Source organism: Oreochromis aureus, linkage group 3 (genome assembly GCF_013358895.1).
Source record: "Oreochromis aureus strain Israel breed Guangdong linkage group 3, ZZ_aureus, whole genome shotgun sequence".
NCBI lineage: Eukaryota > Metazoa > Chordata > Actinopteri > Cichliformes > Cichlidae > Oreochromis > Oreochromis aureus.
Window position 1 is genome coordinate 22,945,583 of NC_052944.1, and position 72,089 is coordinate 23,017,671.

The window sequence follows — 72,089 nt, forward strand, 5'->3', positions numbered from 1 at the left end:
CTCTTCATTGTGATTTAATGCGTTGCTGTTACAGTCTCCATTCTACTGGAAGGGGTTTCTAGACTATCTTCAAGCCTGGCTGTTTGTTTCTGTTGTGCCACAGGAGTCTTAGTGGAGAGCTGTACATAATAATTTCAGGTTAACTCTGGATGATGTTAGCATTGCCCGGTGTTGCGGTAAAAGGATTTGGCCTGCACAGATCCCTTAGCACAACACTGGCCAACCACACAAAGAATTTAAATTTAAATTTAATAAGGCCCAGTAACATAAATATATTCCCTTGAAATAAAAATAATAATCATGAAAACCATTACTTCAGAATCATGCGGTTTCTGAGGCAGTGGTTTTGAGCCAGAATTAAAAGCCTGGAAACAAAGAAACACAAACATAGGTGGACATTGTTCCATTTATTATATATTACAAGGTGGTTTTAGATAGTATGGGGTCACTGCAATGTCACGACACATAAACAGGAAAAATGTTCAATGATATTGTCATTAAAAATGTAATTTTACATGTAGCACATCTATCCTTTAAGAAGCCAATGATCATTCATTTTATGCTATGGATACTAAATTTCTCTGGGTACATTTGGCCCCCGAGGCACCTTACATTTAAGGCTGATCTAATACTTTGCCTAAGACAATGATAAAACCCATTCTGCCTCTGCTTTTCCCATTATTTCAGGTGGCTTCATCACCTGTGGCCAGAAGGAACTACCTAATGGCCATTTTCATTTGATAATTGGTTATCTTGACATTTCAAACTGGCTCCATAATTTGTTCATTTCTATTGTGAGTGGCTCATTAATTAGAGTGTGCCTGTGTTTAGCTCATCATTTCCAAAAAGGATTTGAGGTCATTGCCGAATTACATGGTTGGCATTCTTTGGACATGTTCATTAAAAAGAGCAGCTTTGCCTAACTGGCCTAACATAAGAACTTTAGAACATCTTGCAGCTCTAACCCAGAGGACTAGCCCCAGAAAGCAAATTAACATCGTTAACGACCTGATGAATTCAAAGTTATTTGTCCTCGTATCTACACGTGTGCATCTGGTTCTCCTGTTGCTGTGCGACATGGTCTTCAGGACAAAGTGGATGATATGTGCTCTGACAGTGGTGAGAAAAACAGAGATCCGTGTTCGCTGAGTTAACTCCAAGGGAAAAGAAGTAAATGTCCTTGTGAAAGTCTTCAGATGACTGATGCCTCAGACTAAGCCTTCAATCTCTCCACAAAGCTCATCTCAGTAGTAATTCATTCTGCATCCTCAGAAATGGAAAATATTGATTTTCAATGAATAACACCCCAAACCAGCATGCAGCCCTGCCCTAAGATTTCAGGTAAAGTAAAAAATAGTGTGGACTCCTCTTACGGAAACATAATAAAACAGACACATGCAAGTAAGCAGCCAGTATAGATATTGTTTTTGCAACTGATTAGGATATAAGTTCTGTCCCCATTTAAAGTAAAAGCTGAGAAATCAACATGAGAAATCACTGTAGTAACCATATTATTATCATCTGTATGGTAGTGAGTTTGTCAATACCAACATGTTACTTGTCAATTTATTTCCAAAGTCACACAGGCCTAGAGACGAGTTGGTAACCAACCGGTGGTCGCCAGTGGGTGGTTACTAGTTGTTGCTGGGTGAAATCAATTGCAAAGGGAGTACTACAGCAAAAACTTCCTTGTGATTGCTTTGCCTGCTAGCAGGTTGTTGCAGTTGCCTGCAAGATGCCAACTTGTCTGCAAACACTTGCCAACTAGCCTACAGGCGGAAGTGAAACTTGAAAAAGTGCAACACAGATTGGAAAAGGAAAACGTTTGCCTTCAAAGTAAAAGTTGTCTGATGAAAGAAACACATTTAAAAAAACATGTTTTACTCTGAAGGTCAATAGTGTCCATTTCTGGACTGCATCTCAAAGTTTCACTAGTAGTTAGTTAATGTTTGCAAACAAGTTGGTGCCTTCCAATCAAAGCACAGGTGACAGCACTAATTTGCTACCGTAGCAACCAAAACAATCAAAAGGAAGTTTCAGTGTATGACCACAAATCCCTTTATGGCCAATTTAATGTAATAATAACAAGCAACCTCCAGAAACCCCTTTGCTAACCGGTTGGGGGAATTTGCGTTTTTACCTTAGTGTTCAATGGGTGGTTCTTCTGTGTGACTGCAGCTTTTTCATTTCACATCAAGTGCTAACAATTACTTGCAACCAGCTGGTCAATACTAATTTTTCCCTTGTAATCGGTGGTTACTCAGCTGGTCGCCAGCCACTTTCGGCTGGTGTAACATCATATTGTACTCTTTTCAGTTAAACAGACACATACTAAGTGAAACAGTTGGTAACCCACCGGTGGTCGAGAGCAGAGGAGAGACCAAATTTTACAACACATAAACACAAATTAAGTGAATAACAGTTTAAGTCTTTTTTTCATTGTTTGATTTTGTGGAGCAGAATGCCTGACACTACACTTTACTGTGAAGTGTTAGAGGTTAGTTTCTCTTTACAAATGCACTCTCAAAGGCAACCACAGAAAAAGGAGCTCAGGTTTCAACACACACAGAGGTAGTATGAGTTCATCTCTGTCTACATTACTCCACTACATCTTTACAAATATAGACATGATAAATGTAAAAACAACCTTCTCAGTTTGATCTGATTAGTGATTTTCACTTATTATCTCTAATTATCAATTTCATTTTTCTCTGTAGTTCACAGTTATTGTTAAGCTCACGTCTGAACAGAAATATCCTCGTTTAGCGCTGCAGTTATGCGGTGGAGCCATATTTGGCTCCATTGATAGTAATCCATTGTGTGGCTGTATCAATGACAGTGATTCGCAGGGATTAATGTCATCATCAGGACTGATCAATAGATTATCCTAGATTAATTCTTCAGATCCAAGCTGCCTCCTGAATTTCTCATTTACATACACTCTGACATGGCCCTGAAAGCACTGATTTCCAAGCTTTAATTAATCTCAAACGTTCACACTTAACACCTGTTTATCCACAAGCAGAACACCGCACTTGGTCAGAAAAAAGGCTCCTAGTGCAGGATAAAAGGTACCCGTCTTTGAAACATTTTGGAGGATAAAAGGCCCCGGCTTTACTGATGTGATTAGAACTAAAAGTTTAATGCTTTAAATCCGCTTCACGATTTCTTTTTGAAAGCACACCGAGACGACAGCAGGATCAAAGAACGTTGTTAATTTCTGTAGGTCTTTGTGCATCGGTTACAGCCAGCACAACTATCATACCATTTAGCATTAATACAACTTGACCATCTCTTGAAGAGTCCCTGAACTCTGTTTCCGAAATAGCAGGACCTTATAAAATGATCAAAAAACTCAAATCCATCCTTTTTATCACAATAATCCTTCTAGAGTTACTACTGTTGCTGTTGCCCAACATAACCTTTAATATGCTACTTAGGAGTGCTGTGAGTCACATACCAACAACTGCGGAACAAAATACAAAAAGGGTTTTTCTCTGATCATTTTCTAAATGTTTGCCACCTGCATAGGAAAGTGTGTCCTCTTTTAGTTTCAAGGGGACCTATTATGCTCGTTTCCATGTTTTTATTCTGGGACTCCGCTAGAGTAGCTTTAGTGGCATGACTCACACTTCAAAAAAAGAAAAAAAAAATCCTTATTTGTTTTATACTGGTCCTTGATGCAGCTTCTCAGTGAATCCTTTGTTTTAAATAAGCCATTGTATCCCCTTCATCTTAAGGTATCCCTTCCCAAAATCTCACTTCAGACTGGCAGCCCCTCGTCTGGCTTCTGTCAATAGGACCTGGTACTTGTGAGCCCTGCTTTTTGTTCTTGGCACAGTGGAGGTCCCAAAAACAAACTGTAAATTAAATAAATATCATGTTTTGTTCTTGTCTTCAGCTCTTTCTGTGGCTGAGATGACCATATAGAAAAACTGAGTATATAGAGAAGCCTGAGGCTTTGGCTAAGATGGAAAACTCACTGTCTGAAACTTTGATCATATTTGGTTCGAAATCACAAAAACAACAGTTGCCTCAAGGCGCTGTATATTGTAAAGTAAAACATACAATAATGCAGAGAAAAACCCCAACAGTCAGACAATCAGACTAACCCCCCCACAATAAGCAAGCACTTGGCGACAGTGGGAAGAAAAAACTCCCTTTTAAGAGGAAGAAACAAGATGAGGAGAGGGAGTTTGAGCATGAAATAGTATGTTTATGACAGAAATTAAGTAAATGTACAATAAGGTCCACTTTTAGGCCAAGCACACAGTTTTGATATTTTAAACTTAGCAGTTGACCTTCGGTTTGACAAATCAGTGATCTCAGCACTAACTAACTGTTAAGTAGCTCTTTATCACTGAAAGTGTAAAAGATGGATGTAGCTAGATGTAGGACCCGCTGGTCCTGTTTTGAAGTCTTGAGATGAGTGTTTCTACTGTTGCCATCTTGGTTGCAAAAAGTGGTTGTTACAGCTAACTCATGCTGATAATCATGCGATATAATCTGATGAATGAAATAGAGCTTGATATGAAAATTTTTTCCCCAAAATGTGAACAACATATAAAAACTTAAAATCTATGACAGTGTTAATCTATATACTGCATTACCACATATACATGTTTGGTTCAGTTAACAGTTCAAACCCTGATGCTGAAAATGTGAATTTATTTATTTAAAATGGTCCGTGCATATTAATGAACATACCAATATAAATATGCCAGAGTAGGCCAAAAGGCTACTTTTCGTCTGTAGTCCCTGGCAGGTCAGACAAAAACAATAAATAAGAAATTTAACACACATTCAAACACTGTAAAACAATCTAATCCAGGCATAGAAATACATAAAATTACAACATAGAATTTCACAGTACATTAAAATGCAACAAGATTAAAGATAACACATATTAACATGAAAATTGAGAATCGGTGTTTCATAATATTTATCTGCGGAGCATATGGCCTTTGTAAAGCGTTTTTCCACACTAAGACTGTAGTGTTGTAAAGATCCCAGGCATGATCCCTTTAAATAGCTACCCAGGGTGTGTGTTTGTCTCTCTTTGTGTGATCTTTCACTCTCTGTGAGCCAGGCAGTGTCTCATTTTATACCCGCTCAAATCACTCAACTGGTCCCCGCTTACCACATCACCCCACCCCAGCCTCTGCAGTCTTTCTTATCTGGCCCTTCTCCCCTGGCCTTTGATACACCCCTTTAACATCCACCGGTTCCCCACAAGTGCAATCTGTTGTCCACTGGTATTGATCAAGCACACAGGGTTTTGATTAGCACACTTGGCTGGATAATGGGAGCTTCACTGCATGATTGTACTCCACCATTCCCCCTGTCTTGTTCCTCTATTGGTCAGGGAGTAGTTCACTTCATTGGAGTCAGTGATTGGATGCACCGTGGACCCCCTATCCAGCGTCTGTGGTAAAAGTCAAGTGGAGAAAGCACCGGACTCGTGGATCTGAGTGTTTTTGTGTTGGTTTCCTCACATGAAGGCTGGTTAAATGCAGGCAGCAATGAGGAAAGGAGTACTCTCCGCTTCGAGTAGGCCTAAAGTTTTAACGCTGGACGTACATATAAATGAAAGAAATACAGTGATCGTATTAGTCAAAAAACTGAGGCTGAAGCTTTCACGTTCAATAGAGAATATCACAGACACTTCGGCGAAGAAAAGCCCGTAGACAAAAGAACGGTCGTGAGGGGAGATGTGAGGTCGATACGGATGTTCGGTCAAGAAGGACGTCCAACTTTTTCTCATTTGTCGGAGACTGAAGGAAACAAGGGCAAGCTGTTGGCTAGTCAGGCATTCTGACATTGTAGCCTAAGAGTCAGCCACCCATTGGCCTATTCACTGGTCTGCCAATTAGGTCTTAGCTGTTAAGGTTTAATACCTACATTTAAGGCTACTATTGTGTGCCAGCTAATGCTATTTCAGGCTTTCACTCACTTTGGGAGCTTTCATTAAATCCAAAAGAATGCTGGGGCTATTCACACAGTGGCTCAAGTTAAAAGGGCTGCCTTTTCATATTTCCTTAACTCTCAGACCCCCGCGTATCCCCATATCTCCATACTAATGCAAAGACACAATCCTTCAAGTAAAGTCAGCAGTAAGGGCAAAGAAAGTTGATTTCCACATTCTGACTCTTGCTGTTTTTCATTTGACTTTTCTGATTTCCGCCCGTCATGTGCTTTACTGGGTCAAGATTCTCTCATTCTTTTAAAGTTTACATCTCGGAGAAGTCTCGCTCGAGGTCTTCATGTGATTCTGACTTTCTTTCTTAGAAGTCAGAGGAGGGTATGGATAGCGATCCCAGTTTCAACTGAATGGTTTCCACAAACTTTTCACGGTCATCTGACTCCATATTTCCGCTCTATGTTCCGGGCTGAATCATTGTAAACAGTACCCCTATTGAGAGTGAAACTTATCAAACAGAAAGGAAGGGGACGGGTGTGAGCGCATTCCTTTAGTTGTGTTCATTAGCTGCACACTCGCTGCGATGCATGCTGGGAGATGTTGGCTGGGCTTGGCCGACCACTCGAGCACTGAGCGCGTCAACAGATGTAGCTTAGCCTTTCCAAACAGAGGGGATCTGACGCGCTCAAACTTGGCCAGGAGTCTGGGGAGTTGTTGATGGAGTCGGAGGAAGAGAAGAGGACGAAGAAAGAGGGGAGGGTACGCAGCGAGAAAAACACAGCGCTGGAGGGAGCGAGGAAGAGGAAGGCTGTAAGATAAAGAGAGACAAACACAAAGGGGTTGGGGTGGGAGGTGGTAGGAGAGTTGTTCCCCAGAGGGATCACTCTTGGTGTCTCACTCCACTGGTCCTTCTAATGTGTGACGCTCAGGAGATTGACAGACTGTGTAAAACTCAGCCCACAGGAGAAAACAACAACAACACAAGTCAGACACATGAAAACGGCAACTCTACTGGGCTCTGCTGAGAAGAGACTGCTGCGGAGGAGAGTAGCACGGACAGCAGTGCTGGTTAATGTAACCTCCGGACATCATGGGAATGTTTGCTTTGCATTAGAGCTCTTTTTTCCCCCCTGTCACCAAACTTTACACTCACATGGTTGCATGAATTTGAATGTGGGAATTACTCGGCACCTCCCCTCCCCTTAAGATTTTTAAAAAAAGAGGCCTTTTAAAGTGTCCCCGTGAGGAAACATCGCTGCCAAGGTGTACCACGGGATGTTTGATAAAGTCCCAGAAAACTACTTTCTTTTCATCTCTTTTCTACAGTTGGTGAATGCTGTAAATTGCATGTTGTCATGTTTAACCATAAGGTGGACTCAGATGCCAGACTCAGACAGCAGTTTTACTGAATTTCTTTCAGTTCTCAGGAAGCAGGTAAGTGGTGCAGGAAGGACTTTTCCCTACTGGAACAGGCCTAGAGATTCCTCCAGAGAAGCGAGGACACGTCAAAGTGAGTTTAATGAGATTTTATAATATTTGGAATCACAGTCTGTCATCTTACTTGTCGATATCTTGAGCAGGAGATTCGGAGTAGCTGCTGGCAGGGATTCCAGGGAGTGGAGAGAGATTTGGAAGCGAGTGGGCAGGCAGGTGTATTTGAGGTAAGTTATCTCTTTTTTGGTGCAGCGTCCAGCTGGAGGGTTCCGGTAAGGAAATTGAGAAGTGTCCTTTAAGCTATTCAAAGCAACAGGAATACGGGAAGACAGAAGTAACATAGAAGTTTCTGGCAGGCAAACAACCAGCAAATGGGAAAGCAGGGTTAGAGGACAAAAAGCACAAGAACAGATATAAGATATGAGTCATGTGAGGGCTAATTACCTCCATAATGGCAACAACGATCTGGTGGAGAGTAGCGGCACAAGCCGGTCCTTAAACACCACGAGACAGTGAGATAATGGAGAAAAGGTGCCCGGGGAAAAAGTCCAAGAAAGCAACACTCTGACCAGCGAGGAAACAGCGGCCCACAACTCCACCTGAAGGAGAGAGCGAGAAAGAGAGGAGAGAACCCGTGGCATGCCAGGACCAAAACACGTGCTTATGTAGGGTCAGTCGTTTTCTTTTTTTTCCTTCTTTTTTTAAAAAATGTATTTGACAATCTGACACGCAACACAGGTCTCCAGCCAGAGCCAAACCACAGACATTGCAATTTATGGTGTTAAGCCACAGCAGTAGCCTCACTGCCCGAGATATCAGTTCCTGAGATTTCGGCTGATATCAGCACTACTTCCATTTGGAGCTGTGTTGCCTGCTGTGTGAGTAAAGCCTCAATGCCTACTGTTGGAAGTGTTTTGGAAGTGTCTGTCTGATGCTCTTCAACTGACTTAGGGAAATTACTATAAGAAGAGCATTTTTGGCGTTACCTACAAAAAAACGACCAACAACAGTAATATGAAAAAACAGGTGAACACAGTACAAAATAATATAAATGTAACAGGTTATTTTTTAGTTAACACCACAGAAAAGAAAAAACAGGAAAAGACAATCTAACTTTTTAACTCCCAGCTTTAGGCCCTTTCCACCAGTGCTCTCCATTAAGCATATCGAGTGTAAGCTACAAGCTTTATATTATATTAGCTCTTTAAATTCAGAGGACTCTTTCACCTGATTCACTTTAAATGCACGCTCTCTGTCAACTCAGTTAGCAATAGGCACTTCTTTCTTCCTCCCAAACAGGAGAAACAGCTTCTTAGCAGTGAGAGGTTCACAACATGAGAGAAGTTGTCGAGCTGCTTGCAGTCTCCTAAATGCCTCATACAGACATAGAGTATTTAAAATTGGGTCTAATTCTAACAGTTCTAATTATTCCTACTCCAAATTATGGAAACTTGAGACATAAATTATGTCTCAAACCTGCTTCTGTTATGTCCCAACTGGTCCAAGAGATTTGTGCTTCCTTCTTCTTGAACCAGGGATCTTTCACATTAGGCAAATTTGTTAACCACTACCCTACAGAGCCACTCACAACACCATGGAGCCACTGTGAAATTAACCTGAAATATTCTGGATAATTTCAGAACTGATGGGTTGATTTGGAGATTTAAAGATTTGCTGTAATGGGTCATAAAGTGTCATGTTATAAAATATTACATTTTTTCTGTAGTTTTTTGTTTATTGTCACAAAATAATGTAGTAGCTCTGAATATATAAGGTAGTCAGTCCTCCCACTCCAGCTCCAAACTAGCAGGTAACACTGCAGCGACAACCAAACAGTAGACAATGAAGTTGACAGTAATAGTAAATAGAATTTGTCAAAGACCTGTAATAGATTTTGCTTCATAAATATAAGACTCCTCTGGTCTATGTGTCGTATTATCCCACTCAGATAAAAGAATAATAGAATCTATACTTTTAAAAATGATTTAGCAATAAAGAGTATAACCTGGAGGAGATATAGCAGCCATGGGAGAAATACAGCCTTAATAGGATTTACAGAGAAACATATTTTCAAAACAGTTCTTACAAATTCATTGACTTCTTGTAATGTGGTCTATTCTTTAGTTCATTCTGTTGCCCCAAGCTGTTACGTATTCGTTACTGACCCCCATTCTGGAGAAATAAAAACACCTACCTGCTGCTGAAGGTGACGAAATCTGCACTCATACTCTTTTTTTTTTCTTCTACTGCCAGCAACACACCCCTAAACCAATTTGATAAAATAATAATAAATAAATTAAAAATAAAATAAAACAGATAATCTGCACATAAGTGACACTTATCGCTTATACTTATTTGGAAGTGTTTTTTAATTAGTATGTTTATGACTGAAGCAACTGTTGCCCCCATTCAGGGGTGACTCAGTGGTTACCTCAAGTACTATTGTGGTGAAAGGTATTATATTTAGAAAAACCTCTCTCTTACTAATGCACCAATGTAGAATCACACAGAGCATTTTCCTCGGAACAATTGTAAATCGATATTGGATGCTATTTTAGTTTTGGAACTGCAGCCTGCTCTTATTTCCAGGGCATGAAATATAACCAATAGCAGTCATGGTCCGTGACATCTTTATGGCAATAGTGAGACAGGTCCATCACTCCCAATCCTTTCCTTATTTATGGATGAGCATATTTATTAAACGTGCACGGTTAACCCAAACCACAAGACCCCCTCCCCAACCTAGCTGAAAAAGTTCTTACTCCATAGCAACCCCTCCAATGTAATGTGGATAATTATCTCAAGGCAAACAATACTGGTCGGTGCATCAACTGCCAGCAGACATTTTTGTGTATATTTGAGACAGCAGCAGAATCAGACAGAACGGCAGGGTTTAACGCCCTGGGACGAGAGCATAATATTGTTTAATCATTCGGTTAAACGAAACCTTTACACGGCTTAATTAGAAAAAAGAAGTTTTCACCACTGACACTGTACACACAAAGCAAGCGCCCCTAACGTCTCACTATCTCGTCCACGAAAGTGAGGAGACAGAAAGAAAGCGTGATAACCTGTTTAATGGGGCCATACATTTTCCTATCTCCCTACTTGCACACCGTATCACCCGGTGTGATCCTCCCACCCTAAAGTGGAAGAATGCCATGTAGGTCTCCACAATCCAACATGCTCACATCCTCTCCATCATGTCTTTGACACATGAACATATAATTGACTGCAAAGAGCGGACCATTTCTTTCACATGTATCTCTCAGCTTGACCTTCAGCGGTGATGGAGTGAAAACAGTCGAATGAAGATGAATGGTAAGAACCAGTGTGCCATGGGCGTGACTGGCTGGTTTAGTAAATGTCTGTGATCTGCTAATCCTTACTTGGGATTCATCATTTTCATTCTCTGGCATATTAATCAAAGTTATATGGGCTGAATTTGTCACACACAAGCGCAAATGCATATGTTTTACATACTTATTATTAGTAGATTAAAAAAAACACACTGTGAAAAGCGAAATATGTTAATTAGTTAATTATTCATTCTTACAATTTTTCTACAATATCTCATATTGCTATGCCATCAGTGTTGGAAATTAAAATAGATATTTTATTCAAAATGACATCTGTAGAATTGTTTTTAAATCTTGTATATATTTTGAATTAATGATAATCAGTGTAAACATAATAACACTTTAAATGAAATTCATTCATAAAACACAATTATTAAAAGAACACAGAGGTTTGAAGAAGCGCAAAGAACTAATGTGTCCTCAAAAGAGTCCCAATCACAACACCATAAAGTCAGTCTGAGACTATACGATGCAGCTGAAGAACCTTGACAAGTTCTTTGAGGTTCTTAATCATCTGCCTTCCAAGAAACTTGAAGTATTGATTTTTTTTCAGTGCACTTTGACTGAAATGAGGTTTTTAAATTTTTTTAAAGAAAAATATGAAAGCCATTATTTTAGATGGCATCCTTTCTGCTTTAATTGCACAAGCGTTTTGCAAATACTTCTATATATCCTTCTGCATTCCTCCACTTTATATTGAAATACCTTCTGAGGTATCAAATACCTTTCTGGTAGTTTTATATGGATCACAGCCTAAGGGAAGGCCCCGTAAAATGTTTTGTACTTGAGCCTGTCGTAATCAGCAGCTGCCACTGTGTTAGTGCATTTGCATGCCCGTGCTGAAACCATGATGGCTGCCATATGGGAGCCATAAGTCCATTAGCGCATAAACAGTCTGCAAGGCTTACTTGGATAGGACACAGAACCAGACACCACCACCACACACACACTCACACACATGTAGAAATAGCTGAAAGTGCTTAAAAAACTTTTAGAGCTTTGTGATGCTGGTTAAAGGTTACGCTAAGCTGAAAGTTTATCTGTGACAAATTTGCGATTAACCATCAAATGAGGCTTTATTATAGAGAGACACTGCAATAGACCGTTGTAACGGGTCACTTCACCCACATTACAAAATGACAAATTTTTCTGCCTTGTCATGTTTTATCAAGAAGATAGTTCTGATTTACTCTGAAAACTCTGGAGTTTTGAAAAATGAGTTTGTAGTATTTTGTTCTCTGTCACTACACCATTAGACTTCAAGTGAGTGAAATTTCATTTCTTTCTTTAAGCGGCTTATCAAGAAGGTAATTCGGTAAGCATAGGCACATGAAGGGTGAGCCATTTACTTGTGGTACGTTAGATTGTGATTTTGTGGCACTGGCACAAAACTGCATAAATACGCTAGGCCTCAGTCACACAGATGAGTCAATGGCCCTCTGCAAACTCTGGTTGCCCGGGAAAACTTGACTGGTGAAGGTTTCTGGCTGTTGCTGATTGAAATCAGTTGCAAAGAGGGTGCTGCGTCACAAGCAAAAGTTGTGCTTTGATGTTGCAACCAACCCTATTTTTAAAGACACAACTTTTTCCACTGTTTTGGAGATACTTGATATCTTCCAGCAACATGCTAACAACCAGAACAATCATACAGTACATTTCCATTGCACCTCTTTGCTTGCGGCTGCTAGCAACCTCCAGAAACCGTTAGGATCTTGGGGTTGGGGTATACTCATTTTTCTCTCTTAACAGTTGGTTGCCAGATGGTCACCAAGCAGTCTGAGGCCTTAGGTGCAATTGAAGGTTGCATCCATCCATTTCCTGCTTCCGCTTATTCAATTCAGGGTCATGGGAGGCCTGGAGCCTACCCCAGCTGCCACAGGTACAGTCTGGACAGGTTGGCAATCTGTCCCATAGCTAACACTTAGAGAGAGATAACTGTTCATGCTCATATTCACACCTACGGTCATTTTAGAATCACCAATTAACCAAATTAATCTTTGGACTGTGGGAGGAGGCTGGAGAGAGAGAACCCAAGCAGACACAGGGAGGAAATTTAAACACCACACAGAAAGGCTCCAGGCTGGACTCAAACCCAGGACTTTGTTCCTGATTGAATTTTGTGAATGGAATTAGCTGACATTACACTGTCCAAAGAATTTGTGCTTCACTTTTGATGAGGGCCTGTTTTAGTTTGTCCCTGGAACTAATTAGGAGGTATTTGTGTCTCTGAAACGCGGCCGTGCAGATTATGAATGTAGTTTGATAACCAGTATGGATGACATCATGGCGGCTACGTCCATCTTACACACAGAGTTTGTGGTAAGCATATAAAGGCTCTCTCTATGACTCATACTCCCACATGACAGTATATTCTACAGTATATATATGTCTCATCACCACTTTTCCACAGAGACACTCATCTCGTTTGTGTGTGTGTCTGTTCACATATGTGTGACACATCTTCCAACAGGGATCGCTTGCTTGCTCCGATGTAATAAGGCCACCTTGAAATCCTGTGAGTGTTTGTGCTGTGTCCGCGCAGTTCCCACTCATGACACCCACACAAGGACAGCGACACAGGCGTGCGATTCAACCGCATGTAGCATGACTGTTTCGGTGTCATATAACACACACTGTGTCCGACCGCAGCTGTTGTCAAGCTGGACGGTGAACAAAGCTTGTGCTGTTTCATCGTCACTTACGACGCTCGGTGAGCGAATCGAGAGCGCCGGGGTCGAGTATTTCTATCTCTATTAGTTTGCTGCATTTGTTGATAGCACTGCATCGCGGCTGAATGTATGCCTGTCTGAGGAGTTAAGCCTGCCTGAACGCTGGAGAGCAGGCCAATTACATGGCCTGGATTAAATGGCAAATCCCAGCTATAATGAGATGCTATAATGGCCGCGGGGTATCCTAGCAACCGGCAGCACTCAGGTGGTTGTTTGTGCATAGTACGTAGCATGGAAGATTGTTGTTGTTTTTGTTGTTTGTTATTGTGAGGCAAGTGCAGATACATAAATAGAGAAAATGGAGGGGGTGTAAAAATGTGTGTTGGGGACACAAAGAAGGGCTAGCAAAGGAGATGAATAGAAAGAAGTAAAGGAAAAAAATAGGAGAAAGCAAGAACAATACTGTGAAGTGGGTGAACTGACAGGCATGTGAAAAGGGATAGAGAGGAAAGGGAGACATGAAGGAAAGATGCAGTGCGAGTAAGAGAGAGGGAGGGAAAAAGAGCAAGACAGACAGAAATAAGAGAGACAGAGGAGAAAACAATAAGGGCTCTAGAAGGAATTAGGCAGCTTAGAGGGCATTATGTCAGTATACATAGGATTTAGTGTATAAGTCTGGATTATGGCCTTTTGCTTTGATAGAAAATGCCACCTTATAGGCAATGGAGCTGTGTTTTGTTCTTCGGATAGATATCAAAGAGGGCATCCTGCTGCTTTTTTGGAATGCACGGTCAGAAGGTGGGCACTCAATCCCTTTCGCTGGGGAATTCAGATGGGATTTGTAACACCAACCACTCCGTTTCTTACTGTGTGCGGCCAAATGGCCATGGTGCACAATGACGGGCAAAGCGGTGGGACAGACACTAATACAAATAATTGGGCACATATGCACAGTAAGCTAGGTAGCTCAGTTTAAAATGTATTCCATTGTTCCGCTTAGTTTCCCTTCATTTTAGATTGCAACATTTTGAGCCGTAAAAAGGAAACGCAGATATGAGAAAGTGAACAATTAGAAAGCTGAGGGGCAGTGTTTTCCCTTTTTGCATTCACATTTTCTTTTGTCACGTTTCTCTCGGATTTTTCTCGCTTTCCAAGAAGAAATATTATCCTCCATTTAACACACAGTGTGAATTTACCATTTCCCTGACAAGTAGCACGCTCATACATTTTCATGTTTGCGTTATGCCCAGAGATGCTGTATCAAAAAATGTGTGCACACAGACATTCAAGCAGCTACACGCGCACACCGGTCGATCCATAAGAAAAAATTGTTTCGTCAATACACACCTACACATGTGCACACCCAAGAACCGCTACTATCCGCTTTCCAACCTGCACGTTTATTGTTAGCCGCGTGAAGGATGTGATTGGTCCGAAACCCTACACAGTCCTCCTACACAGTAATGTGCTGTTTTGCACCATGAAGCTCTCTTTCAGGTGCCTCAATAAATAGGGCTATTGTGTGGAGTGCATTACCCAAAGGTTTTACTCGCATCTCAGTCTGAGGCTCGTCTCCTATTTGGTCCACTTTTCGCTGTTGAAGTCGAAAGGATTACAGGGTTAGGGTTGTGGTAGAAATCAGTGTAAAACACTGCAGGAGCAAAGTAGTGTTTATTTCTCTTTCCTTTTTGTAAAATGGGTTACAAAGTTCTAGCAAAAAAATGATTAATAGCACAAAACAGGAATGAATAAAGCAGCCAAAAACTAATTAAAGACCATACTCAAGCTTTTGCATGTTTTAGCACATTAACTTCTAACTATGCACACTGTGCTGCTGCCATCTATTTTTCAAAGCACACTGCATTAATCTGATGGCATCTGTATGAGTCAGCTGCATGTCTGAATGAGCAGTCTGGACAACAGCTGTATAAAAATTGAGAAAGACTTTATTTTATTTTATTTTTTAGGTCAGACCTTGTAACATTTATTTATGATGAGTGGTTTGCACGACTTTTACCTTCATCCATGAGAAACATACTGTACCTATGACTTTACAGTATGTTTCTCATTCACTTATTGACACACACAGTAGTGCTGTTGGTATCGAGCTGATACCAAGTAATCTAGATCTAGACTTGACATGGACAAAATAATATTTTAACTCATCAAACTTGCACACTGCCATTACTTTAAAAGATTTGCCTGTGATGCATTTTATCTACATCCATAAGACTAATCTCTTTCCATCTCTGAGCTTATATGTGCGAAGGGGTCTGAGTAAATATCACTTGCTGCAGGACTGTGCAGGACACGCACACAGATCATTCAGAAGTGTGAATGATTAGAGAGGGTTAAACGTACGAAACAATGGCAATGCTTTAAAAAGCCTTTTTCTCTTGAGGCAAAAAAAGTGCAGGTGCAATGGCTTTCTCCGTCTCAGTTGTGGGTATGTCAGAATGAAGCCGTGTGGAGCATTTCAGTAAGCGTGATCTATGTTTGAATGGCAGAATGCCTGCACTTCAACAGCCCGATGAAGCCAGCAATGTTATGTATCCCACGTCTGAAAAGTGCCTAAAAAGGGATTAGAGCTGCTTAAAAGATTTAGCTAGCTAATTCTGTGAAAATAATTTCCAGGGCCTAACACTTCAGAAAACAGTTTTTCTTGTTACTTTACCACTACAACTGCCAAAGGGGTCATTTGACCTCTTGGTGTTTTCAATATCATATTACTCTGCTAAAATAAAACCCCATCATCTCATGTTTCATGACTTTTCTTTAAATGGGTCCATTCGTCCGATAGTTAATTTGTGGGAGATAAAATGAAAAACCACTTATTCCTGGAGTCATTCTGACCCCACAGAAATCAATGTAAAATGCAGTGGTCAACATTTGCACCATACCTGGTTGCCTAGCACACATATTCATATGTATATATATATATGTGTGTGTGTGTGTGTGTGTGTGTGTGTGTGTGTGTATATATATATATATATATATATATATATATATATATATATATAACCAGTGTTGGGTAAGTTACTTTAAATTAGTAACTTAGTTACATTACTAGTTACTTCTCTAAAAAGTAACTCAGTTACTTCAAGTTACTCGTTACTTTCAAAGTAACTAGTTACTAGGAAAAGTAACTTTGGTTTTACTCAGAATTCTCTTGTTAATGTGTTGCTTCCGTAACTGGATACCCAGCAAGATTGCCAGTCTTCTAGCTTGCTTACTTGCCACAAGTGCACTGTGCCACCTACCAATAGAAAGGAAAAATAATGTGCACATTTCCATGAGAGAAATCACGCCTGGACCGTCTGTTGACCGCCGCCATGATTCTAGCCTGCTTTTACATCCAACACAAAAACTGCAGTCGTGGTGCTTTTGATTGTACTCAGAACTTGGAAATTCTGCCTTCTGAATAGGAAGATGTAGGTAACACCAGACTGCAGATGAACTGCATACAGAGCTGGACTGGGACAAAACAATCATCCCGGGCATTTTGACTAGAGACCGGCCCGCCATTATAGGAAAAATCATAAAGCCTTTGAATGAAAATAAACACTGTTGTGACAGTGATGTACACTGTTCTGATGGTATATATGTATCAATCTATCAATCGTTTGTTGTAAGACTCAGATAATTATTTTCTTTTAAAGCAAGACATTTTAAATGAGAATAATAAAGAGAAGTATTTTTTTGTGCCCCCCTTTCCCTGTTAATGCCCTACCTGGCCCCCTGGCAACACTTTGCTAGACCCGCCCCTGCACAGTTACCAGCTGTCAGCTACTTAGAAAAGGATCCTGGTGTTATTTGTCTCTCAGAAACACTTCATAACTTCCCTTCAACTCATTCATGTCACCGAAAAGGTAAACCTGTTTCTCCATCACCTGTTCAGCTCTGATGATTCAGTAAGGACATCTCCTGGTTTCATCTGCATGTTTCCCTCTCACCAGATAACCAAACCGATATCATGACCAGCAGCTTTACAGCTGTGGCTCCAGCAAACATCAGCTGATACTAGAAATTAATATTAAATAAATTCTAACAACAGCTGATCAAGCTTAAACGTGCTGCTGTTGTTTAGCGCGACATCCGCTGGTTTCCTCTTTCTGGCGCAAAGTGGGCGATAAATAAACAAGAGAGAAAAGCCGATCAGCTGATCATTGATCAGTTTCGTGATTGAAGTAGAAACGGGAGAGAATGAGAGAAGAAGAGGCAGCTGTGCAGCTTCAGCTTTGTGTCTTTTTCATTGTAGCTGAAGTCCGGGACAAACTGTGTTCCTTTTCACCTCAGTACGAAACGCGTAATATTTTCTCTGAATACGAGACGATTCTGTTTTTTACGGGACGGTTGGCAACTCTAATAATTAACCTATGAACAAAATAAAGTTCAACATCAGTAACATAGCACCCACACAGCTGTATAGAAACTCCGTCATGCTAGCTAGCACACAGTACGAAAATGTCAGCATACCGAAAATAAACTCCACCTAAACTTGGTTTATATCTGACTCAGATAGACTGCAGGTCATAACTTCTTACCTGAAGTTCAGTTCACCTGACACGCGGACCGGCGGCAGCTTCGGGTCTCTGCTCTTGCCTCCCTTTTCCTTCATCCACCTGCTGGCCTCCACCACTTGCTAATGTTATTGAATTTGTGGAAGCTCCACGATATCCACCACACGAAGTAACGAGTAACGAGCCTATCTAAATCCCAGTAACGAGTAACGCGTTCCTGGTTTTGGCATAATAACTAGTTACCGTGCTCGTTACCACAATAATAACGTAGTTACTGTAACGCGTTACTTAATAACGCGTTAGTCCCAACACTGTATATAACATAATATGAACTTTTGCTAGCTATACTGATTGATAGATAACTACATTGGATAAAAGATGAATAAAGGCTAACAGGTCATGGATGAGATTAGGGCTGTGCCATATGACCAAAATCTCATACCCTGATATAAGACATTTCTCATCCCGATAATGATATATATCACAAAATAGTGCATTTTCTGTAAATTATGCGAATCTCGGGTGAAGTGTTTATGGCTGGGCGTTGTGTACCTGTACCTGAAACTGTGTATTTTTAGATATAAGTTGTAATGGCCGCCATTTACTTTGTGAGTATTTATTACATGGCGCGCAGTGGGGAAAAGCCTGTTCTAACGTTTGAGTCAAAGGTTTATTTTGAGCACCTGACGGCTCTTTTTTGCTTCTCATCTGTAAACTCTCTCCATACTCTTTCACGTGATTCTTGCATAGGTGGTAGAAGGAAAAAAAAAATGCCGTAAACAGTGTATTTTGCGACACCACAAAACAAACAATATAATATGAATCGATAGATGTTTTCATATTGTCATCCAATATATTTCGTCATATCGGAAAGTTCCAGATGGGATGTCGTGGCAGAGTGTGTGACTGGGACCAAGGAGAACCGGGTGGCTTCCTGGCTGTGCCGAGTATCGGTGAAACCATAGATTAACTGGGTCAGTCCTGCTTGTGGAGTATACTAATGCACAAATAAACAGTGACATTCAGAGCAGAGAAACTAAACTGTACAAGGTTCAGGCCTAAGGACCTTTTCTGTACAACAAGGACAGCAAGTGTTCCTGAGGCCATGCAGTGATGTCCATGACGAACCCGTTCCTGTTTTTAAAGGTACGGTGTGCAAAATGTCACCACTAGATGTCAGTAGACTGCAGATTGCAGTCAGCTCAATTCTGTTTTCTTTCTCCTCCTGATTCAATTGCATAATTCCAACTACAGTGGCCACTGTAGAACAAACACGTTTTAGTCACCCAAGAGAGCTCAAAAACATTAAATTTCGAGTGTACCCTATAACGATCATGGCCAGCTGGCATGTTTCTAATACTGTTTATACAAAAAACATTTTTGCCTATAATATATTTTAACATATTTGAATAATATCAAGAGTTAGCTATAAGTCAGGAATATAAAATGGATGAGTCAAGTAAACATTTTGTGATATTTTATGTTTTTTGCCCTGAGTCACCTCTGCTGTCCATCTGTAATGAGTGTACGCAGATAGCGAAGTGACGCTGGACCAGATCCACCTAGGAGTTTTTTGCCATCTGTGTAGGCTGTGAGTCCACTGTTTACCTCAGTTGTCGATGTTGGGTGAGAAACGTCCACGTCTGTTTTCTCTGGAGGAGGTTGTTAAACTTTGTGAAAGGAGTCTGACATGGAATGAGTAAAGCTGTCTTCTGAACGATGACAGTGACACTGAGGTGAATTGTTGAGGATATTGTGAATTTTTCCGTCGGTAAGCGCCCCTGTTTTTGCTGCTGTTAGCTGCTGTTAGCTGCTGTTAGCTGGCCTTAGTGAAAGTGTCTTTGAAGTGCATCTAAGGTTGTTGGACTCAGGCCCAAAGAGCATGGGCTTGCAATATTGGATAAAACAGAAACATAAGTTTCTCCAAATTTTATTAATTAATATTTTGATATGTTTTCTGTGTTTTGTTGTTAAAAAAATACATTTTTATGAGATTTGCAAATCATTGCATTTTATTTTTATTTGCATTTTACAGCATCAGAACTTTTTCAGAGGTAAGTTTGCAAATATTTAGCAAAACTAATAAAACCCCTAAACTTTTATCTTAAAAAAAAGATATAAATTAGTGCTCATTGACATAAATGATTCACTGGTCATTTAAAACTGTCATTATTACAATCTTTGTTTCGGTTGTCTTGCTGTGGTTTGATCATTGCAGCGCTTGTTTTTCTTTATACTGTCATACTGACTTTCCCCTCGTTTCAGTTGTTTTATGCTTTTCAGGGCAGATGAAATTCGTATACAGGAATGGCTAAACATCTCCTTTTTCCCTTGAATTGCTAACCTCAGTTTGCCACTTCTTTATTTTTATCTCAGTTCTTTTTACCACTCGGAAGAGAGTAGGAGCAAGGAAGTTGAAACTGTCTGAACTCCCTAAACGAAATGAAAGTTATAAGGGTGATGTTACCCTGAACAAGTCACCCCATCATGGCATGACTCACATTTACACAGCCCCTGAAGGCATAAGAGCTCTGATGTCTCCCTCTCTGTGTTTCTGTCTGTGCCTCACTCTGTCTTTCTCAGCACTGTATCTCGATGTCAAATAGAGTCAGTGCCCACACCACAGGCCTGAGGGAACAGAGAGACAAGTCTGCATGAGTCTCTTCTCTTCATCTTTCCCTTGACTTTTCTCCCCCTTTTTCACGAATACAATGGGCAAATATCCACATTTTAGATAGTTATTTTCAATAATTAATTCCTTTCCTGCCAAGAGAAACCTTCAGAAAAGAAATATATATATCGACTGAAAATATTCAAGAAAGAGAAAACAGACTTTTAATTAAACCATTTTTCTCCCATGATGGGCATTTATACCCAATATTCTTTGCTATTCATTTCCACGAAGCACAGCATGCTACACGTTCACCATTGTTAACTACTGCTCGCTTGTTTATTAATGTGCATTACAATCGACACTGGCAGCACTATTTTCGGATATGATGAACACAGATTGTTTAATCAATATGAATGGTTTTCGCAAGCTATCTTTGGGCTTTTCTTTTTTTTTTCCCCGGGAAATCAAAGCGTGAACGACAGCGAGTAGAAGAGAAACGTGGAAGATTTGTTAGGAAACAAAGGAGGCTGGGAGTAAGGAGAGGGAAGGGCAAGAAAAATAGATGAGGGGACAATTAGGAACAGCAAGTGTTAGAAGCGGTCCAGACACAGATTGAGAGTGGCAAAGGAGTGAGAAAGAAAGAGTCTAAGAGTCTCTTATGATTTATACGGTTATTATCTTTTGCACTTGTGGGTGTGAATTGAGCCTGTCATGCATGCACCCTGCCAGGTCTCCTCTCCTTGTGGTTGGGGAACAGGGCCAGTCCCTGGGGCCCAAAGTTTGGCATTAGCATTCAGTACGGTAATGGGCCCCCATTTGCTGCTTGTCACCATAAGATAGGTGGCTTCGTCCTCGCCAGAGTCCCTCCAGCTGAGTGGGGTCCCGTGTTCCTGTTGTGCTCAATGACCCCTCTCACTCTGTCTGTCGATTTCCTCTCCCTCTTTCTTGGCCGTGCTCTCTCTCCTCTCCTTATTTCATCAGCTTTTCTGTCTTCGAGCAGAACGGCACTAAGAAAAAACAAAAAGAATCAGCAGACTACAGAAGCCACATCCCATCTGAAAAGGTTCATCTAGTTATTTTTTTACCATTAAGCAGACAATTCTTCTGAAAATGAATGAAGGCTGAAAGCTGTCGTGCCGTCGACGAAGTCCGGTCACCCCACCCCCTCCTTCCTCGGTCTAATCTCTCCTGCTCCGATGAGTGCAGTTATTTTCCGGTTTCATGTGGTCGTATTAGGGTTCATGATAGAACAGATGCCGGTGTGTACGCAGGCTAATGAGGTAGCAGAGTAGGGTTCAGAGTTCACCCCTACTCTCCACCGTGGAGACCTGAGTTTGTTTGGAGCAGTGCCCTCAGTGCTGCGTTGCCCTGAGCAGAGGAGACAGAAGATCAGTAAGGTCTTGATCGTACTACAGCAGAGAATATTAATTGGAATTTAGCGGTGAAACATTTTTTTTTCTTCTGATGCTGTGAAAGATTTAAGAGGTAAAATGGGGGTTTGAGTACGGCCTGAAAATGCTTACTACAAAAATAACGCGCACGCATCGCTAATGGAGGAAAAAAATGCCACAAATATCTGCATCAGCATCAGCTATCTTTGCCTTTCGTTCAACAACAAAGGCAGGGAGTTGTTTCATCATCCTTTTTTAACATATTGAGAATTAAGAGCAAATTTCATTATGTGAAATCCAGCGAACATTGGGAGATCAATGAATCATCAATTTTGCATGGCTGTTCATTAGAGCACGCTCCGTAATGGCTCGCCAGCTGTTCTGTGAAAGCCAGATCCCTCATAGATGGCGGAGTCAGTGCATTTTCTGACGTGTCGCGTTCACTTTTTTCAAATTAGGGCCTCGCTTGTTCAAATACACCCATCATCCATAACAATGAAACTTACACAACAGTGTGGAAGTACGTCCATCGGGAGGGGGGGATACAGCGATACAGGGCCTTTGGTGGAGGTGTACGGTGGTAGTATGGCAGCAGGAATGGCAGTGGATCCATCAAGTCCTGTGGGTTGCAGTTTGGGGCCTCTGTAGATGACATTTGGATGCATTCTGTAAATATTTGATCTGATGGGGACCTTGAGAGTTTGAAGATCAGCGCATCACCTTGAGCTCAAGTTGTTCTCAAGCAGGTAGGGAGGCACTCTCTGCTGATTAAGGCTGCTGCCGTCATGAAGTGCTAAGATGGTGGAAGGATGGGGGAATGGGGTTGTTAACAATCTTTAGGTGGGTGCTACTTGTCAAGCCAAGGTTTCCTAGTAGAGCCTTGCATTGTAATGAAATCATCAACATTAAACAGACGACACATTACGTGGTTTTAAAGTTCTGTCTAATCAGAACGGTGCAGACGAACATCGTATGCGTCACAAGTTCTTTTCTGTCATCTGTTTGCTTATGCACATTCTCTTTTCGCAACTTGTGACTGCAAGTGGGTCACGCAGGAGAAAAGAGATGGAAACATCAAAGGTTATGGCGCCTTGTGATGGCCGACATTACCGAGTTTAAAGATTAGCTGCTGATTGATGCACTGGCTGCTTTGTGAAGGTGAGAGGAGCTACTGCCTGGGATCCGTCGGAGCGTAATACCAGGCGACAGCCAGCCTGGTGTTTGTAGCGCAAGCCAAGAGGGATTATGGGTAGTAGGCTTTAATATCTGATTTTAATTAGCAGTTTAACACAGTGATCACGCCTCATTAGGGAACTGGGGATGCTGAGAATGTGCATGAGTATGCCAGAGAGTACCAAGAAAGAGGAGAGTAGAGGAAAGAATATAAATGCTTAAATGGCAGGTTTGTTTGTTGAGAAGGAGTTCAGACAAACTTCCATCGGCTAATAATGGAATGTGACATTGTTTTCACAATAATATACCGACTTCACAGGACGATACAAAAACTGCTGTGATTCGCACTATAATCCCGGCACCATATATTTGATCATTTACTGCTCCACCGTCCTCGGCAGGCCGCCAGGATTCATCCGTTTGTGGGGGAATTCCCCCCCAGCCTTGCCCCGGCATGTCACTTAAGGATTTAGGGTGAGTGTATCAAATCTGTGAATAGTTCTCTCTAGCAGAGGATAAAAAGATTAAGGCATTTTAACCCCTGGGAAACCAATGCCCTTTTACTCTCTTCATCCAGGAATTAGTCTGGCTTCTCCAATTGTGTCCATTTCCTGGTGTTGATAGTGCAGCGAGGTGGTGGGACACTCAGCAGAGCAGCCAGCGGGCTTGGCTCTGTACCAGAATGCTCTACGGCTGCATGAAAGCAGGGCCCTCAGTCTCGGTAATCTTACAATGGAGGGGTTGAAAAGCTCCAGCGGTCAGCTGGTAACACACCACTGCTCTTTTTCTCTCCTCCCAGTGCTCCTTTTCTTCATCCCCGTCGCACTCGTCGACTCACTCCAAGTCCCCCCTTCTCTGTGTCTCTCCCCCGTTCCTATCGCCGTCCCCGCCGTGCCACTGGTTGTCTATATATAGTGAGATGGATTCAATCCACTTTCAATCCCCTGGCCTTAGTTCAGGGGCTACGCTCATTTTGTCGGAGGCAGTTTTGACCACCTCTCTAGCCCCTCGTATTGCTCTCTACCTTTCTTCCTCACATTTCACTGGATTTGAAAAGGAGCAATATAATGTGCTATGTATATATATATATATGTATATATATGTAGCGACAGAATGTTTTCAGTATGCGCAGAAGTGCAGTAAAACAAAAAGCAGCAAAATAATGCACAATCTCGCCTAATTCCTTTGCTCTGTATATGTGTGTGTGTGTTTTGATCATCTAGAACGAATGCCTAAATTCACGCAAGATGTTCATGAAAATCCCTCGTAATGCCACTTAAACAAAGCAAGCAGAAAAGCTTTTGCTCTGCACTTAATAAGCATTAGCAAATTGTACAGGCATTGCGACTGTGTAAAGGAGAAACATTAAAGTATACTTTAAGAACGCCATGTAAAAGTAAAACATGCTAATACTCCAAAGAGTCCATTAAGCCAGGGGATACATGGGAATTAGGGCCAAGATTATAGAGAAAATAGTTTGTCTGCGTATGAACTCAAAGTAATGACTGGCGACAAGAGGATAAGATCCATTGCACCAGATGTTGCTCATCTCTCATAACATGTTTGTGTCACTCAGACTCTCTCCCTAATGCCTTCATCTGATACCCACATATCCGTTGTTCTGCCTCTTTAAAGGCCCTCCGGTGTCTTCCAGATATAGACCAGCTCTATCACAATGATCATTTGGATGGGTGTGATGGATATCTGTCTACTCTGGTCTCACGCAGAGATCCGAGTCCCAAATGAAATGAGCCGTGATATTTCATTCCCCCATTTCGTGAATCAAACTGAAATTGATTAGAGGGTACACGTAGAAGTATTTTCCACGTGGATGCTCCTCCACCCACGATCCCACCGCTACGTTTGTGAGGAAATTTCCCTTTTTTTCCCCCTGCGTCGTCCCGTCCTCGAACGCGGCTCGTTTGGGAGTGAGTTTCTTCAAATCAAAAGTGCGAGTCCTTCCAACTTTCACTGCTGGCCTGCAGAGCCTAAGTCAAGAGGTGCTGAGAGTCTGGCTGTCTTTTCTTTGCCTCATTGAGCTTGCCTTTTAACACCACCATAATTAGTTTTTACCCAGCCTCCAGCCCTGGGTGTCTGGTTTTGTGGGCCGTGTCTCTCAAAGAATCGAACCTGTCTGGCAAACAGAAACAAAGTGCCCCGCGCAACTCCACTCGTTTGTACGCCTCCCTGCCAGATTGCTTATTGAACAGCGGGCGTGACAGCTTAAGGGGCTGGAGGGGGCCGGAGAGGTAGCCGGGCAAATTCACGCCGAGCACAATGTTGCAGGACACCTCTAATTTTTTCATCATTTAAGTTGCCCCGTAATTAATCTGCCTGTACATTTAATTAAAAAGAAAAGTTAAGGGTGTAATCGAAAGCAATGCCTGCCTTGTGAGCCGACCCGGAGAACAATGTGAGTGGTAATGCATTGTGGCAGCAGGGATACATCACGTTAGTTAATCTGAAGTTGACCTCGGAGCAGCTTGAAGAAAGGGAGAAAACAGACACTATACCGCGCCAGATCTCTGAGCGGCACAGACAGACCCGCCGTTTATTTCACCTAAATTATTTGAAAAGCAGAATGAATGTGACAGTTCAGATTGGTTACTGTAATCCCTTTAATAGCCTTTCTGGTGCTTTGCTTAATTATTTTTTCCCTCTATTCCTGCACACAATCACATGACAAACATGCTACTAATTCATTAAAGGCCTAAAGGCTCGTTTGTTTTTGCATCAAAATCCAACATCTCGGGGTAAAGATGACTCACAGCGGCTCGCGCTCCGTCCGCGATTAGAAGAGGACAGATGCACTCTGCTGCACAGATCACTTCTTTCTCGGCCCGCGTTATTTCTCGCCCTCCAACACAAATGAATAATGGAAGAAGGGCCGAGCGACGCGCAGTCAGCTCGATTGCTAATGGCACGTCGTGCTTGACTCTGGCATGCCGCCATACTCCGCCAGACAACATCTGTGACATGTGTGCGCAAGGAAGGGGAAACAAAGCAATTTCAGAATTCATTTGAGCCCAGTCAGTCAGTGATGGTCCAGTGACAATGTTCTGTGCTTGGTGGGGGAAAAAAAAGTGCTGTGGGTAAATGAGAGCGAAATAACAACAAGTGGCAGGCAACACAAATAACACAGGACTGATTTTACTGTGCTGGTAAGCCAAAGCTTGGCTGGTGATATGTCACACACTGTGGCATGTATTTTATGAGTGTTTATGGTGCGGATTTAAATACTCTATACACGTGTAAATACTAGTTTGTTTTGTTTTTGTTTTCTGATAAAATAGAAGTGGTATCTGGAAAGACATTAACTATTTATTTAATCTTTTATCTAAGTGATGGCAGCATTATATTTAAACTAACAATAAGGTTCTCCGGCTAAACTACCATATCGATTTTTGATTTGTTCCTACAGCCTAAAACAATGAACGCTGCTCTAAAGCAACATATAGCAGTGTTTCGGGGTAGGGAGATTGCCCTTTTTTTGACGTTTGACAAAAAGACTCGACTTTGAGTTTTGTCTGGGAATAATTATAATTTAAAACTTTCAGTTGTTGGTTAAACCAGGGGTGGGCAGCTCCAGGCCTCGAGGGCTGGTGTGCTGCAGGTTTTAGATATCACCCTAGGTCAACACACCTGAATCACATGATTAGTTCATTCCCAGGCCTCTGGAGAACTTCAGGACATGTTGAGGAGATCATTTAGCGTGTTGGATCAAGGATACATCTAAAACCTGCAGGACACCGGCCCTCGAGGCCTGGAGTTGCCCACCCCTGGGTTAAACCAACATTACATGGTTATCTTCAGGCACAAAAACAACTCAGTGAGGGTAAGGAAAGCTTATTGTTTGGGTTACAACATACTCTTTAACTATATTAAACACATTTTATCATCACATCTTTGCCAAACTGGCCAGTTCTTTAGGCACACAGCAACTTGATGAATGTAGACATGTAGACATCGTTAAGACGACCTAAAAACTGAGTTCAACCTCAGTTTTTACATTAAGGAAAAAATGTGATTTAGTGACATCATTGAGGAGAATGACCAGACTGCTTTGAGCTGATAGGAAGGCAACAGCAACTCAAATACAACCAAAGTGTGCAGAAGAGCATCTCTGAATGCACAGCATGCCAAACTGGAAGCAGATGCAGTGCAGCAGTAGCTACAAATCACACAGGCTCACCAAACCTGGAAAACAGAAAACTGGAAAACGTGGCTTTGTCTGATGTTTCTGCTGCTGCATTTTGTTGGTAGGGTCAGAATTATGATGTAAATGAAAGCTTTGATTCTTCCTGTCTTTGGGCCGCTTAGTACCAACTGAGCATTGTTTAAACACCGCTATATGCCACCACAACATTTAGCATTAAACCCTACGGCCATTGTTGATGACTGTGTCCATCCTTTTAAGACCACAGTGTTCCAGTCTTCTTATGGCTGCTTCCCACAGGATAACACACTATGTCACAAACCTCAAATAATCTCAAACTGTTTTCTTGAACATGAAATTGCACTCAAATGACCTCCACTGTTACCATATCTCAATCCCATAATTCATCGTTTGGATGCGGTGGTTTCACATTTTGCATGTGCAGCCGACAAATCTGCACCAACCGTGTGATGCTGTCACGTCAATATGAACCAAAAATTCGGAGGATTGCGGCACGTCCATACTGCACTGACTTTTGTTTCAGTGTCAAGTCATCTTCTGGCCCATTCTACATTTAAAGATGTCTGAAACATTTTCAAAAGATAATAAATTAAATGCTCGACAGCAGTTATCATTATTACCCAACACCCAATCGTGGCTCTCATCTTGACTTTCTATGTGCGTCTGTTAACTAAGGGGCCAATTTTCCAAACAACTACTTTATTTGCAGTAGATTTGCACTGTTTTGTTGTGCTTTATTTTTAAACCCATCTCCTGTATATTATTAAACAAAAGATTATTTTAGTGTAAAGGGCTGTAAAGAACAAAAAAAGTAGGCCAATTTGTTTTCTATTTCCCCCGAATTACTAGTTAGACTTTTTTTCTTCCATTGCAGGATTATGACCCATTCCAACATGGAGAGTTGGTATAGCAGTGCTCTCACATCTTATTATCTCCTGTGATTGTTAGAAATTTAACAAAGCCAGAAATGCCCAGAGAATACCTCAGTGTTGCAGCTATGAAACACTTCACTTCTTGGGTTCCTCAGATGGCCCCTGGAGAGGTAACGGTGATCTGTGACCTTAAGTTCTAGGTGCTCTTTGTTGAGTGACAACAAACACCTGTCCTTTGTCTCAATCTATTGAGCTATGTAGGTTGAGCCTATGTAAGTGGCCTCTTCCTCAGATCATGTTCTTGTCTTTTCAACCTCTTTTCTTCTCATCAGTCACACAGAAACTAACCTTGTAATCTGTCTTTTGTTAATGAATAGACTTTATTTCCTTAGCTTGCCATCTTTTAAGACAGGCGTAACATGAGTTAATATGTCCTGATGTGAAAAAATCCATGAAGTAATGAGCATAACCCCGTGCCCCCTCAAATTTATAAGCCTTTTCTAACTCCAACTTTTTTTAATTGCACCCATAGTGAACTGAAAACAACTTAATGCACCTGGAAGGAATCATGGCAACAGGTGAAAATTGATAGCTGCGCTCCAAAATCCAATTCAGATGACGAGCCAATGAAAACTCAATGAATTAGCACCCAGAAAAATCAAATAAAACAATCCCGGGCATTCTAATGGCCTGGCAATTACTGTAACTCCCACATTCATACAAACAGCCCCAGCACAAGCCATGAGTCATTAAGATCAATTTTAAAGGCTGAGCACTTGCACAGAGGTGGGGTTAGGGAAGGCTTTGTTTACCTGCACTTCCCTTGCAAGGCTGTTAAGAGGATTGACTGGGAAATTAGAATGTTTGCAGAAGTGCTGCTTCATCCACAGAAAATAAAGTAAGACAAACAAATATGTCATTTTGTTGTCCTTTGCTTATGCACAACTTGATTGGTACGTAAGTATGATTCAAAAGGCACGCGGCAAGATCGTCGTCCACCTGCATCCTGCAGATGCGTTTGCCTCGCTGTTAGAAAGGATCCTTGACATGTTTTATGCATATACACATTTATGTTCTGTGTATGTGTCAAAGGCCTTTCAGTGTTCTTTATCATGCCCTCCATCCTGACACCACTCTCCTCTGTAGAGAAATATTGTGTCTTTATTTACCATTGTTTAATCAAGATGGTGGGCAGGTCGAGTTTAATTAACCCGGGCTGGCGATAAATGTAAATGCCAAATGTCTGCCAGTGCTACAGCATAAAGCTTTTACGATGTAGAGCCCTTTTCTCTGAGGGGTATAAAGCAGCTTCGTGCTGACCCGTTAATTCTGGAGTAGCCCAAGGTTGGTAATGAATACTGTTATGAGACAAGGAAAGCAGCTGGAATTTTACATATATGAGGGATATAATTCTCAGTTAGATTTCACAAATAAGATCTTACAACACAGTTCTAATTTGGCTCAGTCAAAGGAATCGTTATAAACAGACAGAGGTTGCATTTAAATTCACTCTTGCATATGATTTAAGAGGAGATTGTTGCTAGGAGTTAAACAATAAGCCCGGATACATCAGGATTCGACAAGGCAAAACTTTTAGGGAAAAGGCAGTTGTAATGAAATCTTTAACTATAAGAGTTTAGTAAACCATATAATTCACATTAACACTGTTCTTCATAAACTTAGGTTGTGATTATCATTAATACAGATATTAGGAAATGGACACAAATTTTAAGCTAGTACATGCCTGTGCTACTGCATTGTTTGACCTGTTCATGATGTTAGCAAAGTTAGCATACGGAGAGAAGTACAAAAAACAAAATACAAATAAATAGTGGTGGTAGATGTTGTTTGTATGCAAAAACTGAGTCTTTTTAGCCCATTGTTGTGTGGTTGTTAGAAACGATTAAAGTTATTTTGGTCTGTTTAAAGGTGGCTGCCAGGCAATGTGATAATGCTAAATGCTAATGATGCTAAAACAAAAGGTAATTTCAGGCCATTCCTACGCAACATGGTGATGTCACAACATCTGGTACACATAAGAACCTTCAGATACCCAAAATGTTCCTGTGCGGCAAATTTGGTTGCTCAGCTCCTGATGGTCCAGGAGGAGTGTGCGGACAAAGAAACAAACACAAAGACAGACAGAAATTTTGTGTAGTACAGGAAGGTTTTGGAAGTGGTGACCAGTGTTTGAGTTGTTATTAGAAAAACAATAATGTATCATTTGTTACTATTTTTTTTTTAGTAATCTAGTAATAATTACCGCACGTGTTCGATGTTTGTTTTTCTTCCTATCTGCCCATTGTGCAGACAAGTGAAGAACTTTTGTAACACAAGTAACAACTTAACTGTAACTGCAATGTGATAATGGAATTCAGTACACTGTTGAGTTACAATAAATTACAGCATTACCAAAGGAATGAAATAGGATTATAGTAGCATGTTACTTTGTAGTCCACTATACCCAACCTCAGACCTCAGCTGTGTTGCATAGATTAATTTTATTTGAACTTGACTTTAAAAGTTAGCCCTGAACTAACTTAAAATAGTCACTATGCTAACCAATCTTCAAAACAGATGAGGAAATAAACTGCTCTATCCATTCTCTGTTGAAAATCTGCATTGACACTGTAGATCTGATTTCATGTGTATTTAAACCCTGTACTACAAATAAGTTTTACATATCAAAATCATCAAATAAGATAAATATCTGACAAAGGCTATTTGTCACATGAAGGAGCTATAGTCCAAAACTTCCAGTATGTTTTTTTCCTTCATGTCCTCTTGTTATGTCCACTGCTGTCATACTCCATCAGCCAAAAACTGACTGGCTGTGCAGTTACAGTACTCGGAGCCCGCTATCAGTGAAAAGTGCCAGATGTGTTTCACAGTGTGATCAACCCACAAGACATGTCTGGGCTGCAAGACTGATGTTTATCACAGCTGGCAGTTTGTGGCTGGAACACTGACAGGGTTAGGGGTTCATTTCCCACTAACACCAGCATCCAGTATACTGTAAGGTACTTTAGTCAACAAAGAGGGAGAGAGAGCGACAGACAGAGAGAGAGAGAGTAGCACAGCATTTAGTGATCCCCTTTGTTCATTTCCACAGGCTTTTTAGAACTTTTAAATATATTTTGACAATCTGACCATCATTTTTCTGGTGCACAATAGGTGTGCAGTTGTTCTATGAAAAGATTTAGCAGAGGTTGATCTTTTATTTTTTCCTACCTAATTACACAGATCATTAATAATTATTAGGCTAATAATTTTCATCCTGTGCCATCTGCCTGCTTTACAATGAAAATAAAGCAATGCATCTGAAAGAGCGTCAAAAATACATGTCCTTGTCTCTTTCAGTTCTCTTAGCGTAGAAATGAACAAAATTGTTTTTTTATTCAGATAAAATATAAAAGAAATATGTCTCATTTATTTCAGGTGGTTTACGCTACCAACTTACTCTGAGGCATGAGGTGGCACTGGGTTATGTAGCTGTGGGAAACTGGGGTCGTGGTTGACTTGCTTTCCAACACAGCCATGAGCACGCACGTTAGCCAAATCTCTTGTTCACTTCATCGCTCGCTCATATATTCGCTCCACCCCTCGCACACTTACTGACTCCCACCCAGACTTCCAAGTGCATGGTGCCGCATGGTGCGAAAGCAGAAGAAAATTGCAGATTCCCACTGTTCTCATTATGCAAGCCCTCACACATCTTGACCCCCTGCGAGGAGCCTCGGCCCTGGCAGTCCCCCCGTGATTCCAGCAGACAATACTGACTAACCCTGACCATCGCAGTCTGAGATGCTGGCACTTCCTAGGTGGGCGAGGGGGGTGTCCAAAGTACATACAAAGTTGGATCTGAGCTTTTGCAGTAAAGTTAAAAATAAAAAATGACACAATAAAAAAAATGCACAAATGTGAAGGAGAAAAACATGTATTTAGTGCTGCATTCACAGAGAGCGATAGAGCTCATTTCCCCTTGCGCCCTTTGACAGAGGCTTGATAAATTCCTTTTTTTTGACACTGGTATAATCCATTAACATCTGACTGGTTCATTTCTGTAATTGAATATCATTCTACTTCACTTTTGAAAACCATGAAGTGGGCTGCAAAACAAACACTTGAAAAATGCTGTGAGGGGTTCAAGATGGTCGGCATAACAGGAACAATTAATTAGTGGAAAGGTGTCATCGATTCCATTCTGCACTCGACGGGTATTGTGTTTTATTCATTATGTTAATAGAAATGTCTAATGCATGCCGGACACAAATGTTTGCAAAGGAAAGGGGAAAAAAAATCCCCGTAAAAGCATCTCGCCATAGCGTATCACAAGTTTATCTATTATTCATGTAATCACTTTTAGCGTAAGCACTATTTACTTGCTTTGAATATGTTGTTTAAGTATTTCACTTAAGAGCCCATTAAAACTAATCTGTAATTTGCAATGTGCAACCCTGTCACAATAAAAGCGTAAAAAATGTTTTAAAAAATCTTGCAAAGGGTGTAAATAGGTGAGAATGTTTGGTTTAAGTATCATGCTGTTTCATATTTTATCACTGCATCCTCTCAGCTTCCTCTTTTAAAGCAGCTTAACGACTCTTGGGGCTATTTTCACACCCACACACGCTGCTGTACCTAAAATCAGTTTGGGGACTTTCAGGCAGTTAACTTACCTGAGGCTATTGGAGCTATTTTTACTTGCCAAGTGCTTGCAACTGCGAGACAGTCTCATCTCCAGTTTTTCTTTTCCGGATGCCTCGCTGGTGCTGCTATTTGATCAAGGCTTTGTCCGTCAGATTTTATTGGTTTATACTGATGCAATGGGAATGAATGAGAAACAGGCCTGTGAAAAGGTCAGGAGTCAAATGATAAAATATGAATATCTCTCTCCTCTGTTTGCTAGAATGATATTACGTGATATTTGGAATGTTTTTTGAATAATTCATGGATGACTGGTGCCAGTCAAGTAGATGGTCCCCATAACAGCTTACTGTCAAAATGTTAAGTTCTTCAAGCAAAACAACCATCTGAAAAGCACACACTTTCTGTTACTGCTGAGTATTAATGTGGTAATGGCGGGGTAATAAAGAAGAAATGAGGAGGTAACAACACGGAGATTGGAAGTTGTTACCACTTAATTCCCAAATTTAAACTGTAATATCTGCAGAAAAGTGGTTAATGAACTGTAAAAGTGTCAGCAACATCATAATAATAAGGTAATACTAGCCTACACTTCGCCACATTAAGACAGTTTTACATTATCATGATGGTAATAGTAGGATGTGGATTGGAGTGTGTTTACAGAGCAACCACATCTTGAAATTTCCTGTCAATAAATATTTTGTGAATTGTGATTTAAAGACTTTGACCATCATTTAGTTGCACACATTTACTTCCCAGTGCTGTAATATGAAATAACCTTAATAACCATGCCAGATTCACAATTATTTATGACATTTGCTTTTAGCAAATACAGATGTTTCTTTGTCTTATTCTAGGTCATTTAACATGGGGAATATTAATATGACATTTAGGAGAAAAGTGCAGTTTTGCATTCTGCAGCACCGATTATTGGTTATTACACAGACATTACCACACGTATTCCTGGGTAATCACATCACTTGCAAACTATACTTGTTAATTAGAAGTTGCCAACATGGAATTAGATAAGAAAGGCAGTTTTGCATTTTCCAGCCCTAATTACCCTCAAACTACCACACGTGTTTCCAGGCAATAAGCCACAGCTTTAAACATAATATTTACACTTTTACTCTCAAAGAAGAATGTTGGATGTATGACGTAGCTTTAACTGCAGCATTTTAATATCATAGTACTAGCTTAATATTTAAGTACATATCATACCATTTATGATATAGTGCTTATCATTGTTATTACTGGGTAATTATATGGCAATAACTTGCTATTTTGCTATTACCTTCTACCTTATTACACCACTATTACTACATTATTACTGAGCTGCATTAAAAAGTGCAACTAGTTTAGGATTAAACAGGCAACTGTGAAGACCAGCATCAGAGTGCAGTTATTTAAATGTGTTTACTGGCTATTTTTTCAGTCATGTCATGTCAGGTCACAGGAGGGGGGGGGCAGCCTCAATTTTTTTTTCTCTGAAAGCATTCTCCACACCCGTAACAAAATTGATCCGTCTGCATCCTGCAGCATTTCGAGAGTAAATGCACACTTTATTCTCTTTCCACTCAGGGAAATTAAACCAAGAAGGCTATGCTTGATGTGCACCCACACATCTAAGAGCATATCTTTAAAAAAAAAACTCTGATCTGAGGCAACCTGCTGGCTACATAAGCAGTTCATGAATCTGGATTGAGACATAGACAGCATGTGTTTAAAAACACCAGGGCGGCAAGAGAATGTGTGCTATTTTGTGGGATAAAGAGATTTGTCATTGTTGCCATTTGCAGTTCTCTCTTTCTGTCCATCTGTCTTGCTGCCTTTTCTACCTGTCTCTCCTCTCCTTACCCTTAGATTAGATAAGCATCTCCAACACTCCCTTCCAGAGCTCCTAGACGTCTCTTTACAAACGCATAAGTCTATCTGTCCCTCTATTTTCCAAATGAGACAAGACCACTTCGACTAGCTTGAGGGGTCAATCTCATGGGGATCTGATTGGGCCATAATTGAATTTGAGGGGTCAGATCAAACGCACAGCTCTTACCCTGTTCTGCTACGATAACCTCTCGAGAAAGGAGCGAGAGAAATACAAAGGCGAACTCCGTCGGGAGCAGGAGAGATTAAATCTAGTAGGTTTGGCGTGGGGGCCATTTACTGTATGTGTTTGAGTCGTATTTTTCCCTTCACGGGGAGAAGATTGCGTTAGATGCAATTGATAGCGTGCATAATGGAGAAAAAATAAAGTCGAGATCTTAACTTTCATGTAGGAGCTTTTGGTTAGACATGAGAGGGAGATTCCTAATGGTGTTGTAGGGGCGAAGCATGTCAAATCAATTTTTTTCTTCCTTCATTAAACCTGAAAACTCCAAGCATATTAGCAGGCAGACCTGCGTGCTGATGCCTTTAAAGCCAAGGATGTGACGGTTACCTAGTGACCGTCACCAGGTTGAGAGGAGCACAAAGACGTATATAATCAGGGATCATCTTGGCAATAGGCTGGGGAGATGTGTCTTCATAACCCGGCGCTCCTTCTAAAGCCATCAAATTTGATTTCGTTGGGTTTCGCAGCTCTCATTACCAATTCCAGTCGGTGATCCACCTTTCATGTCCTTGTCTGCATCCGTGAGTAATTCAATGTTTATCAAATGTAGTTTGTTTCAAGGTCCAGTCAGGTTTCTAATTAAACAAGTCTCTGTTTGACTATGTTTGCATTGACGATTGGTAGCAACCAGTCTTCGAGTATCACAATGCGCTGTTAATTCTGTTACAGGCTGGGATATATTCATTGGCCCTCAGTGCTCACATTTTTTAACCAGAACCTTAGTTCTGCTTTCACATTGAATAGCTTATGTATGGTACTATTGTCTTATACCTCTCAAAAGCCTCCCCTCCTGCATTAATGGACACTTGCAAGTTTAAAAGCATTTCAATCAATGAGACTGAGTCTTCTAATGGGGCCTCCTTTCAGGAAGGGGAGCTGGAATATATGTTTTCATTACAAGGGCCAGATTGCAGTTTTCACTCAGCGCACTCAGCCCTGTATTGAAATGAGAGGTGTGCAGCGTGATTACCGGAGAGAGTAAAAAGCTTCTGAGAGATAGAAGATAGTGAAGATAGATACATATGCAATTTTTTTCCCTTCAGCATCCCTTCTTTGATACACATTTTAATAGAGAAGGGAAGAACGTGATAAAGGAAGCGGGCGACGCCAAGTAGACGATGATATGCAGATGATGTCACTGCAGGCGATGGCTAGATTGAATTAATGATGATGTGATTTTGAAATGCAGCAGTTTTTATCTCGAGTATTGTATTTGTCTACATTTCAAATTGTAATTGATACAGAGTACAGACAACGGGTGCGTGAAAGTGTTTATAAGAAAAATTACGTATGAAGGAAACAAAAGTTGGGTGACAGCAGCAGTAACCAAGTGTCAGGGGTATCAGCCTGCGAACAGCGCAAAAATGGAACAATAATGCCGTAAAATATGAATTGTATTTATAACAGTGACAGTCATTATTAAAACTGGAATTACTTCTGATTAGTTAAAAATAATTTGAATGAATTTGCCCTAATAAATCGCTGATTTAATGCACGATCCACTCTGCATGCTAAATTATTCCAAAAATACACAAAGTTGGAAGAAATCTTATGACTTCCATCTGTTTTCAAACATCAAGCTATGCTTCGGTTTAACAGTCATATGTTGAGTATCTGGTATGTTTTGGAGAAAAAGTTAAATATTCACACGCTGCAATGTAAAACGTTAAGGCATGCCAATAGCCTTGATTCTTTTTTTAAACCAGGAAATGAAACTCTGAGTCTTTTTCGCCAGAGTGTCTGGGACACATGCAAGATTAACCTCGCACCGGGACCGTCTTACTTTCAGCTCACAACAGTACAAACCTCCGAGCTGATTTTGGTCTTGTTCCAAGATAGTCATTACAACTGACTGTCATAGTTTAGAAGCATGTGGACAAAAGCAGATGAACAGAAGTGAAACATAGAAGTTTCATCCAAAAGAGTGGGGTTCGTATGATTTAAATCTTAAAATACAAGGTATTTTTAAAAAGTTCTTGGATTCAGCTCAGAACTTAAAAAAATGTTAATAAAAAGATCTCTCCTTCAAGGTTATCTTCTCCGGCTTCCAGCGTGAGTGATATTTTTAAATTGCTCAGTCCGTTCCCATTTCACGAGTGCATCTGCGATGCATGCTGGATCTCCTCCAGTGCATCAAAACATTGACCCTTAAACTTGATTTTCATTTTGTGGAATTGAAGGAACTCACATGTAGCCAAATCCGCAGAGTGGCGCAGGTGGTGAGCAATAATTATGTTGCTGTGGCCAAAAGTGTTTTCAATGCGCTGTGTGGTGGCACACAATGGCACCTTGGCATGCGCCGGTTTCGGCTGTTTCTGCTGAATGTTTTCCCTTAGATGCCTGAGATTGTTACAGTAGAACTGTGCTTTGAGAGTCTCGCTCTGATGGACGAATTCAACATGCACAACCTTGTGAATCTCGGGGAGGAAGAGAGGGGGGGGGAAGGCAAGCTCGCTCTCAGTCCAGCTCTTGTTTGGAAACTTTTCAATTCAAAACTGCTGTTTGATCTCCGCTTCGTAGCCGAAGACACTTCTCTTGTCACCAGTCTTTGTCCTCGACAGGAAAGTTAGGGATTTTGTAAGGGGAGCTGACCTTAGCTGCCTGTGCAGGTTTGAAGACCATAGTGAAATCGCAAAAGTGCAAGTGCAAGAGGTCATAATGAGAATTCTAGGAAATTCAAAATAGGAGTTTCTTCTTCTGAAACTTTAAAAATATGGGATTGCTTAATTGGAGTGCTTCAGTATCATTTTCTTTTTGCTAGTTTCTATGGCTCACACTTACAGCAACCCCCTTGTGACTTGAAAAAGTGATTGTTTGATTGCATTTAATATTTTTTTGACCACATTTGACGGCTGACTGCAAGTAGTTGTGGCAATCAGCTCGCAACAGCTGACCGGTTTCAATCCCAAGCAACTGTGCAGGTTGCCTTTAAAGTAGCTGACAAAAGTCCTTTAAGCTACAGTCACAGTATGGTAAACATTGGCGTACCCTCGGGCTGCAGCCACTCTCAGACAGATTGGTGAAGGATTGGTGATGATTCCAAATAACTTCAATTTAATGCATAAATGCAGACAGGCAGTCAGCACATCGCAATGAGTGCAGCTCACCTGCGTCTTGACTCAGTTGGTTGCCAACTGGTTTTATTCCTCTGTAAAAATGCAACTTTACTCAGCGTCGATGTCACTTTACTGTTAAATCGCCATCCCGCAGCAAACACGTCACGATTTGTTTAGCAATTTCTACATTTTTGTTTCAAATCTATGAGGTTGTGGCTGCTCACTGTGAATTTCTGCGTTATCCTAAACCGACTGCACTCAACTGCCAACTTGACTCCATTCAATCCCAGACTGATTGGAGGCTGACTCCATCTTTTTGCTGTTTTATTGCTTCTTCATGCATCAAAGTCGCGTTGCAGACGGCAACTGCCTGTAAGTGGTCACAATAGGATCACATGGTTTTAGCATGTGGTTGGCACACAGTTGTGCCACAGTCTCCAACCACTATTTTCATGCTAGGGGAAACAGAAGTCCTTAGAGACTCAGCTGCCCTGCTGGTTCATGTTTTTGAACACACATTATATTCTTCCACACCTGTGGTACCTACTCTATGTGTGGAATCCTTTAGTACTACCTTTACTGCTTCCCAATGTATCATATGTCTGATTTTTAGCAAAGGTAGTGTGGTTAAAATAAAATATATAAACTGTAATTTTTCAGGTTGTCCGCAAAAACATTTCATTTCAAATGTTTGTAAATGGAAAACGTGCTGTACAACAGCATGCATATGAAGTTCAAAGCTAACTAACTAAAACAGTCCTTGAACATTTACTCTGTGATAGTGAATCTACTAGAAATCGCATCTCCATTAAAATGAACAAATCTTACTGTAAAATGCGAGCATTTTAAACGCTGGCGTGCACAAGCAAAGCGGCACGAGAACGAGAAGAAATCGAAACAGTAGTGAGTTTCAAAGAACACTACTTTTCAGTGCTCACAAATCACAGAGCCAGCATTTGACGTCCTGCCTGTAGATTCAACAACAAAGTAAGATAAGAAGCGCGAGCCAAAAGCATTGCTCCGTAGGGGATCGCGAGCAGGCACGGCAGCCATCACATTCTTTGACGAGAATAGAATAGGTGTTGTTTAATTACTGGGGTTCTAAGGTGGTGTGAGAGCAGAGTGTGAATATAGTATAAATAATTTTTGATAACAAAATGTTCAAGAATGACAGCAGAATTCCTGCTGCCTCACTTGTGTCACTCCGAGAGCGTGTGGATGTGTGGCGTCAACGTGCGTGCATGTGTGAAGTGACTCCTTTCACTCTCATCCACAGCTTTCTCGCTGTCACTTTGTTTCCAGTTTTAAAGGAAAAAAACAAAAATCGCTATCAAAACGATTCAATATGTGTTAATGACCTCCCCTACATTATTTTTTTACATTACAATATGAAAATATCTCCATCACGTATAATTATAAGTGGGTGAAGTTTCAATTTCCCAACTTCCAGCAAATATAATTAATCAAACTAATTTGTGACACATTTAATAAACTTGATATTGCCTTTGGTAATGAATTGCACTTGAGCAAAAAATTAATTACTCTTCCCTATTGTGGCGTGCAAATACGGAAATAATTTAATTAGGTCTTGGGACCCATTGCCAAGCTATTGTATAAGTGTGTTAGTTTGGGTGGTGGCGGTTGTGAAAGGTAAAGTTAGCCAGTGCATTCATGTTTTGTGGAATTAATCCCTTTTTTGGCTCGCTTTTGTACTCTAAACGCACACAGGTTTTCTGAGCACTGTAAAGACTGCATGCAGCTAAAACTATATTTTTTAAAAAGGCTGTTTTTGGTATCCAAACATATCGACTGTTAGTAAGTTAGATCTCATATGCAGGTGAAATTAGTGTAAACATACAGTGCACAAAGATGTAACTATTATGTTTCTTATTGCTCCACACGTCGGTCTATTAATGGATTTAAGGAGTGGCCATTTTTGGGAAAAATCAGTAGCAGATTAAAACCTTTGCCAGTTGTCGATAACTCTTCTTATAGTAAAAACTGTTATTAGGAGAATATCAGGGATCCTTTTAAATACCTTAAAAAGAGAACATCATACCACTTCTATGATGAGTTTAAGTAGGGAAAGCTCCACTTATTACTCCATAAAAAGAGATTCTAATCACTGGAACCTGTTATTCCAGTTTTAGAAATTCAAAGCTCTGATACATGCAGGGATGCACTTCCAATACTCAAACATGAATTTTTTTCTCGTTGAAATGGGTCAAATTTCCTTGAATGTGCGATATATTTGGTTATTTCAGTCATTTAATGCTTTCTTTTTTTCTGTACTCATCAAATATATTTGATAGCTTCCTTTATCAAAGTTAAATCCATCAATTTGACTTTTTTTTACTTGTAATTGTAGTATTTTAACCAATAATATAAAATATGATCAGAATCTTACTGAAATCATTGGAGATTTACCAACTCCTACCTGGCTTGTATTCTGTTGTATCACCAAGAAACACAGCTCGTCAGTTTTTAATGGTATTCAACTGTAATCAAGTCTGTATTCAAAGGTCTGGTGACTGTGTACCTATTACGACTTTAATTCCTGAAATGTGATATTCACATGCACGCATTTGCATATTTTACCTTAATGTGGTATAGATATGCAAGCTGCGAGGCCCGTCATTCGTCATCTAATGGAAAGGAGTGTTTGATATGTAGACTACAGCCTTACTGAATTTCTCTGCAGGCGTTGCAGTCAGTGTGTCCCCACTGAAACTTGTTTCACTCCCTCACAACCGATACAAACTTTCACCTGTAACTTCGAGGCACTGGTGAGGTGCGATTTTCTATTGCCAGACTTTTATTCTGACTTTGAAACGTGATCTTTTTTTAGAAACACCAGTAAGTTCAGTGTTTTTTATTGAGTCTGAAATAAATTTTCAGCCTAAAATGAATTTTATAATAAGAGTTTCTTCAAGAGAATTACATTTTTTTTTTTTTTTTTGAAAAATGAGGTTTCAGAGTATTTACAATTGTTTCTATGGTCAAATAAACAAAAATGATAATCAGTTCCACCATTAAAATTATATATATAAATAAAATCAAATCATATTGTCAAGTTAGCAGCCTCGTGGTGTTTTTTTTTCCCTGTTTTTCCATTAGTATCAAAAAAAATTCAGCAGACACTCAACCAACAGCAGAATATTGCTGCTGGTGAATTTATGGATTTTTTTTTAACTGAATGGCAACGAAGGTGGGGAGTCAGCAAAAGTCTGGCATTTATGATCTGTCATTTATTTCTTTGTCTTCCACTGAAGATACAGCTCTGTTTTATTGTACTTTTACATCATCTGGTATAGAGTTGGGAATTAATCTCTTACAAGCCTCATTTCATGGACAAACACGGGCGAGAACGGGAATGCAATTTGTCTCTGTGTATGTGTGTGTGGTGTGTGAGAGGGAGTGGGGAACGTGGAGGATTGGAATGAGATTGGGGATGTTTGTCCATGTGTGAGTGTGAGTGTGTGTGTGAATACATGTGGTGTGTATGTTTTGTGGACGCTACAGTAAAACCCCACCAAGCTTCACACAGAGCCCAGTTGGGGTTGTATTATACCTCACCAGCTAACTAGCACCCCCTACTGCAATGCCACTGCAGCTTAGTGACATGTTGATTTCACAGCTCTTCGGGCCTATGTGGATGTATGATATGTGTGTGTGTGTGTCTACGTACATTAGATCCTGCTGGATGGATGGTGAGCCTGACACCCTGCGGTGGTGCAGACATGGTTACTGAGCTGGTTGTCCCATGTAAACAGCTTTCAATTGAAGCCTTTAAGCACTACTTCTCTCTGCCCCCCCCCGCCCCTTTTTTTTTGATTTTCCTCTCAGCATTCAGCCTGTTTTTGCATTCAGTTATCTTTCTTCTCTCGGAATCAGTGACTTTGTGTGGAATCACACATTAAATGCGCACATTAAAGCACACCCCACTTGCTGACAAATACACTATTGCACATCATTCGGTGCATTTTAGCACATTGATCGAGTTGTTGAGGTCAATATTGTCCTGAGCGGTAAACCACGTGAGTGTGTGAGGGTGTGTGTGTGCGCGCGAGTGAGTGTGTGTGTGTATGCGTGTTTTATGGCTAATGAGGGAGGGCTGGTGCACTGCCCAGGGGGCCCTTCCAGGAGCTCTACTCCAACTCAGACAGTGGGATGATTAATGGAATGTAAATGTTGATGGATTATTGAACAGGGAAATGATAAAGTTGGCCCTCGCTCACGTAAAAACTAGGAGACGATCAGCTTGCTCGTGTATGAGTGCGAAAGTGCACGAGGGTGTTTATAGGGGCGAACCTAATAGCTCGAGGTTTAAAAGCCACGACCCTTTAACCTGCTTTCAAACTGAAAACCAAGGCTGGTAAAAGCCAAGCCCCAGAGTCGAATCAATACAGTTTTTAAGTGGGTCATCAATAGTCTGAGAAATAAAAAAAATTGCACTGATATGATGTAATTAAATCCTGAATTGGATAATCAGACTAAATTACAATTCTTTGTGCTCATTCTCCTCGTCGTTTCCGATGTAAATTCACTTATAGACTCGTATCAAGTCAAAAACGGAGTGAGTGGAAAAAACCTCTGCTCTTTGTCTTATTCAGTGGCTCCACATTTAGTCAGCTCAAGTAATTAATTTCCAGCAGAAGGGAAGCACTCATGGACTCGATGCTAAATGAGGAAAAATTATATGCTGGATAATGCGTGGCCCTATGAATAGAGAGATACCCCAGCAAATAGGAGGGGAAAACTCAGTCAAGATGAAACATATCTCGTATCAAACAGTTTATGTTGTGATTAATTTATTCCTCATGTCGGTGAGGTTTGTAAATTTGTGCGCCTGTCTAGCAGCACGCTAATGCGCAAACATGCTGTGAGGAAGCCCTGGTGGATTTATCAACTCTAATAAGAGAGACTTGAGAGGGAATAAAGGGTAGAAGCAGGAGACAGACAGTTTAAACTTAAATGTGATTAGATTGGAAATCTTCCACCAAGATGCAAAGCGATTGAGTGTTTTTGTGTATCAAAGGGGAAACGCTGGAATATACCACAAAAATTAAGGAATAAACCTGAGCGAGGCCCCTATAACTTGTTTCCTTGACTTTGAACCTCACACCTCTGTATCTCACCATCTTATCTCCTCTTGGATGCTTAAAGTTCAGCTCAGCGGATTTGAATCAACAGACAAACTTCAGGCGGGTGGTGGTGGTGGTGTTGGTGGGGGAAAAAGGATTAGTCGATTGTTGCCACACATGAGCTGAATACAAGAAGCCCATGCAGGGCAGCCCGTGTGCTCTTTTTTTAAGCAGACCTCCCCTATAGGAACACACAAACACACACCATACCAAATGAAGCTCCTCTAAAGGCCACTTGCATAACTCTTCAGTGAAGAATGACCTTTTATTTTTTACTGGTACGACACCAAGCCAAAGACAAAGACTGAACAGTGTAATAAGTTCCACGGCTTACAGAGCCTGCTCTGAAGATTTATTTATAGTAGAGCATGTTCCTGTCTCCTTCTGACAGAGTGGAGCAACTCCCCTTTCAGGATTCATTTTACATTTGTAGTTAAGTGGTAAAATCGATGTTTAGATATCATTCTTGACCAAAAATCCTTAGATGTATCCATGTTTGGGCACAGACAGTGGTGGAAGAAGTATTTTATAACCGTGTAAAAATACTTCTTGACATGTAAAGATCAGAGAAAAAAGTTAGCAAAGTATTTTCAGGGAAGGCAGAAACTACGAGAGGCGGGTGAATCGATCCAAATATCGATAGTATGGATACCAATGCTGTCTTAGTTTTGGGTTGATACTAGCGCGATAGAATCAGTACTTTGTTTCTATCCTCAGAGTTCTGCATGTAGCTCACTGAACTGTGGTGAATTATCTTTTCTGTACATAAAAAAATAAACCTCAAACATGCACTATGCAAAATGTCTAAACCTTTTTGTGTTGACTGTCACATCTATTTTATTTATAGCCTATAGCGCAGATGCTGACCCAAAGTGCATTACAGACAGCCAAATTTAGATTCCAGGTCTCCAAAAAGCCCAGTTTCAAAATAAGTGAAAAGCTGAAAGGTGTGTTTTGTTGTGTTAACTAATTATTGTGGAAAGTAAAAATCACAGTGATTTGGTGGTCATTAAAATGTTTTCAGAATTTGCAAACTGATGACCTTTCATCTCATAAAAACTTGCATGTATAAAAGTGCTGAGGGGAGGTGGGGGTAATGATTAATATGGTGAAGCATGGGGTAGGGATTAGTAGGTATGTTCACGCTTTTTACTCCATTTAGGACTTGTGTGGTCATTTTATGTCATTGCGTATGTATGAAGTATATGTGCATGTCTATATATTGGTTTGTGTGCTTTATATGTCCAAAATAAAAATGTCATCATTATCATCATCATCATCATCATAAAGCTTATGCGCAAGTTCTGCCTGTTTTCCTGGGCGTCCGACAGCTTTTCTGTTTACATGTCTACCACTTTCCCACATTGTCAATCTCAGTACTGACATCATTTCTCCAGTCCAATCATCTTCTAGCCTGGCTTCTTTGAGCCAATAAGCCTCGTCTTTGCACGGTTTGAATCTGTGCTCTCCACCATTCTCCCTTTCGGAATCTCTTTCGTGCAACCCACCTCCTCCTCATCTGCACCTCAGACACCTGAGCCAGAGCTCTATTCAAGCCTCGGTCTTCATCTTCACCACCACCACCGTCTAGACTCCAGGGGGTCCTGTCCTAAATCTTATCACCGCTGGGATTCCAGACTCCGATGATGGGTCACTGGAGTCTAATCGCCAAACACATTAATTTCTTTATCTCAATAAATCATGTTGCATTCTTCCAAGTAATCTGTCCTTATTGAAATAAATCACGACTCCCCTACATAAGTTTCCTCTATAGGTTAAAAGTATCAGTATCGATACTGGTATCGACAATACTGGCCCTACATTTACTTGGCATCAGATTGAAACCAAAATCTGCAGTATCGCGCAGCTCTCAAAAACAATCATTCAGTTTAAAAAGGCTGTATTTTTTATGGTAACAGACATAGAAGAGTGTGGTAAATTTTAAAATACATGATTGAATGTAGGGTTTTATATACAAAACTTGCAATGTTCACCAGTGCTCAATGTGGCCCCATCCGGATGCTTGGCATATGTCCACACAGTAGTCAAACATGTGGGAACGCTTTTGTGAGCATGTCTGGAGTCATTGCAGCCACTGCTGATGTTACGCTATCTAACGGCAACTGCATGAAAGTCACACATCTGCTCTTTCTGACAGTACTTGTTTGCATCATTACCGGTAAACATCTGCGGAATTAAAGCTCTTGTGGTTACTACTGCATTAATGATTGATTAGCAAGATTTCCAATCAAATACTTTTGGATTCATATATTACGATACATGTAAGATTCTTTTAGGAGCTCGAAAATAAGGTCACTGGACTTCTTTAAGTTGTTTGGAGACATTTCACCTCTCATCCAAGGGGCTACTTCAAAAAGCCTCTCGTATGAGAGATTAAACATCTTCAACAAACTTAAAGAAGACCAGTTGCTTTCTTTTCTAAGACTACTATGACCTGGATGACTGAGACCTTATACAGACATCATATAAGATGGCGTTACTGTATATTTGCATGTCTATGTAACTGGTGCATATTGCCCCTGGAACTCATGAAGCAAATGTAGGGGCATGAAATGAAGTAGCTGAATGGTACAAGGACCTTGAATTGTACAGTGCTTTGCTTGAGAAAAACAGAATATACACACTGTTAGTTACAAAATGCTCATGAAAGTGGCTAGATTAAAAAGGACATGTATATTTTTCTGCAGATAAAGTAACTTCTGCAGCATGCTATGCAACCCTCGAAACACTCTCTTGCCAGTCTGTAGCAGATCCTGCAGTCTCATCCTGCCTGCCTGCATGGTGACAGGCTCGGGCTCTCTGGCTAACAAGCCAGTTGTGGGAAAGCACAGTTGTGGCATGAAAGCCTCCCTATTGCTGTGCCATTACCCAGCTCCCGGCAGGGTTGAGGGAGATCATCATTTTCACATAACAAACCGTAGATTATTATTTTGCAGACAGTTTCCTCAAGTGGAAAATTAGCTTCCGCCAACCAGGCGTCTTTCCGCCCCCATTCACCAGCAACAATTTACCACGCAAAGAAAAACTGCGTAAATGAAACTAATCGCAGGAAAAGCGATCCCTACCTTCTGTTGGCAGAAGCCATCAACCAGCTCTGAGATGGGATGCTTATATAGCTGAGCCCCTGAGAGGTGGGGGGGCATACAGAAAGAGGCAATAAATTGTTGTTTGTGGTCCAATTTACCAGTATTTGTGTCCAGTTCATTTGGATGCACAAATGATTGCATTCATTACAGGAATGTCTTTTGTTATGCTTGGATATAGCAGCTGGTGTTGCATATAATTAGCTGCACAATCTGGTGTCGTTCACAAATGGTATTTTCCGTCGGATGTGATGGCATGTGCTACATATGAAACACCAAATGAAGTATATTGACGTGAACTCACCTTGATTGCCTTAAACGGGCAAAGCGCTTCGTCTTCATCGAGTTTCCTCACGGGGAGATGTTCGGCCACTGATACGTTCCCTGTGGCCCAGTCAAAGTGCTCAATCATTTTCAGAAACTGTTAAAAGATATGCGAAATTAACCTTGAGCTCAAACTGAGCGATCTATTTATTAGCCTGTCCATTTAGTGGACAAATCATTTCTTTTCACTAAATGATGGATGCATGAGGGATGTGTCAGAGTGTGTATGTGTGTGTGTGTGTGTGTGTGTGTGTGAGACAAAAGAACAAAACATGACAGGTTGAGCAGTTCGCTCATGCTTGAATATCAGGAGAATGAGGCTCGTGCTGCTGTAAGTGGAGAATATCTCAAAAAGGGCAAAATTTGATCAATGATCTCTGCCATCAATAGGAAATAGCTGAATTAGCTGCTACAGCAACAGAAACCTCAGTGTATATGGATATAGTGAAATAATAGCAGGTGTATATAACAAACATTAAAGTGACTGGTACTTATATAGCACCTTTCTAACGAGTCTCATTCTCCCAGTACTACAGCACTTTTTTCTCTATGCACTTTCTAACACACATGCACAAACACATCAGGGTTCAGTCTCTTTTCCAAGTATGCTTTAGCATCCGGACAGTAGGAGTCAAGGATTGATCCATCAACCTCCCAACTGGTAGATAAACCACGGAGCTGAACCCAAAAATGTAAAACATGCAAAAAAATCTGTGGCAATTGCTCAGGAGATAGAGTGGGTATTCTAGTAATTGGAAGGTTGGTGGTTCGATCGCTGGCCGCTCCAGATTTCATGCCTTGACCAAGATCCGTAACCCAGAGTTGCTCCTGATGTTTTCATCAAGTTTTAATGTTAGATAGAAAGCACTCAGGCATGGAGAAAGTGCTTATATGAATGGGTGACATATTCTATAAAGACACTGAATGCTCAAGTGGAGTAGAAAAGTGCTATGTAAGAATCCATTCACCAAGTACCAAGACTCTATCCATTGAACATAGGCTTACATCATAGTATGTGTGATGTAAAGTCTCCTCTACATAAGCATGGTCACTGAAAAAAGATATGTAAAAAATGCCCATTATCAGCTTAGCAGAGGAGGCGATTTCATAGGTTAGTAAAGGGGGCTCAGACGTGGATTATGGGAACTGTTTGTTTATTTGCTTTTCTTGAAAAATAATATGATTTCTAGTTGTAATCACTTCTGATCAAATGTCGTAGTGGATGCTAATCTGTCCCACAATATGTAATGTTAGCTAGAGAGCAATGTCACTTCGAAACATGTGATATCATGATTCCAGCTTTTTGCTTCTATCCGGTCTTTAAGTGATGACGCGATAAACCCTCCTTCCAGGTCCAAACTGCTCTGCGTTTATTAAGGCTGTTGTGTTTTTAACACATTTTAATGCTTTTTTATCTTGTTCTATTTAATCTGAACAAGCCCCTAAAACAGTCAGTGATCACTGTCGGCCGCTCTCGGTTTTTATTACCGCTGTTCATTTTAAAGCTCAGTTTTTAAAACTTACGATGTAACTACAGCCCAACCCTTGCAGCAGTATATTAACGACTAACCTCGTATTGTGGATGGATTATCTCAGTTGTTCTCCTGACTGAAGTTTGGCCTGTTTACAGCATCCTGCCATGCAACTGCATTTGTCCCTAACCATCGGGAACCCTCGCGTTAACTTTTATTGAGTGAAAAAAAGTTAGCATTCAGCGTCGGGAGCATGTGCTGGGCTGTCCAAATCCCACATTCTTGATTTTTAGTTCACAAACACTTCTTATAATGACTAACTACTCCTAAGATTTTGGAGATGTTAGCTCTTTATACAGTAAAGTTAAAGTGGGATACAAATATTATCAGGCTGATCCTGCCACGATTGGTTCCCCCTGTCCAAATGCGGACAAACAGTATCCCACACTTGCTAATGTTTTTTAACCCATTTTGCACAGAGTGGCATTTTTTGAAAAATGTATTGATAGCAATGTTGAATATTATTACACAGGAAAAAAACAACTACACATAAAATAATTACACCACGACGCCTCTGCCTTTCTAAATGGAGGGACAGTAACTGCGTGTGTATTTGTAAGCGTGTAAAAGCTGAAGATAGTAAGATTAACAGTAACAGTATTTTGTCTCTATCTGCGATTGTAGAAATTTATCTAATGTAAACAATAACGTGGCGCACACGGGAAAAAAGGCACATACCTTTGACGTTGCGTGACGAACGCCGTATTCCTCGTCCACAGGTAAACGCAAAAACTGAGTTTTCGAAAATCCCCAACCTGGCAGGAGTTTTAAAAAATCTCAGTTTTTGTTGATTTGAAACGCCGTTTACGTGTGGACGAAAAATGTCATATAGGCTTTTACAAGTCCATGAGCGCAAAAAAAAAAAAAAAAAAAATTAAAAGCCTCTGTAATTAAATAATGGTACAGAAATAATGCCTCATCTGCATAAGAAAAATTACCAGTACTGGGCCGGTAAGAGGGAAATTTCTTTTGCAGTTCATCTGAAATGATGCACTTGCGCTTTGGGATCTTTTAAACAACATTAGGTGCGTTGCTGCGCACCGGCTGTCCCGTCTGTGCGCTCACAAAGCAGCAGTTCGAGGATGACTTCAAGCACATGGGTCCTCTGTCGGACTATAGGAAAACCCGGACATTTTCATCAATCTCGAAAATCCCCCCGGACGCCCCGGACAGAACGTGAAAAGTGGACATGACCGGGGAAAAGAGGACGGTTGGTCACCCTAGTTTATATTATGCTAACCATAGCTGTGTAGCTAGCCACCACGCAGCACATCATTAAATACCAGCTAGTCCAACTTCAGTAACCCTACAGATGTCACTAGTATTTAGTTTTCTGTCTTCATTTAAGTTAGAAGTGATAGCAGAGCTGTATGTTTTAATTTTTTCAGAAATCCCTCAGTCAGAACATGGTATATTATGTTTAGCTGGAAACTAGCAAGCTAACTCCCTGCTAACATCTAACTCTGTTAAATTTCTGTTTTCATCGATACCTGGATGTTAAACTTAATTATTACACCTGGTAGAGCAGCCACACTGATCATTTTATAAAAGATGAAACAATTTAGACAGTTTTTAACTCTATGTGATGCCACAGTGTTTGTTTGACTTTGGTACCTGAAGCGGAGGTTGGACCCGGAAACGGCTAATGACATCCGACTTAAAGACCAGATAGTCATAAATGTTTAGTGGAAAACAGGAGAGCAAAAAGTTTTAGCTGTATTTTCTGTTTGTGTTTCCTCTTTGCATCACATTGGCTATGGGTGCCACTTGTCAAGTGGTCACTTGCTTATTGCTACTGCCGCACCAGATTACCCAGCATTTAAGACATGCCGCGATCTGCAAGTTGGTGGTTATAGTCAGCCAGTCTTCTAAGCTGTTGCTCCTTCCTTAAAACCTCAAGCTTTCCCAAAGGCAAGCCTACGATTTATAGAAATGTTTGAACTCACCCACCCTCTACTATGTATGTTTATTCTTTTTAGATAGACTGCAAGGGAGCTACATGGTGTGCTTTTACTCTTTAATAATACTTGTCTGCACACTGACATTTTCCTGTTGTTTTACTTAGCCTTAAATCTATAGCAGTTGACTCCATAATCTGCTAGGCTATATTACACCACACCAGTCAAAGTATGATTTTTCTTTCCTCCATTCACAAAGACTATATGGTTGCTTGACCTCTGTATAATTCATCTGTTTTTCGTCCTTTGTGCGATTCACAACAAATTCAATTGTATGTGGTGATTGCTTTCATTGATTCTTACACCCCCCCACCCACCTCGTCCCATGAGTCCGGCATGTATTCTGCATCACCTTATTCCCCTTCACACACCTCACTGCTCTCTAATAATGTGACCCTTTTGCGAGAAACAAGAGGTTACCCATGTGGCCTGTTGGGATTAGACCAATTTAAGATATTCACAGTGGTGGGGCTAACGTATCATTATGCCTTAAACCTCTGGACGAGCCACACGCTAATTAATTGAATCATAGCAGTAGATGGGTAGAGCCAGAGGCTACAGATGGAGGGAAGTAGGCCTTGTGGAGAACGATGGAAAAACGTGCAATAGAATAGACGAGAGGTCGGGAACGAACTCATGGGGATTGTGGCTTAAGGCAACCTCTTTTCTAGGCAACAGATCTTCGGTGCATGCAATTAGACAGGGTGGGGGTGGAGTGGTTTTGGCAGCATTTTTCTATCTAACATGTTGCTGATAGTCTTATATCCATGATGCATGTATAGCAGTGGGAGCGCTGAAATAGAAGCTAGCACTGGAACTTACTAAGTTAAGATTTATTTAAGTGTGCAGATGGAATAAAATCCAAAGGAGGTATGAAGCTGGCACCATGGGACCCAAAAGACACGGAATGGCTCAGTGTCTTGGTACGTGGGCACAACTTTTTCGATGGACATAGATGCAACAGTGAGTGTCATGCCTGTGTTTTTGTTTTTACTTAGGTGGGCTGACAGAAGGCACGGGGTGTGGGGGTGGGTGGAATAACTGTGGCGTGGCTGAGTAGCTTGATAAATGATTGGTTTGTCTTGGTGAGATTATTTCATTCTTCTTCCAAATTGGATAGCATGCAGATATTAGAATGAATGCTGTTGAGCCTCAAGCATAACAATGATGCCCAATGATGTATGTTTGCAAGCTACATTTGAATAGAGCAGGAGCCAGAAAGAGATGGAGATGTAGATGGGGGTTGGGAAGGTAGGATTAAGGTGTGGTTGAAAGAAGAAAAACAAAAAGAAATTGTGCATCCTTAGTGGTGAGACACACTGCTTCTGTGAAAGAAAGCAGGCAAGATGTGGAAACATCCACGACACTCTGATAGGTCCACACGCGCCCGCTCGCAGCCCTCGCCTTCGCGCTCTCGCCTCCACGCAGAGCTCCAGTTGGTATTCAGTTCATGAGGTAGAACAGGGGAAGGAGGTTCACTCGTCTCTCTTCCTACTCTCTTTTCCCCTCTCTCTCACTCACTCTGGCTCTCCTTCATTGTGCCGATGATAGATGAAAATCTCAGACCGCTGGAAATTGAACATTGCATCCAGCCGACCATTCATATCGTCGTCCCTTTCCCCCGCTGCTATCATCGACATCACATGGCGTAGTCTTCGGCTGACAAGCTTGGGGTTTAATGGAACAGTTTGAAACGCTCAAGTGTTGACAATAGTGCATTGGATGGGGCAGGGTGGGGGGTGGGGTGAAACCTCTGCTGTAGCGCTGACAAAAATGATGTTGCACGGGTACGGATGGCCGGTCGACAGTCAATCAGCTTCTGGGAAATGGTCAGATTTTGACCATTTATCGATTTAGCACGGAAAGATTGCCTCTGGGCATTTGTAATAAAATGAACAGCAAATTAAGTTTATTGCTTGCAGAAGTTTTTTTTTTTTTTTTTTTGCATTCTAAATGCTAAACTATAGCCTGAATCTCCCTCACAAAGTATAAAGCAAAAAAAAGCCTCTACCAACTCTCCTGCATGCCTTTCTCGCTGCCTCCCTCTTTCCCTCTCCTCTCCTCTCCCTCTTTTTTCTTTATCTTTCTCTGGGTGATGTCTCCAGTTCAAAGCGCACGCCGCACATGGACAGGGACTTAATCTGCCGAGCATGCAACAAAGGCGACCTTGAGGGGAGATTTGATTGAGGTGTTCAAAACCCGGGTGAAAAAGAGGATTGATAGAATCAAGCAAGTGAGATTACTTCACATTCTGTACCACACCCACCCCGCTGACCTGGGGATAGTGTTGCAAATGAAGAGCCAACAGAAGTTTGGGTGGGTGGGAGGGGGAGTTAGCTGGATGAGAATAATGAGAGAGAAGATGGAGAGCAAAGAGAAAGAGAATGAAGGCTGCGAGAGGAACGGGAGGGACAGGAGACGGCGAGAGCTGGGAGACGGTGGTGCAGACGAAAAGAGAAAGGGGAGAATCTCGCCTTTCTACTTTAACTTCTGTTGGAGTTGCATGATCAAACTTAAGGAGCGTGCACAGACGGTGAATATTGATGCCAGAGTTCTACTTTGTATCGGGGCTTTTTGTGCCGTACAAGTTTTTGATTAGTTCGCCAATCCCTGCGCTTCACTTGTGTATATGTGCAAAAAAAAAAAAAGGAAAAGAAAAAAAGAAAAGCTAAATAAATAAATAATCATCCCCGGCTGTCTGAAATGAATGGCAAATATTTTAGAGGAAGATGTTTGAATCTGCAGAGACATGCAACTAAGAACCTTGCGTATTTGTTTGCTCATAGCTTCCTCTCCTCAAGAGGGCAAAATTGCTGCTGCCTATTGATTCCTCTTGTCTGGCTTTGGAGCTATGCTAAGTGGAACACAGCTTATTTGATACATACTCCTTGTGTTGTTACATAAATGCTCCTTTGTGTGTATTTCCTCTTTTCATCTTTTCCTGCTTTTTTTCTCCTTTTTTAAAAAAAAGAAAAAAAAGGCAGTCAGGACGCTCTCGGCACTACAGTCTCAGCTGCATTCATCAGTTACGAGAGCCTCGCAATTATTCCCCCTTCTTCAGTCAAGAAAAGTCAACCTGCCAGTGCCGGTACACAGATGAATGACTGTTGTCTCCTCCGCTGGATTATTAGCCAGGAGATGTGTGTACACCGACGCCTCTGTCTCGCTCTCCTCCTTTCAATATGTTCCTCTTTGTGTTTCTCGGCAGGAAAACAAAATGCTGTCACGAGGGAAGGGAGAAGGCGGCCGACTAGAGTGCAAAGCCTGATGAGAGGCTTGATGATGACAAGCATGAGGGATCTGATATAGGTGCCCCCTAGAAGGCTTTACTGAAGCTGCTGATAAGACAAAGGAAAAGTACTTTACCACTTTTCACCCCAAGGTTGGAGCAGGTGTGGGGGTGGGGTGGGGGCATCATGTCGCACAGGGTTTGTTGTTTGTTACGATCAGGCAAAATGCGGAGGTTTATTAGAGGAATTCAGCTGTTTGTTACGACGAAAGCTTTTCAGAGCGCCATGTTCGCTCAGTATAAGGAAATATTCCCATTGTTTCTCCACAGTGACCTGTCAATACCACCTACTGTCCATAATTGAAGGGGAGGGTGCGTGCTTGTCCTCGTCTAATTCCGATTAGCAGTCTTTTTGCTCTCTGCCCGTGCTCTGCAGACCGTTAAGCGGTCAGCAAGGAGAAAGTCCAGGCTGGTGGGCCCCATTAATTTTGGTTAGCGTCTTGTCTTATGGCCTCACAATGTCCACAGCCGGCAATAAAGGCCAGAGACCTGTTATTTAAGAAGGAAAGGTGAAAAGGAAAGCAGGAGAAAATTGGATGGGGCTTAGCTCAGCTTTATATGAATACCCACTGTCATCTGGAGAGAGAGGGTATGTTTCACTTCTCAGGGGATGTATTCGAGACCATGCAGGGAAACAGCAAACCTGACGGGGAACAAGTGGATGATTGTATGTGTTCGATGAATGAAAACAGCAGTTTAAAAAAAGAAAAAAAGCAGACGATTGCAGCGTGCGCGCAGGGAGTGAGTGGGAGATCATGCAGTAGAGAATAATGCGATAAAAAATAAATAAATCGAGACGAGGCAGAACGTCCTACTGGAAATAAGTGGCTAAAATGTGACACTTTGTTTACTCCTCAAAGCAACGCTGTCGTGAGGAATTTACATGACTGTACACAATGCGCGCAAATCCGCGAGCAACTTCCATCTGAAGGCAGCACACAGCCTCTGGAAGATGATTGCGAGATATTGTGCCCGATGTGCTTCACGCTATCCGTCACGCTCCAATCTTCTCTCCTGTTCTTCACCCGGGCTGCAAGACACTATATCTCTTCATTCCTTTTATCTGCTACTCAGGAGATGAATCCCAGCAACTATCATTCCACATGCACTCAAATGACACTGAAACACAAAACTGACAGGCACGCCGACTCGAACATAGATTCTCCTTGAACATAGATTCTCCTTTCACCATCTCCTGCTTGCCGCGCGACCCCCCCCTCCTCACCCCCCTCTTTCCTGAAATGTGCAGCAATTCCAGATCCGATTGTCACATCAGTTTCTACCGGTCAAGGGAAAAAGAAGAAAGGGGGAAAAAAAGGGTGAAGAAAAGCAGTGAAAATGATGATTTCTCCCTCCTCAAGTTGGGGCCTGTCGTATGCAATCTGCTTCGACATTCCACCTCATCAGCTTCTCTATTTAACAATTTTGCGCGGAGAGGAACATAAAAAAAGGCCTGCAGGCTGGCGAGAATATGGTGGCAGGTGCCTATTCAATCACTGAATATTAATGGTGGCAAGAGAGAGAGACAGAGGCAGAGAGAAAGAGAGAGAGAGAGGCCTAGGCGCAGACAATCATATCACTTAAAACGCACATAGGCATTAATTGTCGTCCAATTTTCGTAGTTTGCCAATCTGTTTGTGCCACCCCGCTCATTCCTCACGCTAACCGCTTGTGACACTACGCCCACAGCTGCGAAAGGGGGGAAAAAAGGGAAATATAAAGACATGCAGACGTATAGATGGGGGTGGGACCTTGTCTGCAAGCATCACAAAAGGGAGCGACAGAACGAATGTAAATGGGCAAAAAGAAGGCATGACTCATCTGACGGCTGCCACAGGATCATTTTTGATTGCATCTTCTCGCTTTAAAGAGACGCGTTCGACACTGGGTCAGTGATCAGAGGATGAGCCCGGCTATTTGATCTGGCATTGTGGCTACCAGCTCGTCGGAGAGAAAACGGGCCCGACTCAGAAACAGGAGATGCCTTCTTTTTGTCTCTGTGTGTGTCAAAGACGTCACATGAGTTGAAATTATTGCACAAGTGAGCAGTCAGGGATGGCTTGGTTACATATTTTTAATTCAAGTCAAATCTTTGTATGCTGCGCCGTATATTTAACTATCTATCAACCTTTGTTAAGTTGTTTTGTCTTAGATACTGGCTTTAGTCACGCTCTTCTCTCTACCTTAACTAGAAGATCATGTATGTACAAGGTAAAAAAAAAAGTTCTCAAGCCAAGAAAATAGACTAAAATAAGCTAAATCTGGCTGCTTTCAACGATGTGTACCTTTTGGTTTACTTTGGTAATTAAAATCTGACTTCCTGCTGTCTTTTAGTGTCTAAAAACATTGATGTGTTGCTTCAGTGTTTTTTTGGAATCGAGGTTTAGCTAATGCAACGGGGAGGAAAGGCTGATTCAAAACGGACCACGCTGAGTAGGTTTTTGCCTCATTTTAAGTGAGACTGTGTTTGTATCCTGCTTCATTAGGATGAATGAGCAGTGTGCAGTTGCACTGTGGGTGAAGGGCCTCTTGTTAGTGATTGAGATCGAGGTGCTAGCGAGGCGGTGGGCGTCAACGAGAGTGCGGTTCCAGGGAGATGATACAGCGTTGTTTGTATAACATCCTAAATAAAGGCTGGAAGTCGAGCTGGGCGCTAAATAATCCTAAAGAAATGTGGGAAAATGTTTTTTATTTTGAATGATGAGGAATGAAAAGGCAGTTATATACATTATATACAACGCATGCAAAGCCAGTTTGTTCACACCTGTGAAGTGTCAAATTACACAGAAGGGATCTCTGCAATGTCATAGCCCAGTGTTCACCTTGTTCCTAATGAGCACTTGTAGACATTGGTGCTGTCATTTTTCAAATGCAAATTACCTGCTTTCAGACTCAGAGGTGCGCATTTCAGCTCTGTCATCTTGAAAGGCAGGACAGAACGTTTGAGTCATTTGAGTTCACTGCAATTTATTTGTCTTTGACAGTGACACTTGTGCTGGAAGCAAATAAGTTTACAGCCCATGTCATCTTAATACAAGACCCCAAAATCAATAATAACTCTCAGGCTGAACAAGCTGCTACTGTATAATATAAATGTAAAAAAAAAAAAAATGATATTAGAAAAAAATCAGCAAATCAGCATCATCCTATTTTAAGTGTTTTGCACTGTTTTCTGACAAACAAAGGCGAGGTATGTGATTTTAAACACAGCAATTGTGAAAGGAAAGTGTAGCCATTAAGTTTTTAGGCCACATACAGTTGTTTAACTCATTAACTCATAATTTTTGGTCATGTTAACTATAATTAATTGCTAATTTTCCTCTACATAAAAACTGAACAGTGTGTGATTTTATTGCTTTTTTAATGTTTTGTATTAAAGCTTAAAATTGTGCGTTATCTGGGGAGTGATCACTTTAAGTGGCAGTCAGATAGCTAGTCATGTCCTCTAGCTATCTGAAAGGTTTCATCTTAGGCCTCAGTCAGACAAGCGTGAGCCCTGAAGGCTGGACAGCTAGACCTGATGGGCGAGTGGTCTTTCCTGTTATAAATCTATGAAGTCTGCTGCCTAGTGCATACATAGTTGGTGCATGCATGTACTGTAAATTCTCTGTGGATGAGTTCGTGTACTCACAAATACTAGGCAAACATGTGGATGGTCACTGTCCAATGGTGAAATTTAACTAAAGCAATCACAATAAGTGTCCATTGCACCTCTTTGTGACCAAATTCACAAAAACAACTGCCAGCAACCCCCAGCGAGCACTCACCGACCCAGCATCGAATGCTCTCTTTTCTATAGTGACCAAAGATTACCAGTGTGGCAATCACCAGCCTCTAGGCCTGCGTGACTGGGACTTTAGCAACTGATTTCAAAGTGACTGCCAACAACCTCCAGCAACCATTTGCAACCAGCTGGGGATTACATTTTTCGCCTCAGGAACGGTGGCCGTGGGCAGTATGGTGGTGAGGTGGTTAGCTCCACCCTGGAACTTTTCTGTGTGGAGTTTGCATGTTCTCCCTGTGTCTGTGTGGGTTTTCACCAGGTACTCTGGCATCCTCCCACAGACCAAAGACATGCAGTTATTGGAGTTAGGCTAAGTGGTGATTAACGTTGCCTATAGGCATGTTATTGTTGTGATTTGGCACTATACAAATAAAATTGAATTGAATTCAATGTATATGAGTATAAATGGTTGCGACCCTGATACAGATAAGCGGAAGTGAACAGATGGATGGATGCTCTGATGGTAACCAGACTGTCCCTGTTGGTTATTTGTGATATTTGTGATGTTTGTTTTTTTTATGTATTATCTTAATTATTCATTCTAATTATCTTACAACTAACATGGCTCATAATGATGTTCATCCTAGTGCCTATAGTGACTAAACATGAGCTCAACAGATGTATTATAAAAGGTACACTGCTTTACATGCATGAACTGTATTATCAGGTTATTGTTTTGGACAGTTTTGTTGTTGATTTTTCTGTCAAATCTGACAGTTGAATGCGATTGCAGCAATGCCATAGTGAAGATATGTGTACTGATGTTTTGTCAAACTTGACAGCAATTATATTACACTTTAGTGTCAATAACTACATTTCTTAAACTGAGCAGCTGTTTAAGTGGCCTTACTCTTGAAATGAGAAAAATAATCGTATTTTTATTCTGGAATTTCAATCAAACCATTTTCATACCTCGTAACTGGTAAATAAAGCTCAAGATGAGCTGAAATATCCTTTTAAGGAAAAGTTAGACATATTTTCCTAGAATAAGCTTTATTTTCTTGTGCAAAACTTGCTTATTAAGAATATATTTTCTTTTTAGACAAAAAATAAAAAATGTCCATAAACAAGGGTTTTTTACTTTCTTGAAAATCGTTTTTTTTGCAGTGTACAAGTGAATTTTTAGAGTTATTTTATGTATATATATCTATTAGCAGGAATTGATTTCTGTCCAGCTCACACAGGCAGTCTATGGAGTGGTTAGCAAGCATTTTCTGATAAGGACTCCATGCATTTGTACAGTGCTTGGTAGCCCTCAAATCAGTGGATGATGTCACGGTGGCAATGTCCATCTTTTATATATAGTCTATCTCAGTTACCATGTGGAAGCTACACACTGCTGCATAACAGTTTGTTGCATTGTGATACATAAACATTCTCAGAAAGAAACATAAATTTCCTGAATCCACAGCATCCAGTGCTCGGGGCTATTTGTCAGATTTCATGGATTCCTAATGAATTAAATACCATCCATCACAACCAACTACATGCTCCTCTTGGTCCCACTCACCCAAGTAAGTGTTGTCTCTCCCCAGACAAACACATCCCCCTCTTTCCAATCTTTAACTTCATCTGTCAGAGATGCCAGGTGTCAGAGATGCTTCATGCCACCACCTGATTCATGCACACACATGCCTATGCACACACGTGCACACACACAGGTACACACAGAGTGACTGTCTAAATGGCTAACCCATGCTTATTTGATTTGTCACAGTTCTAAGCACATGCGCACACACGCACATACACACACCTTTCTGACTGTGTGAGTGACAAGTGTGGCAATACCAAACCATTCTTCATCGTTGCCATCAAGCAGGAGGAAAAATAACTTTCCTAAACTAGCCCAACACCGGTACAAAGAAAGAGATTAATCAGCTAAAGAAAGGGGGTTAGGAAGAGGAATGAATATCACAAACCCTTGACAAGTTCATAAATCTGAAGTAAAGATGGAGTGCAGGTAGCAAATAAGATGCCATTCAGGATCCGGTGTGTGTTTGTGTGTGAGACACAGTCCACAGATCTCTTGAGCTACTAAGCTTGTTAACAGTAAGTTACAGTTTTAATTAGCGTAGATGCTAGCGTAACTAAAGACTTGAAAGAGGTTTTTTTTTTAAGAAGAAGTATTTGTGCAACTTTGTGATCCTGTGCAGATGAGTGGTTCCTCTACAGAGCAAGGTTAAATAAAAAGAAGTGGTAGGTAACTGAGCAGGTAAGTGTCCTCAGGCTTGCAGTCTTGGCTTAAGCTGAAATAAAACAGAAAATATTCTGTATCCTATGTACGAAATGCCTTTAAATAAACATTCCCACATCTGAATAAATCAACAGTTCTACAAAGAAATGCAACATGTTTTACAGAGGCAAATTTGCCTTTGTGGAACGCAATGATAAGAAACAAAAAAGATGAATAATAAATGTCTAAAGTGCCAATCAAAGCCATTCGTTTTTAACCTGCGAAGGAAGGTTGAAAATCACCAAGCATGTATCTTCCCTCGCACTGCCCCCCTGCTGGCTTACCTGTCAGTCAACACGCGCGATGTCCCAAACCTGCAGAATCTTAGACGCTAAGAGGACGTTTTTGTAACCTCCCCTCCAAAATGTCTTATTTAAGTTTAAAGAAAAATAGAACAATATTAATAATACATGTGTAGATCACTTGAGGACATGATTTTTTTTAACATCGTAAACAACATGCACCTGCTGTTGGACTGTTTTCAGCATGAATTGTGACATTTGTTGGTCTAAATATACAGAAATGTCCATTTAAGCAATATTTTTGGCCATACTGGGTTCACAGTTTTGCAAGTGTTATTTCATAGTTGGTAAAAAAAAAAAAAGTGCTACATACTTATTTTTAGACATATTTTAAACCATGCCATGCATTCAGCACTAGAATAGGTTGTGATATGGGAAGCCAAGTAGGATTTTGTATTAAAGCTGCAGTACTAAACAAGAGTAAACATATTTTTGAGACTGTACAACGTGAGGACAGTGCGTGCCGTATACCAATTGTGCAGAGTGGTTTGGATTATTGATACAATGCCTGAGTTCTTCCAGCACTCGCTGGTGTCCTTTACACTCATTATTTTTTGTGCATTTCTCCCCAATTTTCACTGGGAATTCAATATCTAATGTCACAGCAGGTAGGCAGTTGTATGCATGGGGTACAGTTAATGGGTATCGGGAAATACAGTGCAGCATGTGGGGTGTTGGTTAAGCTGCCTTTTTTTTTCTTAAAACGTGGATTTTAACATTAAAAAAAGATCAAATTGTTTCAATTGGTCCCTTTATATATCCATTGCCTGCAGCATGATTTAATAATCATTTAAATCTACTGGATTTTTTAATCCTTTTTAAAAAAAAATAGTATTCATTCCAATATCCTCGGTAACTCTTAGTGCGTTTCAGGCAATATAACAATTGACTAAGTTGGATTTTTGAATCACTGCGATGTGATAATTCAGTTTGAAGCCCTGCTGCTCCTGTGTTTGCAGCTGGCTGCTTTTTAACAGTCACGTCCTTAAATAGAGCTGTTATTTAACAAATCCAATCCTGCACAAGTTAATGGGCTGAGATGGATAGCGGTGTAGCGAGTGAATTAAATGGAAAGATGGCAGATTTTTATTTATTTTTTATTTTTTTTCAGTTTTGGATGATGTCAGAGTGCATCAGGACTCACATGAGAACAAGCCTCTTGACCTGCAGCGCTCCCAGTTGACAGGACGGGCAATGGAATTGATATCAAAACTCTGACGGTGTTAAACTGTTGACTGTTTACCATCTACAGGATATGATGGGGGTTTTTTTTTTAAATCACATGCTGTTGGTCTAACTCCGCGTTGTGTTACGTGACCGATAAAAGACCTCCAGACCTCCTACTGATGGCCATAGGCACAATGATTGTGATAGAGCCGCACACCTGCAAACAATGGTGGACAATTCCTTTCGTGTCTATTTTTAGTCTGGAGAAAATACACGCTTAAAGTTTTCTCTGAACCACCTGCTGCAACCTGTCCTTTTTGTTTATGTCTTTGAAAGCAGTGCTTAGGAATAGTTCAGGACAGACCTCACAGAAACATCAAGGTAGTTTTTAAAAAAATGTATTTTAAAGCCAAACTTCAACAACCTGTTATACATTTAGGCTACCATGTGATAGCCTCTAAAAGATATCTATAACATGTCTTTGTAAATAGTTCTGACTTCCTTTTTTGCTGTAGACACTCACTGCTGTACCTCTCTCCTGACCTATATATTGTTGAATCTGGATTCATCCCTCCATCAGACCTGTTGCCACTGACTTTCAGTCCTATCTTGTGTAATCTGACACACCCGAGCCCTTCACCCCGCTTCCTTCCTTAACAATGGCTCCTTGAGGAGCATTTCTTGTGATTAATGGGTGTTAAGACTCTTAACAAAAAGAACATCCATCTATAAACGGTCAGGTTTAAGGACTGGAGTGAAAATAAGTGAAAAAGTGAAAAATGTCCAAAGTAAAACTTTGAAAAACCAGTATACCAGTACTGAGCTTACCAGTATAATTTCCTAAATGTGACCAGTACAAAGGCAGTAAAATCTTAGTTTAGACAGTTTGACCTTATTTGACCTTGATGACGAGATCAGAGGTCCAAAGTGATGTGAAATTTAATGTGAAATCTCATTTCCATTGTCATCAATACAAACAACAGCAGGAAGAAACAGAGTTTTAATTATTAGCTCTACTTAGCATTATTATTATTATTATCAGCTCAATCTCTTGACCTTGAGGGAAAGATCAGAGTGCTTTCTATATGTTGACAATATACATCACAATGGTAAGAGTCATAGTTTAAGTTAAGGCTGTGTGTCAATTATTGACCAATAAACCATTAAGTTGGAATTGTTAGCTTAATGGCTAACAATTAAGTTAGCAACTTTGTAGCTGCTACACCCCAACAAAGTTTGATCAGAAGTCATTCAAAACTTTCGAGCTGTCCATCATTTTTTAGCTTTAATCAGCCCTATGTTGTCTTTTTGCATTGTCACATTAAACTTGCAGTTTGGGAGGCTTTTCATTGGTTTCCATTTAGATTTAAGCTCCATCAACCAGACTGTTGTCAGACGTTGCTGTCATTTTGAACCTATAGCTATGTAATCCATCAGTGAGAGCTGTGGTGTCAGTGGCTGTTTGAAGATTTGATTTCTTTGTTCCTCTGAGGGAACACCTTTGACAGCCAACTTGTTTTTGGGTTTTTCTGGTCTTTTTTTTTTTTTAGATTACACTTGAAACAATGTGCTCAGCAGGAACATTAGACTTGGTTTGGGGATTGACACCTGTGCTTCAGATGAACTGGTGGGTATTGCTCAGACACATCTTTATATCAACAGCTTGTGACCTTTCTAAATGCCAAAGCGAGGGGCCTTTGTTTGGATCAGAGCGACAACGCCAAGTCCCACGCATTACATAAAGAAGAATGTAATGAGTCGCAGGAAACCCTCGTGTCTTTTTTAGCCAACTTCTGGGTCTCCAAAGCTTCGTCCTTAGCTTTCCTGTGCTAAAAATTATTATTCTGTGGTGGCCGGCTAAAATAATCTGTTAAGCAAGTAAGCAGCGCGAAAGCAAGCAAGAGTATTCGTTCTATCTGCATGACTGTACTTAATCACCCACAAGTGAAATAAATGGCTTTATTAAAATTCATGTGAAGTATTATGCCGCTAAATAGCTCGTCCTAATCTCTTTGCTGTGTTTTTTCCCCTTTTTTTCATCCATCTTCTTCACTTTCACTCTCGTGCTGTCTCTTATCATTGCTTCCTCTTCTTTACATCTGTTTTCCTATTTCACCACCGCAATATTATTCATTTTCGACATCTGATTACCTCTGTCTTTCTCCCACGTTCCCTCCTTTCCGACACTGGACGCTCACGCTCACTCGCGGAGGCTTTCCGCACCTTCTGATTCTTTTCTTTACTCTTGTTCCCTCGACCGCACCTCTCCCTCTCTCTTCCTTTCTTTTCATAGTCCCATCTCTGTCGTCCTCTGTGTGCGCGCATGTGTGTCTGCTTGTGTATGTGGAGGCTCATTGCCATGCCTAGGAGCAGGTGTGAGGTCCAGGGAGAGAGGTTTGGATAGACGAAGCACTCTCTGACAGAACAGGAACAGGATCAGTTGAGGAGAATTAACCCAGCAGGCCTCTCTTCTTCCTCTCCCTCCTTCTCTCTCTGTCTGTCTCTCTCTTTCACTCCTTCTTTCTCCATCTGTTAGGACAAAGCTTCCAGACAGTGACTCACACACAAGGTGCGAGCGAAAAGACAGTGGTGCTGCTTCACGAAGAGAATCAATTCTAGCATCTAAATCTCACTTTACTCATTTTTCACGTTTGGTCTTATCTTTTTCTTTAATATTCACAGAGCAGTGGAACAAAAACCAAACATTTGTGGGAGAAAAACATTCAAAGCATAGAAATATACAATCAGCCTTCCGAAGTGCCTACATCCTACTTTGTCCATCACCATACCAGGAACGTTAGAAAGATGAAGAAGCCTATTCTGTATACCGTAAACTAATAGAGTCAAATGAAAATGTCAAATCAATAGAAAGCGGGCTGTTTTCTTTACTGTATTTCATAAACTTGCACTCCGCTGATGCAGTGCGATCGGCAACGAGAGGGTTAACCCGAAGCATTGATATCATGCGATATTAATTTGTCTAGCTGTCAGTGGAAACACACATATGTCTGTATTTATTTTGGTGCCCTCTCAGGTTCCATTAGAGGGTCAGGTTATTGCTTTTTGATTGTATTTATTCCCTTCTGCCTTTCATTTCCGCTATCTTCACAGAGAAATATTACCAGGAAATACACTTCCCCTTCACTGTTGTCAAAATTTGACTGATTGGTTTTTATATAAATATAACTGTTATGCTCTCGCTTGACAAAATCCTATTTCTGAACAGCCACGGAAAGACCAGCGTGGAAAATATCTAACCTTGTACTGTACGTTACATTAAGTGGGTGTTACTGGCGTCTATGCATTACCTAATAGCTCTGTTCCTTGTGTTGTGTACTTCATCTGACTAGCGGTAATTGAGAAGACAACAGCACAGTCGATCCGTGCCATGAAAGCTAGAGTGTGTAAAACTAAATAAAGTTTTACATAGTCGGTAAATTGCACCATTGCTCAGTTCAGTTACACTCAGAGGCTTTGCTGTTACAGTCTGGCGTGACTGGCAGTTACAGACAGTCTAAAATATGGATGTAGTCATCATGATGTCACTCGCAGGTTAGTGAAGCCTCGTTATGAAGCTTCAAGCTGAGCATTTTCAGTGATTTGAAACTTAACGTGATGAATGAGGGATCTGACTGTAAAACCGAGGACATCGTGCCCTCACTGCCTATAGATATACTTGGAGATATATACTTGTGATTGACAAGTTGCTAACTAATGACAACACATAATCCTCCTTTCTGACTCCAATAAGGAAAGAATTACTATTATGAAGCTCAAGGAAGTGATGTGAGTTGGGCGTGGTGATGCTGCGTTGACTACGCCCTGAACCCCTCAGCCACCCTCAGCAGTTCTTTGAGGTTCTGCAACTACAGCTTCTCTAAGCACCAGCATTGCAAAAGCTACACCATGACCCTGAAACCTGAAATAAAATGCACAGAGAGACGGTTTAGTTTCTGTATCTCAATGAGAAAACAAAACTGGTACTTGTTTTTGCATGTTTGTCTGCCCTTCAAAGCAGTTAAATAAGTAGAAAATTACCCGATTCAAGCATTTAGTGCTGTTCATTGTGGTTTAACCTGTTACAGCAATTTGCTACAGTGATGGTTGGTTTTTTTTATGTTATCTTGCATTTAAAGGCACTTATGACTGCACTGCGTCGTTAAAGATTCTCCTAACGTGACTTTTTCCTGTGTTCATAATTGCATATAGCAGCTATGTTTAAAAGCATCTCATATATGCTTAAGGATGTTATAAACATGCCTGCTAACCATTAATTTAAAATATTTGTGGATAATGACCTGTGAGGAGAAAAAAAACTTGTAACGACAGCTTCTTTAATCTTCTAGTACGGCGTCACAACTGTATGAAATTTGTTAGGATACTGTTAAACTGGGGGGAAAATTACTTGTTTATTTCATGTGTAATAAACATTAATATCTGATTTGACTGCACTGTATAGTTTACAGATTTATAGATAATATTTTTACAATTAAGCGATTTGTGTTGGACTAAATTTGCATGAGTTGGTTAAACTCGTGCGCCTAATGCAATTGTGCTACTATAAAATTAGCTGGACCAATCGTATTGAATTGAGATGGACCAAACATTTGTTAAAAACACTGTTAAATTAAATTGCACACAGCTATGGTAAAAAGCTGAATCATCATTAGTTAATTAGGTTGCAATGCAATGCAAGAGCAATAAGTTGGAATAACAGAATTACATAATGCTAAAATCAATCAATTTAACCATGTGGAAATGCGTTGCATGATTTATTTATTTATTTATTTTGCATATCATAATCTTTTTTTATTAGGATGAATAAAAGAATAAAACAGTAACTGGCGATACGATCAAATACAATTAAAACAGAAAAAAATTATACTTTTCAAATGATGATGTTCGATCCGCTTCTGCATGGAGGTTCTGCAAAACCACAGATTTCTAATGTTTTCAGCTTTTGTTCATCATTAGAGCCCATGTCTCTCTTGCTCTCGCTAGCTGTTGCTTCCTATAAGCCTTTCAGAATCTCACAAGAAAGGCGCCCAGCAGACAGCGCAAGAGGCACAGCGGAGGTGGAAGAGGAGGAAGTAAGAGATGCAGTTAATAACAACTCTCAATATAATCCTGTCCCCGACCGATGCCTTCGGATAGAAGCTAGATAAGAAGGGACAGGAGCGAAATCAGTGGGGGGCGGGGGCGGGAGGGGAGGGGCTTGAGGACGTGGCACGCTTGTGTGGGGATAAATGTGGAAGCCTGTAAATAACAGCAAAGTGCACAAGTTAAACAGGCGGTGATAAGGCGACAAAAAAAATGTGTTTGGGCTTTAATGCCCTCACAAGCATGTGTGGTCATGCAGGTCCTCCCTCGAAAAATGCTGTTGCGAGGGAACGGTGACATGATGCGATAGGAGGGATAGTGATTTTGTTTGTAACACTACTATAAAGAACTTTCGTGGTCACGCATGCTTTTTTCTTGCACCTTATTTCCTTTATGTCTAGATTATCAAACGTTCTTGACCCAAAGAGATGCTGTGTGAGAGATGGAGGAAAGCCTCTGCGACAGTAATGCCTTGACTGGTTAAACTGACTTTGATTGACATTGCAGGCTTTACTACAGGCATAAATCCAAAGCCGCAGGCAGGAATACATACTGTAAACAGCAGTAAATAAACACTGAAAGATTCATCTCTGCACTCATAGCCATGTCTTTCTACATTACTCACTGGCAAGTAAGCTTGTCCCCCTAGCCACAGTGTTTCCATGAGAAACCAGCACCGTTTCACCCTTCCGATTTTTGGCATATAGACAAGGTTGGGGAATTGTTAACTTGATTGGACTCTCAGTAGCGGGATGCCAGGAAAGAGCATGCAATCATTTGTAATTTGCTTAATTTACAGATGCCAGTTCAGAGCGTGTGGTTGAGACTAGTGCCATTTCTCATTTAATGAGCTGCCCATCGCAAGTGATTTAAAGTGAACGCTTTATGTTTTTTGAGGCTTTTCCTTTCTGTAAAATATGTTAGATAGCATTTGTGTATCTGCAGAATCAAAGAAAACTGGGGTCTCCCTCAGAAAGTACTGCTCCCAAACTGCCCACATGCATCATACGTTTCTTATCTTATCTACATCACTATGTCAGATATATTCAAAATGCTGATTCTTTAACTCTGGAATTTCCCAAACAAGTGCTCTGTTGTTGGCTGCAAGAAGACACAGTTTATTCGAGTCTTATTTAAAAAGCACCAATTTACGAAAACAGTGATCTCAAGGCGCCGACACAAGAGTCTTAATGCACTCATGGTACTCACAGAATACCATGTTCAGCGGTGCCATTTGCCCCATGTAACGCCCTACAATCAGCCGGCTTTCATTTGCCTGTGCTTTACCTCTGGACCAGGTTTCATTAAAGTCAGCTCCTGACAGACAAATAATACTGAAAACACAGCTGAACTGAGACTTGAGCCTCGGCGGAGGAGTAAATGGTCAAACTGCAAGCAATTTTGATAATAGTAACTCCACTTCATGAAAGGGACTTCTGTTAGAGTCTCTCTTAGGTATCTGTCTAATTGTAGTTCAGAGGTATGTGGTTCAACTACAGCTTACAGCTGGACTGCACCTATACTTCTTTCTGCCAGGCAAGCTTAACGATCATAGCAGACTGGGCTTCTCTGAAGGGGCATGATCTAAAAAAAATAAGTATTTGGACAAAGTGTTAAGAGGTCCTGCGGCATGAGAACAGTAATGTAATTTAACATCTAGCAGCTCGCTCAAATAAAAGGAAAACAAACTCATTTCTTGTTTTGTTTTTTTTAGTGGATGAAGGGTGGCTGACTCACTTCCCAGCCACTCGAGATGCTGATCTGCATCTGTCGCTCCGTCTGTGCGAGTGCGCGCACATCCCTCAGATGCCTAATTTTAATTGTAATGTCAGTAATGTACAATTGATTGCTTATTCTTGGATTGCACCGACATAAACAGCCATAAACCACTGAAGCAACCATTGCAATAAATCACAAATAAACATGGCTCTGCACACTGGAGACTCGTAAAAGAGGCTGCTAAGAGAGCAAAATCAAACCAAATGTGTGGCTCTGTGCTCGTTTCAGCCGCTGTTTGCGCACGTGTTTGTTTGCCACAAGCCACTGCCTGGTTGTCTGCATGTTTGCATTATTGACTTACATCATCAACTTCATCAATAATTAACTGCTTTAGCAGCATTGCCACAGGCCGGCACTACTGCGAGCCACACACTCAACATGTGAGTAGCACCGTGACACCATATTTCGCCTAGATAATGGGAAATTGTGCATTTTCTTTGCACATACTGGATGAAAGCTCACAAACTGTTTCACAACTGCCATGCAGTGTCAGTCAGATGCTTCTATTTTTTTTAAGAGTAAAACTTAATAATTCATTGATTTGTTCAGGTTTCACAGATGTCAATAAATCAGGACCTGCCTTATGTAACATTTACTTTGGCGGGTTTCTTTTCCACCTTTTATAAATGTTCAGTAAGTCACAGAGGGTAATAGGAGATAACAGATAAAGAAAGAACAGTGAACAGAGGCAAAAGACCCCAATGATTTGACAGATTTTGCACGATCCCCCCCCCCCCTACATCTGAGTGCAGTTATCTTTAATTTTCCACAGCTCACAGAGGTATCAGAGAGATTTAATTTAATTAAACAATGGTCCAGCGATGCTGAAGGTCAAATGTGCCAGCTAGGACATTACTGCATAGGCACTACAGTCGAGGCGGCGGCCTGATACACACACACACACACACACACACACACAAAAGCCTTGAACAATTTTGCTAAATGATATAAAGTCAGATTTTGTTAACACGGCTTGAGGCCAGCAAACCACTGGCACAAATTACTGTAATTGCACAGGTTCAAGGCACATTTTGTGCTTGGATACATTTTCATCACATCAAAGCAAGTAAAAAGTTATTGGAATGTTCATGAATAAGTTTAAAAATGTTTAATTTCCACTTTGCAGTTGTGAATTCATTTCTCTTGAGTATCTCCTGATTTTACAGCTTTTATTGTAAAAAAAGAAAAAATGCTGTGCTGTGAGACTGAGATGCTTCATCAGCAAACTGGCAATAATATTCAAATGATGACAGCCAAGTAGTCTATAACTTTCTCCACAGGTAAACAGTGTCATTTAAAGACAAACCCCTACTTAGACGTGTTTGATTATTCAGCTCTATTTCATACTACCCTCTGGATGATTCGGACCAATTTAGATAAGTCTTGTGTAATGTTGGGAAAGGTTGTCTTTGTTTTTAAATGACTATTATAAGACACAATATCCAAGGTATGTACTGTCATACAAAAAAATCCATATTAAGAAGTCTGTGCTTGGTTCTGCTAATCAAATGCACTTGATTAATTGATCATCAGCAGGCAGGTGTGACTTCTCTAAATGCAAATGTCTGGAGCATTGAGCAATGTTAACACAACACTGCAATCTTCCCAGGAGTTGATGTCCTAGCAAATAATCCCCATGGTCAGAGCTTGCAGCGCTCAGCTATAAACCCAGACAGTACAGACCTCAGCTAGCATGTTAAATATTAGAGTTCATGACAGTGCAATTAGAAAAATTGTACTGTTTGTTTGGAAAGACTCCCAGGAGCGTCTTCTCCTTAAAAAGTACATGTTGCAAAGTTGCATGAGAAAGAACCACCAGACTTCTTGAACAGTGTCTTTTAAAAAGATGAGAAGTGGAGATGTTTAGCCACAATGCACAGCGCCATGTGAAAACACAGTATATCAGCACAAACACCTCATGCTAACTGTCAAGCACGGTGGTGTAGATATGATGATTTGGGCTTGTTTTGCAGCCACAGGACCTGAGCAACATGTAGACATTGAGTTGCCCATGAACTCCTCTGTATACCAAAGTATTCTAGAGTCATATTTGAGGCCCTCTGTCCCACAGCTAGAGCTTGACATAAATTGGGGTCTGAAACAAGAGAATGATCCCAAACACAGCAGCATATTTACACACACTGGCCGAAAAAGAAATTATGGTGTGGCTAAGTCAAAGTCCAGACTTCAACCTGATTGAAAAACTGTTGTGGGATCTTAAGACATGAAAGAACTGAAGCAATCCTGTAAAGACGAGTGGACCAGACTTCCTCCACAACAATGTGAGAGACTGATAAAGTCATATAAAAAAAACTGTTGTTCTACAAGCTTTTGAATCAAGGGGTGTACTTAGTTCTTCAGAGGACTGCACAGTCCTGTGAAAACCTTCCTTTTTACATGGCCACATGGTCCAGACAGCAATGCCTACCTCCTTTGCAGTTTTTCTGGTGACATGACATTGTTATTTTTCCCTTACCTGCTGATAACATTTATAGTTGCCGAAATGCAGGTCAGCAAAACATAAAGCTATGTCAATTTATGCACTTGAGCAAACAATTGACGCCGTTTGCATTCTTGTGAAGGCACTTTATCTTTGCTCATCGGCCCTAGCTGCTGTCATGGCTGCTGTGTAGAAGCAGGAGAAGCCTGGGAGCACGGTGTAAGCCAGACAAGCACTTCACACTGTGACAAAATGAAGCTTACTTTCCGCACCGAGGCTAGTGTTGTTTCCCACTCTCTAGATTCTCCGTCTTCAGCATTTGTTACTCATAAAACTTAATTCTGTACTGCTGACTACACAAATATACTGAAACTGCAACTTTACTTAGTTGGCAGTTATATAAATGTTCGACACAGCGCTCAGCTTGGTGAGTGCAACTTTGGAGACATCAGTTCACGCCTGTTGTGGAAATGATTATACGCACTGCTCATCTTACATCCTACCGATGCTGTGCCAGTAGAACTGGTCAGTCAGCTTTCTTGGTTTACAGGTAGTATTTAAAATGGTCTTGGTGGATTGTTTCAATAGGCTGGAAGTGTACACACATGTACACACGCCCTCATTGTCTAGCGACACCCTCTAACTTAGCCAGCAGAACCAGACCAGAAGTCTGGTGAAAACAGTTCAAATATGTTTTCTCACTTCAAGGTTGTTAATGGCTAATGAGCCAGTTCAATAGCTGCTTTTCCCTGCGTCTCCATTTTTGCCATGCATCCGGAGGTCATCAGGTGATGTTCCTGTGGAACATTGTACAACTTGCTAATTAGACTTTTTCCCATAACTTTTAGGCAAATGTTTGGGACTATCTATTAAAATATTCAAATATATTCTTTGAATGTCTTAAAAAATATGATTGTAGGAATCAAGCAGAACTGAACCACTACACTTTGGTTCATTAGGTCAAATACTACTAATTGCTTGTAGAGACAGAGGTTAAAAGAAGTAATGCAGAAAGACACGAACAAAAGCCTGGAGCTGCACAGCAGCTGATAAAAATAGCCTCTCATTATGAAGGCAATAAAATGATAAAACACTTGTTTTAATAAGTACTATTTGCTCACGGGAAGCATTTGTTAACCAATCAGTTTCCTCTTCTGAGTGAGTTGTGGGCATGAGCTCTATGTGAAATAGATCATCTCCCTTGAATGGCATAGTGACCAAGAAGCAGCCCTCAACATAGTTCATCAGCCTCTCTCCCACTCCATCCATTTCCCCTTAAATTTGAGCCCTGACCCACAGCTTTAAGTGTAACCCCATCAATAGTTAGGGTGCTGCCTCAATACCTGCAGCACTAAAAATATACACATAAGCTGAAAGGGTCATATTAACTGTACCGTTTACAAGCCTTATTGATTCATTTGTCTCCTCCTCTGTTCTAGGTTTTCATACTTGATTTTCCCTTTTGCTCTTTGCCTGCATTTATTCTCTCTTCCATCCTCCTCATCCCTCCCTTTCTTACTTCCGTGACTCCTGAACAGTCTGATTGGTGTGACGGATCACCCAGGCTTCGGCATGGATGGATGCATGGGTCAATATCTATCTAAAGAGGATTGGAGCTCAAATGAAGGCTAGGCTACCTGAGAAAGCAGCCAAGGGAGAAGATGCTCAAAGGGAAGCGAAGCACTAAACTATGAAGCGCAAACAAAAGCAAATTGCAACTAGTGAATTTTGCCAGCAGCCAAATTACAGTCACGCATTGATTTTTTTTATTACCTTTTCTTCTAGAGGTTGTCATGCCCTTTCACCATCCTGTTCTCTTTACAGTTATTTTTGTTTTGTTTCTTTAGATGTATCGAATACTGCTGTATGTGCCATTGTATCCCAGTAAAGCTGTTGACACGCTGAAATAAAGGATTGTCACTTTTTGAGATTCCGGGGTCTATTTTCAATTTTCAAAGGCAATTTAAAGCCATCTGTTCCTCCTTACCAAACTC

The 72,089-nt window shown here is 40.9% G+C and overlaps 1 protein-coding gene across 1 annotated transcript; it reads right to left on the bottom strand.

Annotated features, from left to right (window-relative positions):
* Positions 1–5,736: 5,736 nt before the first annotated feature.
* Positions 5,737–48,746, bottom strand: LOC120437831. The gene is made up of 7 exons (XM_039608381.1): positions 48,722–48,746; positions 46,492–46,608; positions 46,170–46,228; positions 9,549–9,617; positions 7,799–7,953; positions 7,482–7,613; positions 5,737–6,728 (listed from the first exon to the last, which is right to left on the bottom strand). Exons 2-7 carry the CDS (start codon positions 46,597–46,599, stop codon positions 6,559–6,561), a joined length of 693 nt encoding a protein of 230 aa, XP_039464315.1. The 5' UTR covers positions 46,600–46,608; positions 48,722–48,746; the 3' UTR covers positions 5,737–6,558.
* Between the last annotated feature and the right edge of the window lie 23,343 nt (positions 48,747–72,089).

Excerpts from the sequence above, each read along its gene's own strand:
- LOC120437831 (XM_039608381.1), bottom strand. The coding sequence starts at position 46,599 with ATGATTGAGCACTTTGACTGGGCCACAGGGAACGTATCAGTGGCCGAA. Across the intron at positions 7,954-9,548 it reads TTCGTCACCTTCAGCAGCAG|GTGGAGTTGTGGGCCGCTGT; the intron begins GTAGGTGTTTTT and ends TCTCTCCTTCAG. Across the intron at positions 6,729-7,481 it reads CCTGCTCAAGATATCGACAA|CCTTCCTCTTCCTCGCTCCC; the intron begins GTAAGATGACAG and ends TTTATCTTACAG.